General features: G+C 41.4%; 2 protein-coding genes and 1 long non-coding RNA gene across 5 annotated transcripts; 1 reads left to right on the top strand and 2 right to left on the bottom strand.

Moving 5' to 3' along the window:
* Positions 1–5,024: 5,024 nt before the first annotated feature.
* On the top strand, positions 5,025–9,283 carry LOC128436515 (uncharacterized). 2 transcript variants are annotated; one of them, XR_008338082.1, is made up of 5 exons: positions 5,025–5,136; positions 5,935–5,998; positions 7,512–7,660; positions 8,807–8,884; positions 8,972–9,283. It is a non-coding gene; the product is annotated as an uncharacterized LOC128436515 (long non-coding RNA). The 2 variants fall into 2 exon arrangements; XR_008338081.1 differs by lacking the exon at positions 7,512–7,660.
* A 9,316-nt stretch (positions 9,284–18,599) lies between these two features.
* Positions 18,600–33,597, bottom strand: card14 (caspase recruitment domain family, member 14). 2 transcript variants are annotated; one of them, XM_053418244.1, is made up of 20 exons: positions 32,858–33,597; positions 32,209–32,346; positions 31,783–32,108; positions 29,803–29,961; positions 29,587–29,706; positions 29,283–29,408; positions 28,432–28,581; positions 27,931–28,059; positions 26,905–27,005; positions 26,491–26,546; positions 26,249–26,309; positions 24,906–25,122; positions 24,703–24,829; positions 22,727–22,967; positions 22,525–22,588; positions 22,328–22,433; positions 22,069–22,233; positions 21,310–21,428; positions 20,687–20,802; positions 18,600–19,838 (listed from the first exon to the last, which is right to left on the bottom strand). In XM_053418244.1, exons 2-20 carry the CDS (start codon positions 32,339–32,341, stop codon positions 19,631–19,633), a joined length of 2,724 nt encoding a protein of 907 aa, XP_053274219.1. In that variant the 5' UTR covers positions 32,342–32,346; positions 32,858–33,597; the 3' UTR covers positions 18,600–19,630. The 2 variants fall into 2 exon arrangements, with proteins under 2 accessions (XP_053274219.1, XP_053274218.1); XM_053418243.1 differs by having other exon boundaries at positions 32,746–33,591.
* Positions 33,598–36,303: 2,706 nt separating this feature from the next.
* Positions 36,304–46,661, bottom strand: LOC128436498 (coiled-coil domain-containing protein 40-like). Its single transcript, XM_053418221.1, has 18 exons — positions 46,572–46,661; positions 45,977–46,073; positions 45,518–45,648; positions 45,305–45,388; positions 44,795–45,014; positions 44,141–44,298; positions 43,899–44,021; positions 42,946–43,067; positions 42,381–42,624; positions 42,086–42,268; positions 41,172–41,417; positions 39,096–39,309; positions 38,435–38,604; positions 38,250–38,341; positions 37,509–37,629; positions 37,210–37,398; positions 36,970–37,128; positions 36,304–36,540 (listed from the first exon to the last, which is right to left on the bottom strand). Exons 1-18 carry the CDS (start codon positions 46,659–46,661, stop codon positions 36,304–36,306), a joined length of 2,880 nt encoding a protein of 959 aa, XP_053274196.1.
* Between the last annotated feature and the right edge of the window lie 17,008 nt (positions 46,662–63,669).

The following is a 63,669-nucleotide window of genomic DNA, read 5'->3' as shown; positions in this document are numbered from 1 at the left end:
TCATATTGCCTTTGACAGGAAAACATAGTCGCTCAAACAAAAATGCAACTACGCTTTGTGCCTTGACGACATGATAGTGAACATATGGAGTCATGGACTGAAATGGATTACGTGTAGTAAAGGGAAGAGGAAGAGAGAGAGCTAGACAGGGAGAGGTTTCACAGAGAAAGTAACATAGAGGTTGTAGGATGTTGGTTTGGGTTTGCTTGAAACACAGCGCAATATTTTATACAGATAAAGAAAGTGTTTCATGGGTTTGTTCACCCAAACTACACACAAATTAATTTCCCCCTAACGAGATCTAGTCCTGCAACTGGTTATTGTGTAATTTCTGGAAGCTTCGAGATTTCTCTATCTAATATCTCTGTCTTGAAATCTCTGTCTTTAAACAATCACAAAACGATGGAGGTGAATGCAATTGTGGATAACCCACTAAAGACAGTGTAAACTGTTTCAGGAATGACTATTCCTTTTTTATATATAGTTCCAATGAAACCCCTCATCAATGTGGGTGTGAAATGTTATTTTTGATTGTGTGAACAACACAAAGAGACTCTCACTGGAAATATTATAGACATCTGAACTGGTAGGACACTTCCAAATGGCAAAATATCAGATACTCAGGCATTATTGTTCAATGAAAGCACGTTTTGTTTTGTTTGGGTGCAGGGGAAATTTATCAATCACAAGTATAAATGCTTCAAACTTGAAGTGACTATATAAGGTATTTTTTTGTTTTTGGTACATGATGGCAAATGGTTGTAAATCTTTATTATAAGCTAAAATTGATTGTGTTTATGTAAAGCTGATTCATGATTTATTAGTTTCTTTATCTGTAGGCCACATACTCTTTACAAATCAGGTCAGTTAATTCAACTACTTAGCAATTGGTTTTCAAAGTGAAAGCAAAACCTTAATTTGTTGCTGCCATGATTTATATCGAGCGGAGTAACAGAGCTTTTATTTTGAAAAGCTGTGAACTTGGATCTGAAAAATCCTGTCAGTTGATCAACTAAACAGTGAAATACCTGACATGAAATGTATCAAAAAAATAACATAATTACATTCAAACTTATATAAATATTTAAACTAACGAAACAGCAATACAGCTAATTCAGTTTCATTTCAGGAAAAACATTGATTAGATTAAGTTTTCTAACTTCACTCTGCACCATAGATTGTTTATAAAATGCTGTGCAACCAACGTCCAGCACACAAACAATAAAAGTTACTGTATATTGTAGAACTGTTGGAGAAGGACTCACCAACGACAAGAAATCTTTCTGAGGTAGCTCTAGAGCAACACAGGACCGTCTAAACAGAAAGGTTTACAACAGGCACTGCACTGATTTCTTAAAAACCTAAAGACAACGTCCTGAAGACCAGAATTTAAGAGTTTAAGATTATAAAAATATAATTTTTACATGTTTGCATGTTCAGAGTTTATCAGATCTTATGCAATGGTTTAATCAGGACATCATGTGACATTCAGAGATTCCTTGCAAACCACCTGACCACCCAGTTGATCTAGTCGGGCCCTGGTTTTGATCTCTGCCACTTTCACTATGATTAGCCCTTGTGCCGTAGACACATTCCTCACCAACAAACAAGCACAAGTCGATACTACATCCTCTAATTCTAGCCCACGGGCACATGCCTTGGCCCCAAATCGAATGTTACCCCAGGCTGGTTGGAAACGGGTGTGGGGGGTGGGGGGTTGTCTGTCATAGCAGGCAGCTAGTCGCTTTCACAGGTAATCTCTCCTGGATTGACTTAATGGGTTCAGGCTCTGTAATAGAGGTCATTTAGTGCAATGGTTTAGTGCTTTGGCACATTATGGGTGAGAGTGGGGCTTACCAATCCTAATGTTACATTTTAGCTGTAATTTGGGGATATTTACGCCTTTCCTTCAATCCCTGAACACCCGTGGTCACCCCCTCCCAAAAAACCCTGGAGTAGCACTCAAACAGCCTCTCGAGATCACAGATTTACAGGATCATCTTGCTGTGTGTGTGTGTGTGTGTGTAAATGTGTGCGTGTGTGTGTGTGTGTGTGTGTGTGTGTGTGTGTGTGTGTGTGTGCGAGCTGGATCGGTTTGTGGATGGCTGAGGGGTAAAGATTGATTTGCTTTTTGTTAGGCAGAGAGGATTTGCACCACAGTGAAGCTTTAGGTCTTTTAAAGTCTCTCTCTCTCTCTCTCTCTCTCTCTCTCTCTCTCCCTTCCTCTTTTCAAAAGTGACGGGGGAAGTAATTAACAGCTATTTAAACTCCCATGATGGATTTTTTGGACAGAGGAGAGGGGAAGGGGGTGGTGTGGTGCAACACACAGCTCTGCATCCTCCGAAGCTTAATGCAGCCATTTGTTATTTTGTCATAGAGATTTTTTTTAAGCTCGGGAAAAAATCTGCGTCTCGATTTAGCGTTATTCAGTAATGAAGCAGAATAATACAATAAGCTACTACTGCATTATGAAAACCTCTTTGCATTTTTTCCCCACTGCCATTGATTGCCTCAAAATTCCAACTCCCCCCCGGTTCAACATAGAGCTGCTTTGTCTCAAATACATTAATTTAATGCTGACCAATCCCCTCCCGGAACATCCACAAGTAAACCTTTATTTATTCTGTATTTATTTTACCTTCTAAGCGACCCAATATAACTCACCATATTTTAATGATTCCCGCAAGTGCAAATAAACCTATTATTGACGTGTGGCTACTTGTCAAGAGGAAGCCTTCCCACCTACAACTCTTTCAAATAAAGTAAGTCACAAGTCCATTTCTCTCCTGCTCTCAGACAGTAGTAGCCAGATGGAAACGACAGCACTTCCTGTCAACACGGTTCAGCTTCCTCTCCGGACCCCCTGTGCTAACCACGGTGTCATGTGTGTCAGGGCTGCCAGATCAGATGTCCCGTGCTCTGCGCGCATTTCAAGCCAGACAATGGACCTCCTGCTGCAGGCAGAGAGAACGCCGTCTACCCAGAAAGCATTCATTTCCATCCTCGGCCTAATCCTCCATCCCAGGAGAGATGAACGGGAGCCTAATGAATACTGAGGAGGAAATGTGAGTCTGTAAGGTGCTGCATGAACCACACCGTCCAACACACACCCTCGTTACACACACGTACACTCATTGTTTAGCCTTTGGATTCATGAATGGATCAACACATCAACACATATGCCGTGCAGAAAAACTCAAATGCAAACACACACACACACAAAAATAGTTTTATTTGCTGAGTAATAGGGATTAGTGTTAAGATAAGTCTCATTATGAAAGAGTGATTATGGAACATGGCCTATTTTCACACAGGTGAGTAGGTGTGTGTGCACATTGTATATCCATGCCAATGAAATATTCACTGTCGTTAGGCAGGAGCTCAAATAATGATTTGTCCACAAGGATACGTTTTTTTTCTTGTTCCTGCTTCATGAGTGTTTTATAAGCTTTACTTTTCTGTTTGTAATTTATCTGAGACAAAGAGCGACCAAACATGAGGCTGCTGAATTTACTAGATACCGACTAACTAATGCAATGTTAGTCAACCCTAAAGGAGTGATGCCATTGAAACACAAAAAGAACAAACAGCCCATATTACATCTCTTAGCTGTGATTAAATAACAATAAAGGATGATTCATCTTTAGAATTCACAGTTCTTTTTTTATTCATAATTATGGACAAATAATGAACACACTTTACTACATTGATCTTCTATTTTTCACTGTTCATCATATCTAGTGTGTTTCTGAAGTCATCCATTTCCAAGAAATTCCTCCAGAGTGTGACATCAATTGTTTCTGTGCCTTTCCATCTCCCTGAGCCTGCTACATGCAGCATTTATGTCTATCCTTTGCCAGAAAAATTAACTTGTCTCACATCGGTCTGACGTTCATCATGGTGTTAGCCGTAATGTGAGGTGGACAGAAAAAGGAAAGAGACTTGATTTTGTAAAAGAGAGGACTGACACCTCTAGAGCTACCTGTCCAGCCACGACTCTGTAATCTACAGCCATCAGGTGTCTGATAGCTCTGGATATAAATACCCTCCATTACTGAGAGCCTGGCAGGGGACTGACTGCACACACACACACACACACACATACACACACACAAACACACACACACACACACACACACACACACACATACACACACACACACACACACACACACAGGAATATCACTCAACTGGTAATCACGAATCACAAAATAGAAGTGATAGCTTCTACTCAAAGCCAATATATAGATCTAGTGAAGTGTAAAAGGCCTTGGTAATGCTTTTAGGCCCTAACTGAAGAGGTGTGTGTGTGTGTGTGGGTGTGGGTGTGTGTGTGTGTGTGTGAGTGTGTGTGTGTGTGTGTGTGTGTGTGTGGGTGGGTGGGTGACGGTGGTGTGGGGAGTACCAGGGCCAGCTCAAGCTGAGGGACATATGCCTCCCTGCCCTTCCACTGAATCAATAGCCCTCGCTCTATATGTTTTAATTAGCTAATCAGTAGAACATGGGCTTTTAAGTGTGGTGGAAGAAAGTGGCTAAAACAGGGCGTCAATACCTATTAAAATGGCCGCCTCAGCTGTAGCAGCACAGGCAAGGCCATCGACTCAAAGCCATTGTCTTTTATCGCATTTGAACCAGTTTAATGCTGTAATGAAACTCCATGTAAAGCTAGAAGTATCGGCAGAGAATGTACATAAAACTGTACAGAGGCATCACAAACCTGCATTAGTCTCTATTGTACGAAACAAAAGTGCAGTTGTCGAGACAGATTTTTTTAATTGTGGCAGAACAGCCACTGAGAAAAACTATACATTTTACACCTAGAAAATATTCTGTCTTATCAATGACAGCACCAATCCTTTTCATTTCTTTTATAGATTACACATCAATCTGAGCATGAATTTGAAGCTGTTTTTTTTTTCTTTCGACTATTGTGTTTCCTACACACAATAAGTAATGCAGTTGCATGCGACAAGAATGTTTGCTGGCTTAGAAAACAAAAAGAAGCAATACCACGCCCTGGGAATCTCCGTGACTGTGTGTCGCCTGTCACATGCTGTAAATACCAGAGGGATTAAGACGGAGTGACACACTGTCAAGAAACAGGACGAGTATTCAGCAACCACTATAAACTGTTTGGTAAATATGCTGCTGTGTATATCAGAGGTCACAGCCGAGATATGTGTGTGTGTGTGTGTGTTTGTGTAAATGAGTTGGAAGGACATGTTTGCTTTGTGTCAATATACCCATGTGTGTGCGTCAGTGCATGTGAACGCCCACGTCAGAAACCCAAATTGATGAGCTTACTTGGCATGTCAGCAGTCCGACTGTGTGCGACTTAGTGCCACGTATTTTTGTATGTACTTGGACCGAGTGTGTTTGTTTTTGCGGTGGCGACACTCATGTTTACCTTAAGCTGAATCCTGGAGGTGGCGTCTGAGTTTGGCTGACAAAATACCAGTGGTTTTCAAGGTCTGGGTCGTCACCTGTGGTCACCGGTCAACTTCCGGGACAGTGGAGGGGCCTCCGGGTGAAAACACGCTGCCTGGACGTGAGAGAGAGGGACAGAGAGGTGTATGAGAGGATCTATTTTCTGCAGCTGATGCAACTGAAGAAAATATAAGGAGAGGGAAAAGAAAGGAAAGATCAACAGGATTCAGATCTGACCAACCAGGCTCTGTTACCTGTGTGACACATTCGGTTTCCTCTGTGTTTCCTCACTAACCACTGACTATCGCTGGGACAACTCCCACGTAGCCATCCACGGCCTGTAATTTGGACTTAAGTTTGATTTGGCTCCACTGTTATGATATGGTGCAAAGTGATGCAAACCAGAGCAACTGTTTAGTCTCTTTCTGTTCAGACACCATCTACATTCCCAGCTTTGACTGAAGCTGGATTTGCTTCGTGACACTCTCTATGTGTATTCCATCGTAGGTACATCCACACAGCTATACTTGTCTGGTAACTCCACTGGAGAAGATGTCTCAAGTAACCTAAGGTAAACTGCTTGTGAAAGCCAATAGAAAATCACTGGTGGGACATACTATTGAAATAACATCTACACTGCATGAACATATAAGCTGCATCTCAATTCAGAGGCTGCATCCTTTGAAGGTGCACTTGAAGACCGACTGCATTACAGCAGTGAGACTAGACTGTTCCATTTCAAAGGCTCCTTCAAATGCGGCCGACAAATGCCCCCTTCCATCCCGGCCTACCCTATCCCAGGATTCATTGCGCTGCGGTGACGTATTTCAAAGATGTAATGATGCCAGCGAGTGACATCCAATGCTTGAGTATCATGTTTTAACTCAACCAAGGGGTAGAAAACCAAGGGGTATTAAAACTTTCCTTTTGAATCCAACTTCAGTTGCCAGGCAACAGCAATTAGGGTGGGATGAGCTTGTGACGCCGATCAGGAAAAGCCTCTTCAGGATCAGGTCTTATTTTGGCTCAGCCAGCCATGGAAGAGGTGGTCTTCCTGGGCTGGGTGGACTGCATCCTCTGAAGAATTGAGACACAGCTATAGCCCCTGTCATTTGAAAAAAACATTTAAATTATAAGTTAATAATAAACCAATTAAATGCTTCCTTATAGTTGAGTGTTACTATGTGATTACAACATCAGTTTAAAAACATCCATCCATCAGCTGATGAGGAGTTTACCCAGTGTGTCATCATTGCTTTCTGAAATGAAAAGTGCAGACGGAGCCACCGTGGAAATCCCAGTTTTATTATGAGCTTTCAAGCAAACAAGGAGCTGCCACTTTGGAAACAAGCTCTAAATCTTTGGACTGTGGTGTGACTGACTGACTTGAGTTTTACAAATATTTCGAGAGAGAGAATTTCTTTATTGTCTGCACGGGTTTAATCCGGCTTCATGAACAGAGGAGGGTTGGTTGGTCAGCAGAAATATTTTTAATGCATTTAAAAAGGTCTTTTCTTTGCAGGCTAATTACAATGTTCTTGCTTGATTCAATCCTGCTCCCCAAAGCAGTAACAGCTTAAGCGGGAGGTTTTAAACAAAAGTCCTAAACCACCTATTGTGGCTTTAGAAGAAATGTTTTCTATTTGAGAAATCTTCTCTCTTGTCATGAAGATGACTGACCTTCAAACGTTATGAATTTAATTACAGAGTTCAAAGTATCCATAGAGACATTTTGCTGGGGATCTCTGCAGCCCTTTGTTTCATCAGTCACAACTTCAAAAGCTTGTATTCATTTAGTGTTTTTAATCACAACAACAAAGACAAGGACATAACCTTTAATTTAGTTTTTTGTCATAGTTCCATATACCCGTATGTAACCTCACAAAAAATCTGATTGCCCTAGATAAAAATGTATTATTTTAAATCAATTATATTTACTAATTTTCGTATTGAATGGATGGAAGTCTGCTACAGTCACTTTAACATAAATCCTCCATTACATTTCATTTTACACATCAAATCAAATATTAAAATATTGTTCAATTCCATTTCTATTACTGTAATAACACTAGTCTACTCTGCAGGCAAGCACTATTTACTCTGCCACATCATCCACCTGCCACAGTGCATGAGATCACCAGCACATTACTACCCGACAAATCCAGAGCTGCTTTTATGAGGTGCGATTGCTTCGCCCTGAGAACTCGGGGGAATTCAAGATTTTTTCCAAAGGGTAAAATACACTCTCGCATCTGGCAATAAAAGAAATAACAACAAAAGTGTCCATTTTAGCTGGAAAAGTGTGCAGCAGGAGGAATATGAGGGAACTGTTCGGAGAGGGATGAGACAAGAGGGAATGTGTGTGTGTGCACATGGAAGTGTGCGTGTGTGTGTGTGTGTGTGCGGTGTGTGTGTGTGTGTGGGGGGGGTGCTTTAATATGATGACACGAGGCTGGCAGAGGCCATTATCAGCCTTGTCGACTGCTCTGAACACAGGCAGGCAGGCAGAAAGAGCCAGCACCCCCACTTTAATAAAAGAGGCCCTTTGCTGTGGTCTGATTAGAAATATCATTTCCTGATGCCCGTCTGTTTTCCTCCATTAAATTGGTCAAAGCCAAGCAGGGATAGACTGTATATAATAATCTGCAGAGAAGAAAGACTGTAAAATAACCGAGGTGATAGACGGGAACGGCTGCACTGCCTGCTGCCTCACACATGTTAACGGGCACACACAGGCACACGCACACACACACACGAATTGTGCACTTGCAAAACCTGGTGAGGTGCAGGCACTTTAATCTAAATCGTCTGCCTCTGCTTTGATTTGCTTCCATGAGTTTAATCTCCTGCCTCTTCAGCCTGTCCCTCAAAGAAAACACAGGCATAAATAAAACAGCAGCAACACACACAGACACACACACACACACACACACACACACACACACACACACAAACACACACATACACACCGACACACACACACACAGGTAGCCACACGTACCTCGTGTGACCTAAATAACAAACCCCATTACCATCATTAACTGTGATATCTTCTGCTATTTTGTTTGAGAGTAACCGACATTATTCATGTATTCACACTGCTACTGAGTTGATTGCATAGTAAAGTATATTTCCATGTGACATCAGGTAGTTGGCTTTTATATATTTCTTACTATTACTATCAATTACTCTTAGTTTCATTAGTATCATAATTATTCATGGGGCAAATTAACATGTCATTTTTCACATGTATGCTAGCATCTGCCACAGCAAATAGATAACGATTACCAGTATTAAATGGCTCATCTCTGTGTGTGTGTGTGTCTGTGTGTGTGTGTGTGTGTGTGTATGTCTGTATGTATGATTACATTATCATCAGGAGGAGAAATGGTTGTTTTGGAATGAAACAGACACTCCTTCCCAGCTGAATGAGGGAGATGGCCTGATAAGTGGGGAGGTAATAAATAGCCTGATCCTGTTGTGAACAGCATCCACACGCGCACACACACACACACACAAACTCTCTCTCTCTCTCTGTGTTCAGCCCCTGTGGCCAAAAAGGCATCTGCTGCTCATGCTGATGTCATCTGGAGATAATAACTGGGCCCAGCGTGGCACCGGGCCACAGCCAGCGTCTCAGACCCCCTCCACCCTGCATGGGCTCAGTACGATCTGCCAAACCGCATCTGGGTGGACTGAAGACCTGGCAACCCAAAGCTGGGGAGAGGATGGGGGTGTCGGAGACATGTAAAGCGTAGCCTCTAGGCTGTTGGGCACCAACAGTGAACAGTTAACAAGTTACTCTGGATGGTTTCAGGACCTGGCAGCCCCCAATGGAGCGGATATACTGTTTCCTCCCCTGCTATAAGCCCAACGGCCACATAACTGTACGGCTGGGGGGGGGGGGGGGGGGGGTGAAGGCAACATGTAACCGTAGAGATCCAATGAACACAAGGTGGACTGTTGCCTTTGGGTGTGGACTGTGCACTGCTGAGTGGGCGTGTTGGGAAGGCATTGTTATGCCCAGGTGAAGTAAAAGTGTGTTTATGTGTTTGTGCTTGCTATTGTGTGCAACATATTAATAAGCTTTCAAGTGCTCTATTGCCAAGATGCTGAATTTCTTTGACGCATTGTAGGATATTATGATATAACGGGCAGGTCACTAAGATGTACACAAATACTCATTTGATGCCAAGATGTGACATTTTTTTTATTTCTCAACTCCTCTCATAATAATACACTATTTATTACATCCACCAAGGAGGGTATATTTGTTTCTCCCTGTTAGCAGGATTTATCTACTGTGGAGAAGTGGGACATGACCCAAAGCACAGCCAATTACATATGCAGACCCAGATCTTTTACATTGAGAGATTTTGCAATATTTTCGTTGATTTCACTGAAAATATGTTCATGTTCAGGGTACTGATATTTATGAGTGTGTGTAATTTGGTGCAGATCCAAAGATTAGCGAGATCAAGTAAATATAAATGTGGATAGATAAATTATTTCAAAATGACCGCTAAGAGATTCAAGAAGTTTTAGATGCAAACTGAGTGCAGGAGAACGTGTATAGTTTGCATACAAATGCAAAGGTTTGGCTATCAACTACCAGACACATTACATCTTAAAAAGTCTATAATATATCTAACCCCTTAAATTCCAGTCATCACACCTACACCATCCCTTTTGCAACTTGTAGCTTAGATGCTATATTCCCCACCGTCTGACAGTGTCATCTATTTCCTTTATCAGCTTCTTCCAACCCACCATTAAACCTATAGGATCCATTAAAGCTGAACGAAATATTCAAATCCAAGACTCCACACAATTGGAAATAAAAAGATAAAATGAAGTCCTGTGGTTTTGAACAATGCTTGGCTGCACAGTATACACCTCACCCAGAAGCAGGTAACTGAGGATTAAGGATTTGAAGATACATGTGTTAAAATAAACTGAAGTGAAAACACCAGTGCACTTTGCCAAATACAGTGTAATATTGTGACTCATCCAGGTTCACTGTCATATTCCCTTATAGTGAAGTACTGTTTCCAGCTACTCGGGCCATAATTCACCTGGTCCTCTGTGGGTAAGTAAATCTATCTGTGCAGGTTCAGCGTGAGGTAGGAGCGCAGCATCTGCTCGGCGCCCTGATGTGCTGAAAGGGGCTGAAACCAGAGAACAGAACCAAAGAATTGAGTTACTTTGGAAAGGATGGCTCCCTTTCCCACCTCCCACCTAAGCTGTGGTCCATTATAGGAGCTATTAAAAGGGCTAACAGGCGTCAATCTGCCCATTTGGACAGCAGAGAGTGGGTGGACTAATGAGTAGCTGCCTGATGGTCTCTGCTACCGATTCCTTTGTTTCTCCCCTACATTGACAAATTCAACCTTTCGTTTTTTCCACACTCTGGTTTCTTGTTATGGGTATATGTCTTTTTTTCATCAAATATGATTACCTTTAGTCCTCATATGTTTCTCTTTAATTCTAACTGTATCCCGCACCTTCCATCTCCTTCTTCCTTTATGAATGTTAACCTTCATCTGCCTCCCTCTCTCTCTCTGTCTGTTTCTGTGTGCTTGTCCACCTGCTTGTCTGCTGTCTGTGAGCATCAACCCTCTTCTGCCTGTGTGTGCAGAGGGGAAGGAAGCCTTGAAGACGAAGAAATCAAATTGTCTGCTAGCAAGTAATTCCCCACGACATCCACTTCAGCCTGGCTGTCTTTACCCGCATCCTGGAGGGAGGAGAGGGGAGTGGAGGATGCAGGGGGGAGGCTTTGTATGTAGTAAATGAGGGAGCAGGGGTGAGTGTGTGTGTGTGTAGGGGGGGAGGGGGGGGGGGGGGGGCTGGAGGCGGATTCTGACTCCCTGTGCTTCTTGTCAGATCGACCGTGGATCAACCTGAGGCTAAGACCTCAGCTCAGCATGAATTTACAACTCAGGTGCGCACCTGCACACTCGCACACTCACACACACAGACATATAAACACACAGACACTTGCGCTACACACACTGCGTACATTTCTTCCTTTTTCTTGACATGCTTACGAACAAGTCTTAAAAATCAACTGGATCCTTTTCTGACAAACTGCTAATTGATTAAAAATGTAACGGGGTGTTTTCTTTTGTGAATCACTGCAAGGATTCAAATAAAGCATGTAGGCTCCTAGTGAATACAAATACTTTGATTACAATTTAGTGCAGTAACTATAGGCACAATTTAAATCTTATAGGAATAGTTCACACAAAAATGATAACTCACTCATTATCTTCCATCCCCTATGCCGATAGAGGGGTGGGTGAACTGTTTGAGTCCACAAAACAATGCTGTTGTGGCCTCCTTTATTTACACAGCTCCACAGCATGTTTACTTCATTTCACATGTGTGCAGAGAGGAGGGGGTAAAGTAAACACAGTAAGTTAACTGTTCTACATGCAAATACACTGTGTCCAGTACGTTCTCTTTGTAAGACTTCAGGTGCTAATAGTGGTTAAAAGTTGAACTGCTATCAGGAAACATAAACATAACCGCATATGCCTAGTTGATATACCATTAAATGCCCAAAGCTAAACAGTCCAATGTGTGGTTGAATTTAATGCCAAAGGATTCAAACACCAGGACAATTTGTTTTAAAAGACGATTCTGTGTATAGGACAGAACATAGGAAACTAAATGAGGCATGATATTATTAGAGCTGAGTATTTTACTGTATTACTGAAACTGTTAATTAGGGTTAAATTATTGTCAGTTTAAATTTTTTTTTTTTTATTTAGTTTAATTTAAACTATTAACAGTTTTCATTTCATCTTCCAATTGGCCTTAAAATAACAAAAATAAAAACTATATGTATCGATTTAGCAACGGTATCAGAAAAAGACTAAAACCTTATTCAGAGCTCATTGTTGCACTGCCTGTTTTATCATTGATATACTAAAAACTTAACATTTTACTTAATCTCAGCATCAGGATAAATCCCAAATTGATGTGCTTAACCTCAGTCTGTTTCTTCATAAACTTGTATTAGTTTTTTGTAAATCAACAATTAGATCAAATAGATGCTTCCACCTGCTTCACTATAGTGTTTGGGCGAAGGCCTCGGTTCAAACTGATTCTGTAACAGACTCATCCTCATGCTACAAAGAGGGTTCATGCAACGTTTGATCCCTGCATCGAGACAAAAGCCATGAAATGAGGTAATAACAGGAGACCTCCAGTCTCGTCATTATCTGTGCTTCACTGTGAGTAAATGACATCATTATCAAGGGCTATTGATTGTCTTTTGGCGGGGTGACAGCAGGTCAGCTAATAGATGGTGGTTATTCTGGCTGAGGCTACGTTTATGGACTGCACAGAGCTTCAGACCAACACATTAGCACTTCAGTGGAGATGGGCAGTAAACAAAAGGACATTATTATCGAACACAACACTGACATTATGGCTCCCATTTATATAAATATTTCTGAAGATATGAAGACATCTCTGGCTGCGTTACAGTGTGATTTAGAGCTTCTGTCGCCTGAATGTGCACGCTGATAAAGACACATTTATCATACAACAGGCCATTTTAACACAACTCATGTTTCCTGCTGCATATTGCTGTTGTGGTAAACAACAAACAGACAAAGACTTAAAGGTTCACTGTGTTAGATTTAGGTGAAAGGGATCTTGAATATAAAATAATCCTAATGATGATTTAACTAGTATGTTTTTTAAACGATCTGAATTGATCGATTTGTTGTTTTCTTTACCCTAGAATGGGCCCTTTGTATTTCAACACTCTATATTTACATCAGGAGCGGGTCCTCTCTACAGAGGCCCAAATATTTTTCACAATAGCCCCTATATATTTTTTTATAAAACTAGGTTTTACCTTCTTTCTAGTCTCAATGCTCCACTATGTAAAAAGAGTTATACTGAAATCTTAATTTTCTTATTTTCTGTGTCATTTAACTCTTTCTCCTTTGCTCTCTGTACCCATCCTCTTTCTTCTTCCCCCTCTCTTTAATTCAAACCTTCTTTTTCAAACTGAGGTGGTTTATGTGGGCTAGTAGAACCCTGCTGCCAAGAGGTCGGGCCACCCCTGCAATGACTCCGACCCTGGCATTGTGTGTGTTTGACTCTCACTGACCTCTGGGCACAATGGCTCCACTCACAGCCATCCAGCCTCAACCTTGACTGTCAGCCAGTGAAGGGAGGGGGAGGAAAGAGTCAGTGAGGGAGGAGATGGGTGGGGCAGTGAAATTGTGAGTATGACACATTGACAGCAGTTCAATTGCTTTATTTGTTTTATGTGAACACTAGCTTTACAAAAAAATGAAAATACTTTTTACAAAAGCATATAGTATACTGTATATTTACTGTGCATCATCTGCTCTCCGCCTGAGTAATGTCACAATTGCTACAAAACTACAATACAGCACTTTCAGTGGATGCTCCTATATATCAGCCAGAAAGATTGGGATCATGAGCTAATTTTAAAGTAACGCTTGTGGATCTTAACAAGAATATGTGCAGACAGGTTTGTAGGAGGAGATTTGTGGTGAAGAGAAGGAAACAACAAACATCCTGCACCTCCTGTTCTCATTGTCTTTTATTTTCTCTTGTCACAAATTTGATTTGTTGCTCGGGTTTGTTTAAACTTGCATCATTAATGTTTAATGTACCAGAATAATGTATAGAAAACACATCAGGACCCTATTAGTTGGTTCTCATTAACAATAGCTGAGAGGCCTATTATGGCAGGTGCAAAATTAAGATTCAAATTAAATCCATTCAAACAAGGCAGTTCACCAGAGGCTACATTCTAAATATATATCTATCTAGACATATATATATATATATACATGCAGTTTCGAGGTCCTGGCTCTGTTCATCCTGGCATTGTTTAGTTCAAATGAAATAATACAATAATAATTACATATTTGGTTTGAATAGTTTTTACATGCTCAATGAGCCTTTACAGGATTACACTTTCTGGAAAGGTGGTAAACAAAACCGTACAGTAAAGTGTTTGCATGGTCATCAAGACTAGAAAAGAGCTATATAAAGAGAGACCATTTACCATTCATCATAGAAAAGGATTCACATGTTACAAAATTGTGCCATGAGACTGTATTCATGCCCTTCAGGGTTCAGAATGAAACCACGATGATAGACCTGGATTAGTGTACTAAGACACTGTTGACTGACCAGAGGGCTTCATCCGATCCGTGCTGGTACACAGAGGCACGTGATGAATGCAGACACACTCACTTGTGTGTTTACAGCCACTCATACAGTATGTGACAAATTCCACAGCAAGCTGGGTCATCAGAGGGTCAGCACTATGCAACTATAACACAATATCTCCATTTTAACCTACTACTCAATTCCCTTTTCTGAAGAAATATATATTAAATATATTACAATAAGAAAACATCCAAAGGTATGATGAAAAACACTGGATAATAAGCAGACTGTGTATGACCTTTCACATAAGGCCCGACACTCCCTCACAGATAAGGCCGCTGTGTTCACATCTCATGGGAGGGATGGAAGAGACATATTTTAAGACTGAACAACAGACTTAACCTGATCAAAGCTGTCTGTGTCGTTTTTTCCAGCAGTACTTGTGCCGTGAATGTTAACATGAACACTAACAACAAGTCAGAAACTAGTAATTAAGAAGCTAATACAAGGGATTAAGGATAAAGGACTACTTGTCATTCATTCCTTAGACAATAGCTTGTACTAAACTGAGCAGTAATTTGAGGTGTCTGACACAAAGGAATCCTCATGTTTGTGTAGTCGTTGGTAGGTGTAGAGTTACAGAACTATAATACTCATGTCTATGAAATGTTTGGGGCTGTCAGCAGAAACAAATGTACAGAACATTCCATTGACAAGTTGTTCCATTGTAGGAATTCTTGAAGACACTGTCCGGGTTCATAGGTTTCACACCATTGTGTTTTACTAGTGGAAAACAAACAAAGGTGTGAGTGATGAGATTAAGAAAGCTAAATTCCAGCTGCTGCAATTTCATGGTCCTTAATCCTGGGAATGTATTTTATCTGTATATTTTTACAGTGCTCAATCAGCCTTTACACGATTACACTACAGAAAGCTGTAAAAAAAAAGGAATAACCATAAATAGGAAATACACAATTATAATCAAACTTTGAAATATAGGATACACATCATAACCCAATGTTAAACGCATTTCTGAAAAGGTGATAAACATAAATAATTTATACAATAAACATGTGTTAAGGATGTAGGGCTTGGCAATAAAACTATATCAATAATTATTGCAATTTAATTGTAATCAATAGCAATATAATTATAGTGTCCAATATATAGTGATAAGTTGCATAAGCATTGTGTAAGCACAGTGAGCAGATAAGACACATAATTGATGGACCTCAGATTTGTACAATTTTATCAAAAACATTCTTTCCTCATAAAGAAAACCACATCTCTCAGGAGAAAAATAATAACAATAATAACCTGACATGTATCGTTATAATCATTGATGTTGACTGATATGATAATTTTTATGCGAGTAAATGTTTGGCCAAATAGACCAGCCCTGCTCTTATGCATTGTCTGTACACCGGGACACAATCCTGAGAAGAGCTCTCATCAGGCTAAATAAGTAAAACACTGATGGCTGACAGAAACAAAGCATGTTAAATATTGCCAATAGTAAAAAACTAAGATGATTCTAAAGTATCTATATAACTAGATTGGTTAGATATATAATATACCTAATCACATATACTACCATTACTGGCTATGCCATTATATTTATATTATAAATACTTTAAACATTCATACACCGCTCTGTTTATGCAAGACTCTTTCTCATTAGGATTGTAAATGTTATTGCATTGAAGTGCTGTTTATTGCACTTCTGTCTGTCCTGGAAGAGGGATCCCTCACATGTTGCTCTCTCTGAGGTCGCTATCTTTTTTTGGAGTAGTTTTTCCTCACTCTTGTTGAGGATTAAGGACAGAGCATGTCGCAAATTGTTAATCCCTATGAGGCAAATTGTAAATTGTGAATATGGACTATAGAAATAAAATCTGATTGACTGATGATTGCAGCACACATTCTGACTTGCATATTTATCAATGTGGTAAACGTGTTCAGTTTTCACTGTGTTTCAGAAATGCATTATCTTTGAGCTGAATTATTTTGCTGGTCACTTATACTGCATTCACCGTACATAAGTATTTATAATAAAATACAAATTATGCCACTCTTGTGACGAGTAAAATTGAATTACAATAAGCACATGTACTGGTGACAGATCCGACTGGCTGCTTTGTTTTTTTAATCAACCTGTAAGTTCAACTCTCACATCAAGCGGAGAGTGATTTGGCAACGAACAGGGTTTCTGAACAATAGTATGACACTTGGACACACACACACACACACACACACACACACACACACACACACACACACACACACACACACACACACACACACACACACACACACTGTGATTTGATTCTTCTGCTCTCACATCCAAAGTCTATCAATTAAACATAAGATATTCTTCCCAACTGTTTACCTGCCAAACACATTCTTCATCTTTTTAAACTGAGAAGCTGAAACTCTACCTAGTTAAAATACCAATGGGGAGAGAGAGAGAGAGAGAGAGAGAGAGAGAGAGAGACAGAGAGAGAGAGAGAGAGAGAGAGAGAGAGAGAGAGAGAGAGAGAGAGAGAGAGAGAGACAAGGGAATCATAGCATGTATGCAGTGTTAGTGTGTGTGTGTGTGTGTGTGTGCGTGTGTCTGTGCGTGTGTGTGTGTGTGTGTGTGTGTGTGTGTGTTGTACTGTATCCATGTGAGTATTTGAGAGAACACCACAAGAAAGAGAGGGAGCCGAAATGAAATATTTTGTCTCCTCTCTCTCTCTCTCTCTCTCTCTCTCTCTCTCTCTCTCTCTCTCTCTCTCTCTATGATGCACCCTGACAACACACACACTGGGCTGGTTTCCCAGCAACAGGGTGTGAGCCGGGGTCCTGGAACCTGATGGAGCCAAACACGTCTTCCAGGAGAGGGAATTCAATGGAAGCCTTAAAAAAATCTCAGATCCAGTCAATAATCACCACTGGATAAAAAAGTAGGGGTATAGGGGGTTGGGGTGCGGTGGGGACATTGATTACCTTTATTACCGCTGCTGCCCAGTGGACACAGGCAGTAAAGTCGAAACCCAGAAAACAGCCCAGGCAACAGCATGGCAGTGTGAAGAAAGACAGTGGTGCTTATGTCTCCTCTCAGCCCTCCCTGCTCTCCCCTCTCTCTCAGTAGAATCCATGTTTTCCTCTGCAGGACACTCCCTCCTCCAATCCACATTCTTTCCTCTCTGCCTCCCCCCTGTGGCAGCTAGAGCTCATGGCCTTTTGCAACAACAAAAAACTAATCAGTGAGCGTGAAGAGCTACCGATGATAAGAAGAATTCTTTCTTTTTCAGATATAATAAGGCTAATCATTTCAATCATGTAGTAACACTACAATATGTGTAATACGGACTTCTAATTTCAACAAGCACTTGCAAATTAGTAATAATTCCTACGACAAAATTGTGAATAACTTAAATAAAGGATCCTTACATAATCAATAAATTGCCTCATAAACAGGCACCCTAGCACCTTTTATTGTATGCACAATATGGATTTTTACTGAGAAGCACCTGTTGGTACCTTCCTCATTTATGAAAGTGTTTACATTTATTAACTCTATAAACCATCTGTCAACTGTAGAATATATATGTGTTTTCTGGATCTCCTAATGAACTGTGGCGCAGGTCTACCTTATGTAAAGTGCTGTAACCTGCTGTAAGTTAAAAAAATATTCCTGTAAGCAATGGAAACAGACTGTCCTGTGATACTTGAACATTTCAAAGCCTATATTCATGATCAGAAGAGCACATGAATAATAACAATAATAATAATAATAACAATATGATGATAATGATAATAATGGTAATCATGATCCGAATAAAAATAAATAATAAAAATAATAATTATTGTTATTATTATTATTGTTGTTGTTGTTGTATTTGTTGTTGTTATTATTATTTGGTCATGCACCTGATTAATAACGAAAGTTTCACATTGTGAATGCAGTGAAGACATTTTAAGGATACAGAAACATAATCATTAATAATTTGGAGAGAGAAACACTTTGAAAGCTTTATTTATTTGAATTTACCAAAGGGATCAAACGCAGTATCCAGCCTGGTCTACAAACCAGTTCCCTGAATCTCATGTCAGCTGTCAGCTCCTCATTTGACAGAAAATCCTTCAAGCTGATGCTGCTGCTTTTCTGAGTCATTCCTGAACCAGAGTGAAGCAATGCATGCTGGGAAGTCTGCACATCTAAACATTGCCACATGTTTAAAACAAGCTGGAAAAGCAAGACGGTGCTGCATGAAAATTATGATTGTCAAACTTGAATGAACATAAACCATTAAATCTCACCATATTCATATTATGTGGACACTGACAACATTCACAGAAATCAATGAAGATGTTCTGACATGTTTTGTAAAAGTTGACGGGTTAAGTCAAAAGACTGAACATTCATGGATGTGTGGCAGCATCATGAAGAAGAAGAAGAATGGGACATCCAGAGTGAAGAGAGGAGTTACAATAACATACAATGTGTGTCATGGGCCCAGCGCACATGATACAGAACAACAGATATGATAACTTCAATAATCACCACTGTATATGAATCATTTTTCACTGTTTAAGAATCCAGTTTCGTACTAATGAACAAAAAATGTAATTCAAATTAAAACAGGCAGAAGCAGTGTAATTAAACACTTGGAATAGTAACAGATACAGAGCACTGAAATCAAATCCCTCACAGGAAATGATCCACAACATTTTGTAGAGAAGCTACATATTCAATGTCACGAACACCTCACACCTGTGTTTACAACAAGCCTCAAAAAGGAGGCAGCACATTACACATATTACAGAAAATGTTTAGTAAATAACTAATACATGCATATTCATGTCTTTATCACATTATCAGACTCCATCTTTGCAGTTACTCATAAGTATCACAGATACATACTCATGTTTACAAAAATATCACTTGTAAAGTACTTCTATCGAATCAATACATTCTTAATACTCTACAATCGTAATAAAAAGCCCCTTTTAAAAATGATAATTTCTATTATTTCTTTATATTTCTCTTTCACCACAGGTCAGGCTCCACCCAGACGATCTTCCTCTGCTCCTCCCAGATGACGGTGCGCAGGCTGGTCAGCAGGGACGTCTGGTCACACCACGAGTCTGATGCCACGCTGTGATACAGACAAGGCAGCTTGTCCAGCAGCGGCTCCTCGCTCCTTGAGCACGCCAGGAGCTGCTCCTCCGACTGGCCATGGCGCTGCAGCTTTGACCTGGAAGTGATGGAGGCAAGACAAGGTTCATTTGTAATCTCATTTGCATTTGATTTTGACTCACGAAAAGGCACTGAACTTCAGGTCCTTCAGAATTTGAAAGAACAGATTTTGCCGTAGAAATAGTTTAAATAATCAAATAACAGAATAGAAGAGGCGGTTCTACCAGTTTTTATTAGCACTGAAAGCAGCATAAAAAGAGCAGAGCACATTGCATTCACAAGAGGACATGTTTAGTCTTTTTTCTCTTCAGTCACTTTCTGGTCTAATGATGTTTTTCAATCCAAGGTGGCCACATGAAATCTGGTGTCTGACTTTATAAACCTTGAAGAGCATTTATTCTGTATCTGTAGTAACCCAATCACCACCAAAGAAGAGCATGTTCTTATAGCCTCGGTTGTTATTATAATGGCTATTTACTTACATCGTTTATTTCCTTCCTGGTTTGCAGCATAAGACAAACCCCTAAACTGAATAACACGGCAGCTGTGATCACATTTTGTGATTGATGTTATACTAAGAGAGCAAAACACATTTTTACTACAGAAATAAATAAGAGAGAAAATATGGAGGCAACGAGTGACAAAAGAGATAATGAGAATGATTGTAAATCACATGTAAATGTTCGTATCATTTGGTCTGTACTTCCCCTTTTCACAGAATCAGATGTTTTTTTTTGGACTTATCACTGGCAAGTTGATTTAATAACACAGTTTGCCAGCTTTTCTCAGTGAGGTCATCAGTTCAACAGTACACATTACTGTACATGAGTTCTAATGGTGATGATCTAAATGTGATTTCGGTCACTAGCTGAGTGTTTATAAGAGGAAGAAGAAAGAAGAGTTCACCTCAGTTTACGTGCACTCCGTGCAGACTGGCCGATGTAGATGATGATAGGGAAGATATCGGCCCGGTGCAGCCGCCGCACACAGTCCAGGCCCAGGGGCAGCACACAGTGAATCCCCTGTAGGATGAAGATTGAGCACGACTTAAGAGCAGGGCTTGAAGTGAAACTTATTTAAATGCATCATGCAATTTTAAAATAACCAAAATCTGTTTACTTTCGCAAACCTGTATAGTAGAACGTGGTTGGGAAATGGCAGCACATTAAAACTTTATATAAAAGGACATAGCAATAATCTGCAAACAGCTGCCAGTTGTAGCTATAGTATTATCACTAACAACATCAGTGTGATAAGAACTACTCAAAATGAAAAACTTTATATGATGTGTACTCTTTTAATTTATAACAAACTATACTGCAGTCAACCACCAGGGGGCAATTGAGACACTTTGGCTTTACTTTTGGGGAACTGCCATGTCATCCATCTTTATTTACACTCAAGTCATTGGATCACACAGTGAATGACCATACTAAATAAATGACGACCAAACAACGCTGTCATCTTTTTTCCATATTTCACCTAAAGTACTGAAAGTGTGCAAATATAATGTTTGCTTTTGTTCTGACCTTCTTCATGACTTTCTCAACACTCTGCAGGGTGTAGCAATGGTGCTGTCCCTGCTCACACTCCTCCAGGATCTCAGACCTCTGCAGCCGGGCTGCGTGCTCACAGGAGTTCAACTTCTCTGCAGAGGAGCAGAGTGACAGGCGACGCAGTGGAGATAGAAACAGAGAGGAGGGATTAAAAGATAACACATATCATATAATGAGAGTAAAGTCATAAAAGAATAATTTTGTATATCATATTTTTTCTTTTAATCTCTACATGACAACAGTATTTTTAACTATTCAGTTGTTGTTTTCTTTTATAATTTTTTTGTTGCATTACCTCAAACATGCAGAATTTCTTCTGCATATCCTGTGTTTTGGTTCATGAAAATATTCTTGAAATTGTCCTTTTTTGTTGTTATAATCAATTATCCCACTAAGAACATTACACTTTTATTTTAACTTCCTCATTGCAGGGACGACTGGTGAGCTTGGTTACAGCCTTTTATTGCTATTTATTCACACATTTTATTTCCTTCGGGGTTAACAGTTAACAGGGGTTAACAGTTAACAATTACATCAGGAAATTAGAGGAGGAATTAAACAAACTGTCACCAATAAAACTTGTGATCTGTGAAGTCAAACAATGTTATCTGTCCGTTCAGTAGACTGTATCGCCCTTCTGTATCTAGCAGTCAGTTTTCAATGGCATGTGCTGCACCTGTGAATGAATGAATGAATGAATGAATGCACATTTCACACCACAGTGTTTCATACCAGGTTCACAGAGCTGAAAGCCCTTCCACCCTGCCAGCTTCTTGTCCAGGATGCGTCCCAGGACGGTGGGCAGCAGCAGGACGGGTCTGCAGACGGGTGGGTAGTGGGGGGTGACCAGGGTGTAGGGCATGAGGGATACACAACTTTTGGGTCTAGATGCATCAGCTACAGGAGAAAGTATGCACACTGTAAGCAAGTGTAAACTGCTCAAAACAAACGCACTTTTGTGATGCTTGTGTGTTACTACAGGATGTCATACCTGAGTTTTCATCCACCACACTGACCCACAGTGGGTTCCTGCCCTGACGCCCGGTGCTAACAATCCTCACTTCTTTCTCTTTATTCTGGGCCACCAGTCGCCCCACCTACAGGGGAGGAATATTCCAAGGATACTGTTGGTTTACAGATATTTGTGAACAGGATTGCTTGCGTTTGGTAAAATTAGATTCTTCTTACCTTGAGAGATTTCTTTGTTTGAAAACTCATTTCCTCAATAGCTCGAATCAGAAGTCTTTGTGCTCTGTGATATAAAAAAAAAAATCGGTTTCAGAAACTGAGCAGTGATCTCACCTCATTTTTACTTAGGTGACTTCAATGAACCTTACTTTTGCCCCCATTCCAATGTGTCTACAGTATATTCCTCATCAGTCAACCACACCTGTAATAGTTGGGTACGGTTCCACTCTGGAGGTCCAGTAGCTGGCAGGGGTGAACTTGGCTGGCATGCCATGCGTCCTCAGTGTCAGCGGGTCGCGTGTTGGTCACATGCAGAATGTTGTCGCAGGACACAGCCAGGGTTGTGTTGGGGCCAGCGGGCAGAGACATGTTGACGCGTACATAGAAGGAGTCTCCTGATGATATCTCACTGTTGTGCAGCTGCTGCAGCAGCGCCTCATATTCTGAACAACAGACAGTGGACACTTAATGACAACCTACACAGTAACATTATAGAGTGACTTTGTAGCTTGAACTGTACATTCTGTACATGTGATGTGATCTGTTGCTTGTTTAATCAAGCAGCAGGCAAATGTTACTAGTCACTTTTGTTAGGTCAACGTGTGACTGGATTTGAAGTAAGTTTAACATCTATCGCAATTTAACCCTTCATGCACACATTGTTGATCAATAACCTTGGGTGGAAAGTCTGAAAGAACAACAAACTAACACCAGACTGTGTGACTGGTATTTTAATATCTGTGATTTATTTTGAGCCGATTCAATGTCAAAAATAAACCTAGTGGCACACGGCTCAGGTCTATAAATTAACCAACTACAGTGTCAATGATTTGAAATATTGAGTGGGCAGCTGTGTCTGGGGATGAGGTAGAGCAGGTTGGCCAGTAATCAGAGCATCGATATACATTCCTGTACATGAGTGCTTATGATGAGTATCTAAATGTGACATCAGTTGCTTATAGCTAATCATCAGTGTTTTTATGAAAAAGAGATCAGTGAATTAAGCCCCTCCATTCTGCATATTAAAGACACTGAATCTCAGATTGTCGCTTCAGTGTGTCCCACACACTGTGTTATGAATGGACCATGTATCCGGACTAGTAAGTCTAATTGTTAATCAGTTAGTAAGTTTGAAACCATTGGATGTATTCCTTGAAACCCAAACGTCACAGGAGGTTGGTAAATACAGTATGTGCCCCCTCTCAGAGTTTGTCAGTAGTGCTAATTTGTCAGAACTGAGATCGTTTACTGTGCTGCTGTGAACTCCTCACTGTGTTGTTGTTCAGACATGATTTTTTGATAAGGTCATGTATATATTCAAGCTAATCTTCATTCATCATTTGACACTTCACAAATAAAATAAATAAAAAATGCCAGGCTCTTACACAACCAAGAGAATAATCAATACCTAATCCTTGTTTTTCCTGCTCTGTTTTGTCTCTTAGATCATTGTTCATCTATGGAACGTGGAGTCCAACAGGCTTGTGTACTTTAAAGAATGCTGTAGATCAGCTAGAACAGTGATACCCACACATTAACCGCAGGTCTGGTTAACCAATAAATTACCTCATGTGGCAGCTGGTTGTCTGTCAAATCTAAAAATACAAAAGCTGCTTCCTGATGGCCTTTTTTTTTCACTTTTGTTTATATTGTGGTAAAGGATGTTTTTCAACATTTTCGTTCATTTGTCAAAGTATATCTCATGGATCGTGATGAAAAAATCCAAACTGTTTAGAGGACTGATATTTATAAGTGTGTTCAATTTGGTGCAGATCCAAATAAAAATATTTATCTTGTTTGTTTAAATGTGATTTCATAAGGGGACTGTTGGGCCTCGGGAAAGGATTTTACTCTAATGCGTGCCATTACATTTTTAGTAGTTGTTTTACATCGATATATTGTTGTATGATGCTGTTACATCGCAAGCACAAATTGTCCAAAACAAAAGTTAGGCAATAAATGAATAAGGCTTTTAAAGGAAGCAGAAATTCGTTATAAGGACAAAGATGCTCTTTATCATCCAAAACGTGATCCAATGTGAATAGTTTTACAGTGATCTATATTTTGGCTTGAGGAGTGGAGAAATGTTGGAAGTAGCATCTTCACTACAACTAAACAAAATGGTTCGTGGTGAGACAAAGCACAGGAAGTGTTTTATGTAAATGCTGTGGGACGTACCATCTTGCCTGGGTCGCAGGGAGAGGTGGCAGAGGCCTGTCACCTGGCCAAGAGCCCACATAGCTTCTTCTAAAGTGGAGTCCTCCAGCACCATCCTCAGAGCCTTCTTATTCTGCTCATACTTCACCTGGAGAGAAGAGTACGATGAGAAAAATACCATTGCAACAGGGATTAAAAAAAAAACACACACACAGTGCACCTACCTCAACTATCTGTGCCCCTGGGCTGATGCCAACTGCGTGAGCAGTGCTCCCTTCTGTCACCTGGTGTACAAACACTCCTGTCTTATTCCCCCCCACAACCACCAGCTGGCTGAGCATTGCCTCCCCCTGGAAGGAGATGCTGACAACTCGGCCACTGATGCGGATAGCTTTCGGACGGGAGCGCATCAGGAAGGGAGGGACTGAAGTCTGTGACAGGCTGGTGAGCAGTGAGAGAAGATGAGGAAAAGGATATATGTGCTTAGGTGAAAGTTTCGATTTTTGGCTTCATAGGAAAGGAAAAAACAATAAGACCGAAAATACAGCTGTACCCAGAGATGAAGTGGTAGAACTATGAAACATTTATAGTAGTGCTGTCTCAGGATGAACACTTTTGATGTCCATGGGAGAGGGATCCCTCACTTGAGGCTCTCTCTGAGGTTTCTACCTCAGAGAGAGCCTCTTTTTCAGCAAATTGCTATTTGTGAATATGGGCTTTCCAAATAAAATTTGCTTGCTGATTCATCTGAAACAAAACAAATCCTAACGGGATAGTTCTCAGATTATCTACTCACTACTATGCCGATGAAGTTTTTGAGTCAACAAAACACGTTTGGAGTCTCAGGGTTACACTTTGTCGCAGGCAAATCCAATACAACTGAAGTAAATGGTGAGAGATTCTTCAAACGTAAAAAGAAAAAAACATAAATTAATGCCTCCATACTGCTCCTGTGGTTTCGTCCAATTGTTAAGGGAGCCCGGTATTCACATTTGAATCCAGAGGAGGATATCAGAGGACATTTAGGCTACGGTGTAAATGATGCTGTTGATGAATGTCTACACTTGACACCACACAAGCAGTATGGATGCATTTCATGTTTACCAGTTACTTCAATTGTATTGTATTTGGCTGCAACCCTGTTTACCCCTTAAAGCGTGTTTAGAGGACTCATTTCACCCACCCCTCCATCGGCCTAGCAGTGAGTAGATAATGAGAGAATTTTCATTTTTCTTCTGAATTATTATGCCTTTAAGGTACTGTAGCTCAACTTAACATTGATGGTTTCTTTCACATCAGATGAGCAGTGTGAACATTAGTGGCATGAACTGGGATGTCATTTAGTTCGTTGGCCGTTTCACTGATTTTCTCCGGAGTGAAATATTGCCTGGATTACAATGACATTTGTACTGATATTCATGGGAATATACTTTCAAATTAGTCTACAAATCGTCTTTACGACCCTTTTCTTAAATATTTTGTCTATTTAAAGATATGCAGTGCCGTATTCCACACGAAAAATATTACTATGAAACTCATTATTTGTTGGTCCAGTGGATCTCCTCACCCGTCAGACTTGGAGCCATTAGAGGAGCACAGCCTGGGTGGCTGCATGTCTTCCATCCCCACTAAACAAAAGAGAGGCTGTTAAATGTTTTGGCAGGGTGGTTTCCCCGTAAATTATCTGCCAGAGTTAATGTGTCACTGTATGTAGCCCTGGCCGAGGTCCAACATTGAACAATGGCTAATGAAAGAGCTGCCAAACAACAGAGGCAGTAAACAACGAGTTTAGAGGTTTTCCATACATACTGTTGGGGAGGAACACAAAGTCGTCCAATAAAGAATCAGATTCCATTGTTTCAAAACTACAAGAGAAAAAAGACGATGGAAACATGAAAGCGTCAGTGTTTTGTCTGTCTCTGTCACACACTAAAAATGTGAAATCTCTGGGGGTTAGTTTAGCTCCTAAACAGACTCAATCAGCAAATTCCTGTTTTCTACAATTTACTCTTGATCACACTCATTTGTGTCTCTCTTGGAATCATGTGAGTTGTCGTGTAGATCCTCTCATTGCTGTAAATCTATAATCCACCTGAAACTAGTCATGTCATGTTACAGCGACACAAGGGAATGCAGAAGAGGGATCTTTCCTGATGCCTTCCTGTAAAGTGCTGCCAACAGACAAACACACACACACACACACACACACACACACCTACACACCTGTTGTCTGCATGTAGTATTTCCTCCCTTTTGCGGAGGGAATCTGAACTGGGTGGCTCTGCGATTCGGGATCGGACACTACTTGCTGCAGGATCTTCACTCTGGACATCAAATACACACACCAACAAAAACACAATCAGCATCATAACAAAAATAACAAGCTTTTAATAAACAATCAATTCAATTATATAGAATTTAAGGCAGGGTCTCATTTGGAATGTCCCTCCTCAACAACCACTAATATCAGATCAGGTGGAGATGAGTGGTTGAACACGGATGATTCTGGTTTCACCTTTTCAGTCCACTGTTAGTTGTATTTTTTGTTAGAATACCAGCCTCTCGTTTTCAGTTATTAGTGCTACTGTGTATTGCTCCATAAATGTTGTTAAATTAAATGATTTATTATTTTGTGCCGCATTGTTGGTGTTTGTATATCTTGTTAGACCAAAAAGTTTAGAGAACAAAAAATATGAACAAATATAGATATAGAAATATAATATGCTTTTGTTTTCAGCAAGCCATACCAAACTTAATTCGCAAATGTTTGTCTTTGAGAAACAGATACAGACCAGCTCAATTTACCATTGAGCTGGTCCGATTAACTCTACTGGAATCAGAGGCTGGTCCAGCCTGGTTCTGTCTGATGGTTACCTTCTATGTGCTGGGGGATTTCTTGGCCTCCTTCCTTGTACACTGACTAAACAAACAAGTTACAAGCTGTTAATTAGTGAGCTGTAGACGGACGTAGATGGATCTTTGGACAGAGCCAGGTGAGCTGTTTCCCCCATTTCAAGTCACTTGTACACTAAATTAACTGTCTGCTTGTAGCTTCATATTCACCATACAGGTATAGGAGTTGCGTTGATTTTCTCACAAACCGGGGTATAAAAAGTTTATCTAAAAAAAATATGAAGTGAGAAAATTATGTTTGGATCAGGGCATTTCTGATTAAAGAAGAAGTCAAGAATGTCCTTCTCAAGATCTGACCAGCCCTGTCAAAATGATTGTAGCTGATCTCACACATACACAAACGTCTGACTGGCAGGAGCTCAGGGACATGGGATTGATTGCGTCCATGCGGCGAAGTCTCCGTCTGTTAGAGTTTGGGCATTCCTCAAAGCTGGACCCAGGGCTCGCCCAGCCATCATCTGTCTCCTACGACACAATCATAGGCAACTGTATTAGCATTCTCATTAATTGTGCAAAGGAGGTTATGTTTTCATTCAGTTTTGGTGCAGATTCAGATCAGTGGGTGGATTCAGCAATTTGTTATAACTTTCCTTAACATTGCGAGATAGGGCGTGAATTCTCCAAAGAATAATTCATGGATCTTGATGGAAATAGTCAGACACGTTAAGGGATCTGATATCTATATGTGTGTGTAATTTGAGCTAGCTTGAATTTAAAGGGACAGGTTGGTCTTGGCCGAGGTACAGTATGTGCTCAACAACGTGACATTGTAGTTTCTATGTGTGTTGTGTTTATGTGTGTGCTGATATGTGTGTGTGTGTGTGTGTGAGAAATGACCTCAGAGCTCTGCTGCTGCTGCCTGGCGCTGCGTTTGTCCTGCAGGCTGAAGGCCCTCTCCTGGAGCTCCACCAGCTGGCACCTCAGGGTGTCCTTCTCAGCCAGGATGCGGGCGATCATGGCCTGGGCCTCGTCTCTGGACTGGTACGCCTAGAGACAAGGGAAGATTCATAACAACTTCACAACATCAGCTACCAAGGCATGATGTATGAGTCATATGTCGCTCGATGTTTATGCATCATTCATAAAGCAGAATTAATGTGTAAGGAAAGTGATGTACTAACTCACTTCATTCTAAAAAAAATATATCTTAATTATTTAAACCAACAAGATGAACATATTCGAAAAATTGGTAGATCGAGTGTTGTGGAAGGGATTTTCTGGAGAAGAATTTTCTGCTAGGTTTACTTTGTGAAATGATAAATTGTCTGTATTTATAGAGCTGTGTTCTTGTCGTAATATTACAAGAATAAAAATCATAATTTTTAAGGGGGGGCTGCTGCTGTGATAAAATAAGGAATGTGGAGCATCTTGTTAAGTTGTACTATAAGTTTCCCATATAGCTAAATATCGTTTGGCTCATTAGCACCATATTATCATAGGCACCAGGACTTTGAAAAAGATTGTGTAAGAAACTGTGACTATCTCGTTAAATTACAACTTTATTCTCCTAAAATCAGATCCTCAAAATCACTGAATTTGATTTCCTTATATGACTCTAATGATGTACATCGTACAGTTCCGATGTAGTCAAAGAGAATCTAAACAGGAAAATACTGACCCGTAAAACTGTGTAAATGTTTAACAAAGACAGGAGAGTTTGAGTGAAGGGACTGTTATCTGGCTTTTACCTGGTCTCTCTCGGACTGCAGCTCCCTCAACTGATTGTGGATCATGGTGGTCTTCTGCTGGTGCATGTTACAGTCCAGGGTTAACTGCTGCACCTGAAGGCTCAGACCCTCCTTCTGGTCCATGAGCTGAACATAAATACACCCAATGTTTGTAGAGCTACACACAGAAAAAAAAAACCTGCTCTTCAAATTAGATTCCGACTTTTGCACGCCATTGTGCTGCGTCGCAGTGGAGTAGTCAGTATGGCGCACCCTTGAATTGGCATTGCTATTTAACATTCACTGGCAGACCAACACAACTCACCCCTTGTTTGTCCATGTGCAGCTGTTCATTCTCCTCTCTGTAGCACCTGAGCTGCTCTGCAAGCTCCACCTGGCTGTCGATGGCCTCAGCCAGATCCTGGGCCAGGATGTCCTGATGAGCCTGACAAAGACAGAGCAGACAAAGACACGAGGAGTGAGTGAAAACTGTCACTAAATTAGCTAATTTAACACAGAGGGATGAAGTGATCGCTCTCACTGGGTCCAGTTTTTCTGCTTTCATCAGCTGGCAGCGCAGCTTCTGAACCTCCTCTTGCAGTTGTGGTGTTTTGGCAAGAGAGGCCCGTCTGAGCGAGCACTGCTTCTGCAACTTACTCTCCAGCTGGACTCTCTGCAGCTCCGTTTGCAGCTGGTACACCTGCCACACAAGACAATTATTTATCGTGGGATTGTTAAAATATGATGCCCTGTCTCCTCAGTCATCAGTGTTTATAAAAGCACTTATTGTTTTAACATTATACAATGCAACTCAGGTACAATACATACATGAACATGAGAGGCATAGAACTAAAAAGATCAAACCTCATAAAGTATTTCTCTGCTTTTTTAAATGTGCCTCTGTCATATAGGATGTAGTGAATAATATCCTTAAGGAATGGGCAATTAAGCTAAATCAATAATTATCCCAATATAATTTCATCAATAGTAATATAACAAAGTTTTTGTCATTTAGAATCACAACCTTCACACAGGAGAAGAAATAAGTCTGTAAACTCTGAGGAAAATTTATATAAATTAATTAAACAAAGAAATAATAGTATAACATTTATTGTGATAATTATCGATATTGACAGATATATTATGATATATTTCTTGACATATTGTATCTCCCAGCTACTGACCCAAACCTTCTCACCTCTCTGATGACTAAACTGCTCTATCTTGACACTATTGAGACACCTAGTTTAAAGGTTGCTCAGATCAGCAGTTTAGTGTAAAATTTCAATAACTTTGGGGAACTTGTGAAAACAGGTCCGTTTACAAGTCTTGGGCTAGGGCTAGTACTACATGTGAAAAAAAGATTATATAGATCAGATGAATGTTCTCAAGTGATTCTATGGAATATGTGGAGTTTGAAAGAAGTGAGTTTATCCGGCCTTGTTACTCATCTCTGCTTGAAGCTAGAGGCTACAGCATAACAAACTGTTTCAACCTCTCTGCTGAAATGTATGGTAGTAGACAGTGGCAAGGGAAGTACTCAAACATTTAACTTAAGTAAAAGTATAAATAGAAAAAAATGTACTCAAATAAAAGTAAAAGTACCACATACCTTCTACTTGAGTTAAAGTAAGTACTTTTAAATACACTCTAAAAAATTTAAAGGAAGTGGGTGGCCTCTTCTATATCCATTTCAGGTGTTTCTTTACCAGTGATGCTGCTTCAGCTTTGCTCTCATTGAAGGAGGCAAAGTCTAATGTTACCTGTCTGCTCAGATTTGATCAGTTAAACAATTACCCTCTCCTTATTGATTCCATTAAAAATAATAACAACTATGTGAACATGTAACGTAATGCTTTGTAAAAACTGGATTAGAAAGTACAGATTTAGCTGATATATGTAGTGTAATAAAATTGAAAAGTACGAGAAAATAAATCTAGAGAGTAGAGATACATGGAAAATGTACTTGAGTACAGTAACAAAGTAAATTTACTTTGTTACATACCATCACTCGTGGCCAAGCTTCATTGTGGGTTATGCAAGGGGCAGAGTGCAAAGGAAGCTTTTGTGATAGGGTCTATTTTAACCTAATTCATGATCTTTTCCTACACATAACCGGTAATATTGTTGCCTAAACGTAGCTGAAAAAGATGCAAGTCAGGCTTTCTGGCAAGAAGTCCTCCCATGTAGTACTCCTCCAGCTAACGTAACACCAAATATTTTATTAAACAGGCTTTGCTGCTAAAAAGAAATTGTCTCAAAGATTTATCATGTGATGTCACTTGAGCTGTTTTCTCAGACAAAGTTCAGTCTCAGCCATAAAATAAATTATACAACCGTTTTCAGAGTCTGTGTTCACGGTGCCTCCCTGGGTGGGACATGCAAATGCTCGGATTTCAGTTCTTTAAAAGTGACCTTTAGAGGACTTTCCCCGGAGATCACAGCTTTGTGTTTTAAGGGGAAGAAACTCAATCTAAGTTCTGGTTTTCTAAGCTCAGAAACATTACTGAGCATCACTGACCTGCAGGTTGAGGTCATGGAGACGCTTGGTCACAGCCGATTTCTCCTCGATGGCTGCTGTGTAGCGCACGTACAAGTCACACTTCTCATCCTTCAACTTGGTGACCTCGCATTGCAGTGAGCACAAATGCCTACGCATGCGTTCGCTATCAGCCTGAAGGCATCTGGATTTCTCCTCCTGCTCCGTAACCTGCCTAATCTCTGACTCCAGGGTGGTGCAGCGACTGGTCATTCTGCCGGCCTCACGACGAGCCTCCTGGAGCTCCTTCTGCATCCCTGTCACTGCTCTCACCAGGTACTCCGTCAACTCGGAGTACTTTATCAGGCCTGAAAGGAGAACGCTGCAGGTCAGTGGTTGAAATGACAGACAATTAAACAAAGAGACAGATAACTCCTTTAAAAAGTCAGACGACTTCAAACCACTCACCGCTGAATCTTGAGGGCTCAGTGCTGGGTTTGCGTCCAGTGACTTGGGTGTACAGGGTGGGGTAGTGGATCATCAAGCTCTCCAGTAAGGCCACAGCACCATTCCTCCCCTGAGTCCTCAGCAAATCAAGCATGTAGCCTGTTGACAGTAGACATTGATTATATCTCTAGCTCCAAAAGACTCAATCTAAACCCACGAAGGTCATCAAGATATGAATCAAACCAATTTAAATTTGTTCTGAGAGAAAACAAGCCAATTATAGTTCTATCAGAGTATTCTGTGAGTAAAGCTGGCAAATACACTTTCAAAGCGTCAGGTGGCAAAACATGCAGGTTTTACTAATAAACATGAGTTTTTAGTACTACAGTTATGCAGGGATTTCAGCTGTCTCTAGGCAATACTCTCAACAGTCAGTGTAAACAACTCAGGCACAGTAGAAGGGGACAAAACAGAATCCATTTGTCGACTACACACTGACTACAATACAAAAACCTTCTATAACATCAGAACAGCAACAGGTCAAGTAACAAATCTCACTGGTTCTCATGCAGCGGTTAGTGAGGTTGTGGCAGGAGACGATCTCGTCCTCGTCCATCTCCGTGAGCACCCTGGCCTGCCTCAGGTACGGGATCAAGATGCATGGCCGTACCCCTAATGAGATCCGGTGGCGGTTGTCATTTATCAGTTCCCATAGTTCCTCCTCACCCATCTTCTTCAGGTCTGGACCCTCACATGGAACACACTCCCCTGCCATCCTGAGTGGTAAATGTTTAAAGGACAGAGCGTTGTCTGCCCTCTGAGCCTGGAGCAGACAGAGCAAGCAGACTTCCACAGCTGAATAGACACTGTTCACATACTCGCTCCTGGAAGTAAATATTACCGGATGAAGCAGAAAAGCATTATAATAGGATCAGCCACTTTCCCCACCCCATGGGTGTTTTTGTCAAAGCAATGCTTGTGTGTGTGGGCGTGTAGGAAAAACCTGTCAGACAGGCCCTCTGTGAGGTAAGCATAAATACACGCTGGTGTAAACAGAGCTGAAATACAGCATCTCACGTACATTTACATACCAGATGCACACACACACACACACATTAGTCAAGTGAGCCACACATATGTCTCCTAAATTTGCTTTAAGCAGCTGATTCAATATCGGATCCCATCATAAACCTCGCTTTATTAGTGAACGAAGCCAGATCTGCTTGTTGACAGGAGTCAAGGTGCAGCCTGAGTCATAAGAGAGCAAGGCCTCTCGTAGCACAGAAGTAGACTGAATGCATGTTGGCTTCAATAATTTCTAATCACAGCAGAGCAAACACACATACCACAGTGAGAGCAGCAAACAGTGATGCGTGAAGTTCAAAGTCCTGTGTTTAGGAAGGAAATAAGGTTGGAGGTGTAGCTGACGTTGTGCAAGGTCAGATGGTTCCTCTTGCTGTTACCTAACTTACCACCATCCTGTGGGAAATCCCTGTTTACTGTACTGTAAATAGTTTATGCAAACAAGGGGAAGCAACCAAATGTAAATGATACACTGACATAAAGAGTTCAGAGGGTGTAGGAAATGTAGTGATCTCACCAGTTCCAGGAAAAACGTTCAATGAACGAGATTGTTTGATACGATACATTTTTACTGTATTCATGAAAACAAGAGATTTGAAACTGTAATTTTTGTGTTTATGTTTATATCTTATGTTTAATTGACGACATGGATTACAATCATATAGGAAGTTGTGATCAAAGGGCGCAGAGGTGCATGTAAGTTGCAAATTAAATTAACAAAGTTCGTCAAGACCACTGCTCAGCATTAATATCAGCATCAACGACCATGAGCAAATATGATTATGTCACCTCCATTCTAAAGTGCTGCTGTGTAGAGGCTGATGTTGCAGTGTAACCGGAGCAGCCTACCTTAACGCAGATCGTGGGTTGGAATATACCAGGAAACATAACACACCTTCTTTCTTGATTAAGATTTAGCTGAAGCTGCCACACCCCAATGCAGATTCCATTAATTTCCTGTGGGCAGTGCATTGTGGGACACTGGTGTGTATGTAAAGTACATAAACAAATTATGGAAACAATATTTGTTATTGTTCCTCATAATTAGCCACATGACAAGTGGAAAATTAGAAATGGTTAATTGCACTAAAACATAGTTAGTTAAATGTAGAGTTCAACATGTTTTTCAAAATATCAAAGTCATCTCTCAAAGTCTAAAACTAAGTGATAACACTACATGGTTACTAGTTATTAAGATAAGCTGAGTTTTTCCTGGTTGGTATAACAGGCAATTTTTATAAGATCATTTTTTTTTATTGCAAGGCGTCAAGGTGCAGTCGGTGTCATATGCAGTTAACCCCTTTTGTTAATTCACAAAAACGTGAGTCTTGATCTCTTGACAATAATTCCTGTAATATGGGTTTGTATCCAGTGTTTATCTGATATATATAACAAGTTATGTAAATTAGAATTTATATAAAATATTTGTTGTGTCTTTGTAATTTCTTTTGCCTCCAAAGCAATCGCTAATTAAAGCATGATAACAAGTTCAAGTCTATATACTTGTATATAATAATAGCTACACTACCCTCATAAAAATGGGCTATTTGAGTGCAAGGGCAGGGTTTTGATGAAAAGTAATACACAATCTGAACATAATTCAATAAGTCATGCTCTCAAACTGAAATACCTCGCTATTTAAAGATAGGAAAAAAGCTCCATACCAGCTGACAACACACTCCTTTTATTAGTGCACATGCCTTGACACACACCTCAGCAAATTCCATCTCTAAAAGAAATCTGTAGGGTTTTCCTCTAACACACTAAATAAAGTATTTTCGGAAGTATGCTGCAGCCAAAAGCAGCCATTACAAAATAATGTTTAAGTGTTAGCCATTTCCACTCAGTACTAGTTTGGTGTGCTGTTTGTCGTGCCAAGCCTGTGCACGGCTGCTAACAGTTCTGGTGACAGTCCTACTCTACACAGGGCCTCTGGGTGCTCTGGAAAGTACAGGATGGTGCTCGTCTAGAACACACAACCTCTTTGAGCAGGTTGCACAACATTCTTTGAGAAAGTGTTCACGTTCACGTCCCTGTTGCGTACAGCAGATGATGTGCTGCCATCAAGGAAGGCCTGCAGCTGCTGTGATAATCAGCTGTATTAAATCCAGGACATATTGAACAAGTAACATGTTGATATCTGTGCTTGAACTAACAGAAATGTCATTATGATCCGGTGTAACTGCCTTTGCCCATAGTAAATGTGCAGGTACTGACACACCACCACACAGGTGAATGGCACTAAATTAAGCATATCACAGATTAGTTTCCCAATCATTAAACATAATATTATTGCCAAATCTAAACAGCAACAGCTTTTCTCAGTGTACGATTCTTTATATGCACTTACAGACGTTCACTTGATTAAATTTAACAAAGCACAATACCAAAAATGTGAGGTTGTTTTCTATTTATTTTTTTGCTGTAGCTGCCACACCACCATCCACAATATAATTCAATGTTTGCAGATTCCATTTCTGTTGGGCATTGCACTGTGGGACACTGGTGTAAATAAGAGTTATTTAAAAACAGTAAGTGCAGCACACAATCATACACTTAGACACTAACTTTGGCAGAACTGGTTTCATGTATTATGCAACACGTAAAAGGCGTGACCTGCAAACTGCCTTCAAACTAGTGTCTTACTGTCTTTTAGAATATTTTAAAACTCTATCATCTCTTGTGTTTTACGACTCCGGGAGACAGTTTTTCTCCATTCCTTTTTCTCTTAGTTCCTTGTATTGTAAAATTGTGCTCTGCTTTGTTGATTGTGTTTTTCTGATGCAAGAGGTCAACATATAATTATACTGAACCATTTAAATTGTCAATTAAGGACTGGGGATAGTTTTTGTCACTGATTCAGTTCGTTTACAAACTGGCAGCTGGATAGAAAAAGACAAACAGAGAAGGATTTAGTTTTTTCTGATCGAGTTTCCATCGAGACTTTATTTGATCACTTTGTAATGGACACAATTTTGTTACTCACTTCCTCTTCCTGTTATAACTTTCATGTCTACATTGTCTCCCGCACTTTCAAATTGCCTGAGCACGACCTGCCAACGCTAACGTTAGCCTGCGGAGTGGCCCCTGGTGCTGGGGGAACTCTTCACAAACTCGGTGCAAGATGGCAGAGGTAGCGTGCACATGCTCAGTCTGGGTTTGCAGAGCTGCTCTGACTGACTCCCTGGTGGACGAAGCCTTGTAGCGGCCCTCGCACACCCCCAGCAGCTTCTTAGCCCGGTTCTGTAGAATCAACAGGTGGTCTAAGTTCTAGAGGGAGGGATATATAAAGAATGAGAGTGGTTTTTATTTAAAGCAATTACTAGCTATATCTGGTATGCTTGCTAAGTGGGAGTGGTTCCAAGAGTGGAAACTGTGATGACAGTAAATCTAGAGCTGTGTCAACGTGACCTGGACAGTGCTTTGACAAATATTCTCACCACTCCTTCAACACATCAATAGCAACATTTACTTGCAGTAGACAGAAGGTGCATATTTCACTTCTGAGAGGAGACTTGATTGACACATGTCAGCTATAATATATACTCTGGCAGCTTAAAAAAGAAGACTGTATTGTGTATTAGATTTCAATATAGTGAGGAGTCAGTTACGCTCAGAATGCGGGTGCAAACAGATACAGTGTTACTGTATACTCACCTAGTAGCATGTATTCATTCATGCACAATATTTGCTCCTTACCCTGACTTTAGTGTCCTCGAGAGCAACAATTTCATGGTCCAGGGTGCGGCTGGTGCTGCACAGTTCTATCAGCCGCTGCTTCTGCTGTGCAAGCGCGTCAGCCAGATACCCCTGGCTCTCCTGTTGGTCCTTGATCACCTGCTCACACTCAGCCACATGCTGAAGAGATGAATGATGCATATGAGATAACAGCGCTTCAGGTACATATGCAGAAATGGACGATCATGACATGTGTCCTACCTTGTGCAGGTCCTTGATCTTGCGCCTCAGGCCTTGTGCTTGGCGGCTAAGCTCACCTTTTGTAGCCTGTTTTTGTGAGCTGTGGACCATGGCCTTTCTACGGTTAGCAATAGTCTCCCTCCTCACCACTGTCTCTTCACTTTCCCTCAGCAACTGCTCCTGCTGCCTCTTTAGTTGGTTGAGTTGGGCCTAACACACACGTATTAAATGAGATTAAACAAACAAGCACTCATATCATCAATAAAATTGTACATGTATTGTTTACCTCGTTGATTATTTATTGTGTGTGCAGGGTTTACCTCACTACGATGTATCTCAGCCTTCATCATCTGGATTTCACCCTGGACCACGTCAGAGTCCAAAGCTGAACGAGTCTCTTTGACAAGCTGGATCTTCTTCTCCCACAGCAGGATCTTCCGCCTGCAGGTCACACGCACAGAACACATGAACCCAACAAAATGATAAATCCAGACTGACTTGAGCAGTCAATAACTGACGGATTTTCATCCAATTATAGGACAAGTTTATTCAAATATTAGCTTGTGTACACTAGATGTGATGGTTTTGTGCTCTTAAAAACACAAGTATATGGTCCTGTGAAAAACTCTAGCCCCCCACCCCCCCAATAGTTAATTAAATATTTTGATGGTCTTCATATTGATATGACATTTATTAACTTAAAGGGATAGTTCAACGAAAAATTAAAATTGAGAAAATGTGCTCAACTCATGTTGTGTGTAGCATGGGAATCTGCTTGTGCACAATGTTAGACTTTTTTTCTCCTCGTGTTTAAATGCGTTTCTCATAAATTTTAGAACAAATCATACAAACAGAATGTAAACTTCAAGTAATGTACAGGTCCTAATAACTTCTGATTAGCTTTGCTGCATAATGTTTAAGAGCAATGTAAGCGCAGGCAGGTGGGGGAGTGTGTAGAAAAACAGGCCTAATGTGCTTCTGCCCTAATGCTGATGGCTTTTTTTGTTGCAAAATATTTCATAATTAAAAATACTTGTGATAATTGTCACAAAGACACTCACTCAGCTTCCACCAGACTGTTGAGGAGTCTTTCTTTCTCATCATGGGTCTTCTCATACGTCATCTGGATCTCCACTGAGTCCCGCTCTGCTTCCTGAACACATTATATTTCATGTTTAATAATATTTACTATTAAAAGTGCAGAGAATAAAAACAATTTAAGCTGAATTTATCAGCCATGCCGTGCCTTAAGTCTCCGCAGAAAATCTGACTCCATCAGCACATTCTCCTTCTCCAGTGCCTGGCTGAGCTGCCCGTTCTTGCTGAGCATGTAGTTGAGCTTCAGCAGGTCTTCTCTCAGCATCTTCGTGTTCTTCTCCAGATCCCTATGCTCTTGGTGCTCTGCTTCAATCTGATCTGGTGGGGGTGGAGAGGGCATCAGAGTACGACCGCAGATGGAAGTGTACAGGTTGTGCATAGTATCTGCAACTCCCTTTTTATAGTTAAACTATACATAGCATACTGCTATTTAATATACTATGGTGAAATTTAACCCATTTATATATATATATATATAGTACAAAACATTTTTATAGTCATGTTCATATTGTATACCATACCTGTCTATATGCTTTTAACAGTCTATATATGTATGTGTGTGTAGACGTTTATTTAAATATCTCCTCATTCAAAACAAGTGAATTTCCTTAGCTTTGGATCAATAACGTTATAACCGTCTGTTTTTCAAAGTTGTAAAATACATGTACTAATAATAATAGTTACATTCTGAAACATGTCATTTAAAAGCTATAGACCATTAGTGGCCTATAATTAACTGGCTTTTACTGACTGAATTGGACCTGTTTACCTATTCATACATGTGTGTGCTTTTTAAGAACATTACGTACTCTTGAAATGTATTTCTTTCTGCTGCATGACAGTGTGCTCTATCTGCAGTTTATGCATGTTCTTGCTGTTGGCCTCTATCTCCCGCGTCAGTCCTACTAGAGTCGTCTGACGTTTCATCCAGAGCTGCTGGTCAATCTTGATATTCGCTGCGAGCTCCTCGATAGCAGCCTTCAACGCATCCACCTTGATTTGCAGAGGACTTAGGTCTTCATTCTGGAAAAGAAGGCAAACAAATGACAAAGATACCATGTAATTATACAACAGCAGAGCTGGTATTGTTTTCTTCCGTCACCATGGCAGGTGTTTATGTCTTTGGTCTATGGACAGGTTTTGAGTCAAGTGATAGTGTTGGAATTGTTCAAAAAACTGCCATGAAACTTAATACAAATCTAGATCAAAATGGAGGCCAAGTAGGAAGATGGGTGTGGTCTGACCCATGAGCGCTGAGTTATGTAATAATGTAGTAATGACTAATCAGTACTTGTGAGCTGGAAAGTCAGCATGTTGACATGCATTGAAGCTGGTGTCATCACATCCCAAGATAATCTGTCGTTTTTACTACATACTACGGTGGCCCTGAGAGCTCAACAAACAGCAACTTAAGAAAACACATGCAAGTTGACAAAACACAAGCAAAGTAAGAAAACATCTTCATCAATTTCACAACACAACACAACACATTACAGAAACGCGCAGCAAATAGACAAACGCCCTGCAAATAGACAAACGCCCTGCAAATAGACAAACGCGCTGCAAATAGACAAACGCGCAGCAAATAGACAAACACGCAGCAAGTAGAGGAGAAAACACAACGGAAGTGTTTCCAGAGGACAGCTAAAAGTGATGGACACTGCTGCCACAAAAACGTCCAATACACCATACAAATTCGTTTCCACACAGGGTTCGGTCACCCGCGCCTCTGGAGCCGAACGCGGCTCTTCATCCCCTCTGCAGTGGCTGTACAGTTCAGTGTTGTGCATATGTTTCGCGAACGCTGAACTTAACGAATCAGTTTTCATATTATTAACGTGAATTTTTTTTAAATCATCACCGTATCAGGCCATCATGAAATACCAGGAGCGGGCGAGTGTGTGTGTGTGTGTGTGCGTGTGTCCCGGCGCTCCGACCCCGCCCACTCACTCGGAGAGACCCATCTGATCACGGAAGATGGTCCGATCTAGAGACATGTCGTCTTCTCCTGTTAAACTGAATAAACAGCGCTAACAAGCAAACCCCTGTTTGTGAGGCAATATATTGTCCATAGTGTGCAGGGGTACGAAACCTTTACTATCAAAAGAGCGAGTGGGCGGGGGCGGAGCCCCGGGACCCGGGACCTATATACAGTCTATGCCCGGGACCGGAGCGCTCGCTACACACACACACACACACACACACACACACACACACACACACACACGCCCGCTCCTCGTATTTCATGATGGCCTGATACGATGATGATTTTAAAATTAACGTGACGTTCACTCACGTTCATCGTTACGTTCACGTAAATAATATGAAAACTGATTCGTTAAATTCAGCGTTCGCGAAACATATGAACACCAACTGAACTGTACAGCCACTGCAGAGGGGCTGAAGAGCCGCGTTCGGCTCCAGAGCCGCGGGTGGCCGAACCCTGTGTGGAACCGAATTTGAATGGCGTATTGGACGTTTTTGTGGCAGCAGTGTCCATCACTTTTAGCTGTCCTCTGGAAACACTTCCGTTGTGTTTTCTCCTCTACTTGCTGCGCGTTTGTCTATTTGCTGCGCGTTTCTCTTTTTGCAGCGCGTTTGTCTATTTGCAGCACGTTTGTCTATTTGCAGGGCGTTTGTCTATTTGCTGCGCGTTTCTGTAATGTGTTGTGTTGTGTTGTGAAATTGATGAAGATGTTTTCTTACTTTGCTTGTGTTTTGTCAACTTGCATGTGTTTTCTTAAGTTGCTGTTCGTTGAGCTCTCAGGGCCACCGTAACATACAGTGTCGGACTCTTATGATGTTTCTATTGCACTTCAAAATTCAAATTGAATTAAACAATTAAAGAACAGACAATTTGGGATTTCGTCTCCAAGATCTCTCACCCCAGTGCTGGCTGTAATTTTACTGATCTTTCTGTTGTAGTTGGCAATGGTGGTCTCCTTCTTTTCAATCAGTGCATTGAAGAGAGTAATCTGGGCCTGGTTGGACGTGATCATTCTTTGGTACTTTGCTTTCTCCTCATCGAGGGCTTCCTGAGTGACGGAGAGGCTTTCCAGATGCTGGGTGACCTCAATGATCTCCAGTCCGACTGTCACCACCTCATTCTCAAGCTGCCACAGCTGTGAGATCTAAAGGGGAGAAAGAGATGGTAAGTGAGACAATACTGTAATATTAAATTGTTACTGTATACATAACTTAACTTATACTTATTGTACTTTTTTTTACATTCCTGAATCCTTCTTTCTAAACAAATCACTTTAAATTCAGTTTCCCATGGTATTTTGCATAATAAACAGACACTCTAGCCTCACTCAGGCCTTGAATAAGGTCTATGATACCTTCTATGGCTCTGAATGGACCTTACCAAGGTTTGAGACAGAAAGCCTGAGTGACAAATTTATTGTGTAAGATTTGAAAAAATTGGGTAACTAGGAGGCAAGAGGAGGTTTAATGACAGAAGCTATTAAGTTGGATTGCGGGCACTGTAAAATCCAGCTCTTTTTCAGTTGGACGAAAAATAGAGAAATTAAAAACCAGTACATCTCTACTGCTTTAACTTGGACAGTTATTTTCTCGTCTGTCTCTTTTAAGTTTTCAGTTTTCTGGACTTATAATACTGGAATGGAACACATACTATATTTCTCTAAAACACCCCAGTTTGAAACTAAAGGATTACAAATATACTGTTTATTAAATAATATACTAATAACAATGACAACATGACTTCTTATGTTCATGGAAGGACTCTGCACTGTGTCGTGATGCCTTTTCTATCTTTCAAAAATGGCATCTTTACCTTTTCTTTCTTGAGCTCAGCTTTGTTGCTGGTGAGCCTTTGGGAGTACTTGGCAGCCTTGTTGTGGGTAAGCTTCTGCTGAATGTGGGTCATGATCTTGTCCTCCAGCTCCAGACGCACAGCATTCTCTTTCTCCAACTGCCTCCTCTGATTATTCAGATGAGTCTGGTGGCTGCTGGTTTCCTAGAATGAAGAAGGAGAAGTTTGGGGTTAAGAAAAGTATGTGAAATGGTTATCGAGGGAGAAAGAGTAGAACGACAAACGACAAACACAGAAGGCTTTGCCCTCTCTCCACCTTCGTGAGCCTGTCGAGGGTGTTCTCGGAGTCGTTCAGGATGCGGATGCAGATGCTGTATTCTGCCTGTAGAGCCTCGTGCTGGGCCTGTTTCTGACTGATCAGCTTTCTGGAGGTGGCTCCATCCATCAGGACCCTGTTCAGCTGCAGAGTCAGTGCCTCATTTTTCTCCTGTTCTACAGTGGTGGATTTCTTGAAGCCTTCAATCTCTCCGTCCAATAAGATCACCTGGTCCTCTTTTGTGCTTTTGGAAACACATACAGCAGAAAAGCACGTGTGAACACATGCTTTCATTTTGATATTCGTCACCATTCCTTATATCGCAGTTCATGAAACAGGTGAAAACCTTCATTTAGCATAGTGAGAGTAATTTTTGTTTTCATTTCCTTTTAATCCTTAAAAGAAGTCAATGGCAACAATCTGTCACTGAGAAAAACATTAGCCACATCTTGACATGTTTTCAGCAGAGACATTACATTTACAACATGTTTGAAGTACAAAAGCTTGTTTCAAGTGGATAAGTAGCAAATTAATACATTCATCCCTCTCTTGCCCTTATTCTCACCGCACATCCTCCTGCATCTTGCTGAGGTCTTCATCGCGTCTCCTCAAGCTCAACACGCTGCTGTTCCACAGCTGCAGCAGCTGTTTACGCATCATCACCAGAGACTCCATCTCCATCTCAACCTGCACACAGACACAAACATGTGTGGACATGTGGCAATGCCAGTGTTGTACAGACACTTCACCAACACTCATATAATATGAGAATCAAACAATGTATATTAGAGGCTGACGTTTAGAAGAGAATCTATGAATGGGGACAATGACCCTGCCTTTAGCACTTCGGTTGAGTCGCGTGATACTGACAGGCTCATGAAATCAAATCAAGCATATAATCTCATAATAATCTCACCAGTCAACTATAAATTACTGTAATATATACAGTATTGTTTTTGCCAAACACATTGTGCATTTTGATCGCAGTAATTTTATTCATGTTTTAAATCATTTGGAAGCACAGAAATTAATATCTTTACATTAACACTGGATTAAATGTGTAATATGAAAGGTGTCACATTCACCTGATGCTGCATCTTAGCATCTGGAGTTTTTGGGGTTTGTGTAACGGATCCCTTGCTAATAGTTAACAAACAGCAGGTAAACACAGAGCCCCATTGAGATGCTGAGGAGCCAGATGTTCTCAGGAGATTAAAAGAAGGATAAATGTTGGATTTGTATTGATTATGTGGCCAGAAACACAACTATGGTGTACATCATTTGTTTATTTATTGTTTTTTCTAACACTGACATTTGTGTCATTTTATTTCTTACAGCTTGCACCACTGTTCTTAAGTGGCCAAAACTATATTGCAGCTTTAAACTTTAATCCTGTCAGTTAACTGAAAATGATTGTCCTGTTTACAGTAGCTTTAATTGAAACTTTACAAGGTTGATGCCTAAGGCACTTTGACCTTACATATGCAGTATAAATGTCTTATTTCATCCTATAGTTACCTCAGAGAGGACCTGTCTGGCTGCCTGTGTCTCCTCTGCTTGAGCACTGGCCTTGGACTCATACATGGCAACCTGCTGAGTCAGCCTCTCCAGTTCCTTCGTCAGACGCTCCACATATAAATCCTGATGACACAAAATGTTCAACCAATGAAAGTGAATTAATGAATCAATGAATATGTATAATACAGTTAAAGCTTCAAATGAGCTGATATTGTTAATGTGCCCGACTTCATCCTGTCCACCTGCTTCAGTTTCTGTTCTTCAGCCTGATTCTTCTCGGCTCCCGCTTTGCGTCTGGTGGTCCTATTTGCTTTGACTTCAGAATGCAGATCTTCACAGGCTCTCTGTGCGAAGACGAGGTGCAGCGACAAGTTGTCGACCTCTTCCTGTAGCTGGGACACTGGAGAAGATACACAGCGTTAAAACATCAACACTAAGCCTCAGATCTTTAGTTTGGAAACATGGACTGACACTGATTCTGTCTTACTGGTGCTGAAACAGTGTTTATGTCCAATAGGCTAAAGTATTTTCATACAAAGCCAAATAAGCATTGAAATAATCCTAATATTTCATGCTGCTGGGTGAATCTATTGTTCTTTCCCTGGACATGGCGGCACTGATAAACACAAGTTGCTGACTAATTCGGGTGTTTAAGGGGATCCAGACTGGTTTCTGAATTTTAAACAAGATAATAATTATATTAAAATTCACCATTTTCCTAAAAGTAAAGGACGGGTCCGACTTCACTATGGTATATTTCACTCATAATTCCAAACATAGAAGTCATAATGGATTTAAATTGAAATCTTGCTCATAAGCGTATAAAGGACATGATGCAACATGTGAGAATGAAATGAATCCTGAATCAAAACCCCCAAATTGAAAGTCAGGCTCACCATCAGCTTTGGCTCTGCTGTGCTGGCTGCTAATGTTGGAAAAGTATCTATTCCCTGCCTCCAGCTGATCCTGGGCCTGCTGATATTCGTTTTCCGCCTTTTCCCTGTTCTGATGATGCTCCTCCAGCCTTGTGTGGAGTCTGGCCAGCTGCTCCTGAATCCTGAAAATCTTTAAACCTTTCTCCTGTATGAGGCTGGCCTCTGTCTTCTCAACTCCCAGCTGTGGCAGAGGTAGAAAGAGAGCGAGGGAGAAAGAGCAAAAGCAGGAATCAGAACAAAGTATCCAGATGTTTTACTCTGGCTTTCTATTGTCCTGATAACGTTCTTTCTCAAAGGTGTTTAGTTTGTTGATTTCATCTGCTTTTCATTGACAATATTTTTATGTTGGGCCTTAAAATGTGCTTGCTGCATTAAGAAATAACAATCCAAAAATAGTCCACATTCTAAACAACTCAACACCACCATCTTCTGGACATACTAAGAACATATAGTTAAAGAAAGGTAAACAACTTTTTCCTTTATCTGAATCTCGATCCTCTCCAGCTCCTCTCTCAGCTGTTTGTTCAGAGCAGCTTGCTGCCTTCTGACCAGGGGCTGTCAAAAGATGAAACGTTGAAATGATAAACGAAGAAATTTGATATTATGAAAATAAACTCGAAATGCTAAACTTTATGAATGGAGGCAACTACTGATCACATACATATTAAGGAATATACTACACACATGTTCAGGATCAAGAACAAGAAATTCCTCCTCTTCCTCCTCCAGCAGTGGCTCCTCATCCTCCATGTCTTCTGACGTGTTGAGGTTGGAGAGGTTAGTATTCACTGGCATCTGAGCAGAGTTGTCTTGCACTGAAAGACAGAAAATAAAAATCATTCTTAAAATAAATCAACAAATTAAGATGTAAAAAAAATTATTGTAAGTTTATGCACAAAAGAGTTTTCCTAAAATATTTCTTAAATAATTAATAGTAGTAACATTTTAACTAAGGAATCTTAGGCAAACTAACCTAAATTATCTTTAAAAACGTAACGTAATTACCTAGTTTATGTAAATTGTAAATATGTCTGCGTTACTTTTGACTATTTATTTATAGATGTGAATGTATTGATCAGTGCTATATTGTGTCACAGCTTTGTATCGAATTGTAAATCCCAGCAGGTTTAGAGTGGGACCGACCAGAATCCAGGGAGTTTTCATCCTCACCACTAAGGGAAGGGTCAGGCTCAGGGGCCGAGTCTTCAGGCTCTGGTCCTATCGGATCCTGTGAGTCACACTGGCACACATAAAAAATTAAAAAAAATTATTAAACTTCTTGATATAGATTATGATATAAACATAGTGCATTGTTAGACAAACATAGCATTACCACTTTTTCGCTGTAAACATTTCCTGTGAAATTTAAGGTCACATTGTCAAATTATAAAGATGCTTTCAATCAATACAAGTACATTTTGCTGCTGAAAATAAGCAACGGCATTTGCTGGTTTGATTGTAATTTAGAAATAAAGAAATTCAGCGAGATTTGCCATCTTTTTTTGTTTTCTAGTCTAGTTTAGCTCCCTAAAATCATCAATCTCAAAAATCTAAATTTTAAGTCATCTGATGCTAAAAAAAGTTATTTAGTTTTTAACCTTACTTTATTGCTTGACATTAGTCTTTTGATCTAATTTCAAGATTGTGTGAGCTAAAAGGACAGAGGGTTTATAAAGGAGATAAAACGATAAAAGAAAAAACAGTAGCTTTACTCATCTTGATTCCTCACACAGCATACCTCTGGTGGGTCAGAAACTGCCCTGTCCTCTGAAGCCTCTCCTTCCTGTGGCTTTGGGTCTTCGTCAACTTGGCTGTACCTTCCTTCCATAGCACTCTGCGTTGGACCTGTGATGACGAACAGGTGGTCTTACATACAGGCTACCAGTGGAAGAACCAGCACAGGTCTGGTGTGAGTTTGTTCGCTGTTCCAATGTGTGGGACAGCTTTTACTTTTTACACTCCAAGCTGCTGGAACACAACCTGAGGGCCGAGAGATACGGTGGGCCTCAGAGCTAAACGCACTGCAACTTAAGAAAACACAGGCAAGTAGTAAAAACACAAGCATCAGCCCTCTTGCCAGGGCACTGATGGCCACAACAGATACAGCACTGACCAGCTGCCTGGTTTGCGCTCTATGGCCCGAGTGATGTGGCTGAGCGCTCGTGCCACAGAAACGGAACTGTACCTGCTGCTCAATATTGTTCAGAGGCATCTCTTTCACCGGGCCCTCATCTGTTTCATTTGCAGAGGTTTTATTAGGGTTCGAGGCCTGAAGGGACGGAACCCTATTGTTTTTACTCCGGTCTGATTTTTTTCCTATTACTATTATTATTATTCGGTTTCCTCCGCCTCAGCACAAATTCCCGTTAGAGGGATTGAGCTAAAAACACACGAAACTTGGCACAATAACTGGAATGTGTGTTCATCAACTTTCTCTGAAACATATGCTCATTCGGCCTCATGGTGACGCCCCTAACACCCTAAGACTAATTAAATTGAAATTTGACGCACAACTACAGCTCAATGTGTTCTACAAAAAATTCTCTAGGACCATAAAAGTCCGTCATGATGATGTTTTTGCTAATGTGACATGACCTTTTTTTTTATACTATCAACAACAAATTTGGGAAACAGCATTATGAGACTGAGATAGTATTACATATTTGAGCATGGGGGATGCTAAAGTCTCCCAAAATCTATAGAGTAGTATCCACTGATCCAACAACACATAATTGACGTCTAAAGTACCAAATCATTTGGAGGAAGTGATTTTTTTCCTACAGATTTTAAGCTAGAATCATAGAAATTGGTACATTAATTGGTTACAAGTAATTACAGCCCAATCTGCCACATGGTGGCGTTATTACATTTGGCAGGCCACGCCCCTCACACTATGGGACAGAAATTATGGGTGAAATGTTGTAACCACACATGTCTCATGTTCTGTCATTGATGTGGTCTCTGTTATTGATCTCTCGTTCCCCTGAGGCAGCCCCCCTTCTCCTGATGTCATCATAATGTCATGATTGATGGAGGAGGAATAGCTTTAATTTCACCTGTTTTACAGATTTTTGTTCCATGTATGTGCATTTAGTGCAAAAGGTTAACTACACACAAAAAGCACACACTCTTGTGTTTGTCATTATTACCTCTGTATGTGACATTACATCTAAGCACGGACGTAATTTGGGGGGGGGACACAGGGGACATGTCCCCTGCGCTTTTTCAAAAGGCCGTTCTGGTCCCCTGCAGTTTTCACCGTCCGGAAAACCATGTTACGCTATGGTAAACAGAGACTCGTCAGGCACTAGGACCAAGCGGAAACGGCCGCTCGAGCTGAAGCCAGTTTGCTTTCGTTTAGACCTGCCCACAAGCTCCTCCATTGGCTCTGCATTCCTTGTGTGATTGGCCGTCCCCGCTGTCACTCCATCAGGTTATAAACAGCACCAGGACGCACACCGGTCTGCCAGTTGGGGAGGAGGCCGTGTTAATCTTCCGCTGTAAGTTGGGCGTTTGTTTTGCCTGGGCCACGTCAGCTGGAAGGATTGTAATATCAGAGGTTTCATTTACATTAACGTTTGAATCGGTGTGTGTGTGTGTTTGGTAATTAGGCGCAGCCAGGATGTCTAAAAAAAGAAAAGTGGACATAAGAGACTTCTTTCAAAGTCAAAGTGTAAGTTACTCAAAGAAATGCGTTACACCATCCTGCGACACCTTCACTGGCTCCCAGTAAAGCAGCACGTCCACTTCAAGATCCTCCTCATCAATTACAAAGCTCTCAGTAATCTTGTAAAGTGTATTTGAGTTTTATTGAAAGTGCTGATAAATAAAATGTATTGTTGTTAAAAAAAGGCGCGAAAATTTCTGGAGGAAAGCAGAGGTACCAGTTTCTATCAATCGCTCTAAAAACCCCATTTCCTAACTTTAGCCACATAAAATATATATGCAGACGTTCAGGAAGAGCTCAGGATGTTCACAGTGAAGCCGGTTCAATGATAGGAACTAACTACAGTTTGGCCAAAAATGCTTCGGTTTCAGTGGTTTGTCTCTCAGCGGTGTCAAATGTCACCGGAACCGCTGCGGGTGACTGCTCTGCTCTGATTGGTGGGCTCCACCAGGCCCTGACAAAATTTCTTTAGAAATGTTCTAGTTGTTGTTATTATTATTATTATCACTATTATTATAACAGTAGAGCCTCAACAATGCAACGGATTTTAAAAAGAAAATGACAGTGGTTCTGTGTTACATTAATTTTAAATAAATTTGATCACTTGACTACTTACACTGAATTATGGACATTTTATTCAATTTCTCCCCACCTGTGATATTCCTGCCAGTTTGACCTGCCCACCACTGGGTAGTGCTATGTAAATGAGGTCTGTTTACCATATATTCCAAAAATAAGTGTAAAATTGGTGCTACTGAGATGGAGTGAAGTTGACTAACAAGGTGAAACACAGAATTGGGTAATAATGTTTTGCTACATGCTTTACAACCAGACAAACCAAAAAAGGGAACAGTAAACTTAAAAGTAGCAACAGAAAACTAGAAGAACTACTAGAAAACACAGTGAACTGAAGAGTTTTATAAAAAATATTTGTGTCCCCCCCACCTCTGAAATCAAAGTTTCGTCACTGCATCTAAGGTTATGGATTTAGTTAGGTTGAAATTACTGAAAGTTCACAATGGTAGTTTGAAAAAGAAATGTATACATTTCCAGCCAAAACAATCAGAACAGACCTTATTTTGTCCAATTACTCGAAATTCCCCACACAAGTCTAGCTCAATGTGCACTAAAAATACAATTGTAGCTTTTTTGGGGGGGGGATGAGGATGTTTTCTTAACAATATTTATGGATGGGTTGCATATTAAATAAAGAAAATCCTTCGTTGCCATCATCCTTAAGACTGCATTCTTTTACCTAATCTTGGCCCAAGTTAATATTTTGAAATCCGCTCCTTTTCCTTTTTCTCTTGCCGAAAAGTGAATGTAGCTTCTTCTTAGTTGTCGGTTATATTGCAGCTCCTGGTCTGTAGCTATTTCTCAGTATTTTTCTAAGTATGTTTCTGTTTCTTCGTTTAGTGTATTGCCACGTGGCAAACAACATCAAGGTGCATCCAATTTCAAAATCCTTATTCTTCTTCTCCTCTGTTCAAAATGCTTTGATTTCATCCATTTAAGGCTCACACAGTAATTTTATACCTGCTGGAATACCTGTTATCTTGTCTTCAAAGGCGATCCTTTACATTCCATCTGTATTTTACCCTGCAACCACTGATGTGTCTTTGATGTCGTAGAAACTACAATGTAATGCCAAAGTTGCTAGAGAATATTAAACCTTGGACACGGTTTAATAAGGTGTTTTAATAATAAAAATAAACTTCATATTTACTAATATTATTTACATATACTAAAATACATATAAGTGTACACAACTATAACAACATTACCGTAATTATGTAAAATATTTTGCTTTGAATCCCTTTTAAAAAGTGATTCTTCACTGGCAAAATGGCAAGCGTGAACCCAAAACCATGACAATGAAACAGTGTTGGAATAAGCAAAGTTCTTGGTTTATTAACGTAGCAGGGGTCAGACGTCAGGCAGTAATTCAGAGGAGGCGAACAAATCCGGTAAGGAGCAGGCTTTCGTTGACAGGTTTGAGCTTGGATACATGAAATGTAGGATTGACCCTCATAGACCGGGGAAGGTGAGGACGGACTTAAGCAGGGTTAATGACCTGGGCGATAGGAATTGGTCCCACAAACCGCGGAGCCAATTTCCTGGACTCCACCCGGAGTGGGAGGTCACGAGTGGACAGCCAAACTTCTGACCGGGAGTGTAGTGAGGTGTGGTGTCGGTTGGCCCATCTCTGGTACCGGTCCGAAGAGCGTAAGAGAGCAGAATTGGCCTTCAACCAGCTGCGACGACAGCGCTGGTTAAATATCTGGACAGATGGAACCATAATCATTTCCAGATTACTCTTGAATATCATGAAAATATTTAAAATAAGAAAAATATGTCTAAAATAATATAAACATGATGAGGGGAACCCTGAAACCGGCTTAGGGCTAGAAACTGCCAATACTTTTCTCCTGTGCATGTGTGTTAAAGGTAGATGTAGAAGAGCGGTTGAGCTAGGTAGAAAAACTCTCAGGAGGACTTGGAGATGTAGTTTGTATGATGGACATTTTTCCCAAAAAGAAGGCCCAAAAGGGCAGAATTTATAATGAAAATATTAAATAAAACAAAAGAGCGAAAAACAAATACTTTGTAATAAGAAAAATAAATTGGCATAATAGCCAAAACAATTAATTGCAATAACAGTCAACTTTACCACGTTCGCTGGTTGAGAAACAATTTCTTAGGAGAGCTCTAGACACACAAACACACCGAAGTACTACTCACGCAGTAGGTGGGATTTGCTGCTGGTGATCATGAGGTTAAATTTAAGTAGCCCTCAATTGTTTGTGTGATATTGCATGATTATCATTTGTGAAATATTCTGCATTACTTTGTCATCTTCCCTATTCAGTTGTAGCCCCAGTTTCTGTTGATTGTTATTGATCACCATTACTTTAACGTTCTCTCAACATGTTGGATACATGTCTGTACATTTAAGTCATGAACGTTATATATTGACGTACATATGGTTCTGAGATGCACAACTACAAACTGCATTTTAATTTTGTTTTCAATTCTTAAGCACTGAAAAGCAACTGTTTTTTAGTATTTTACAAATTTTTCTAGATTTTTTTGAGGTTTTTAAATAAAACCAACATGGAAAACCAAATGTTAAAACTTCCTTCTATCCACTTGCATGACGCACACACACACACACACACACACACAGACACACACACACACACACACACACACACACACACACACACACACACACACACACACACACACACACACACACACACACACACACGTAGACACGCGCGCGCGTAGGCACAGCAATGGGCCGCGGATTACTTTCTAGTCAGAATGGTGGCCCCTGGGACAAAAGCAGTTGAAAACCCCTGCCTTAGGGGAAGCAGGCAATGCATATAAGTGGTCAGTGGCCTGCCGCTTGTGCTCCAATCTCCTCTCTCCAGTGGCTCCCTGTTGTTTTGGCAAAATATACAAATATACAAATATATAAATTATAGTAATACGGAAATTAATAACTTGTTTTTCAACAATTCAATCTTCACTTTTCAATTCTGTGAGCCTGAATACATTTTTAGGTTCTCAAATTCTCCAACAGAAAACACAACAGCATACTTTTAAGAAATTTGTATAGGCTCCTCCACTTGTAAGGCAAAAATATGTTTTGTGGCTCTGGACAAAAATGTAAAGGTTGTCTACCCCTGGGTGTAGTTTCAATGTTCACGTATGTTTATTCATTCCAGTGTATAAGTGACAGAGAAAGTGAGATAGCCAGTGGTTTCAAACTTTTAACACTGAGTACCACCTCAAATAATATCGGGCTCTTAGACTACTAACACCATCATAGACCTTTCTGGGTACCACCAAGATAAAGGATTTAATATAACAAGCCATATGATGCTCTCCTTAGTTTGTGACATTCCACAGGCAAATACTCACAACATCAGGCATCAAGTCCATTGGCAGGTTGTAATCCGCCCTTCGAGAAGTGGTTGTGGTTCTTGTTGCTATAAACAGTAAAGAAGTTTTGAATGTCTAAAATGGACTGTAATAAACCACACATTATATAACTTGCAGAAACAAAAAACTAGAATGTGACATTTAATCGCATATTTATATTGATACATCAATCTTACACACCTTAAATTATTGTTGGTCAATGATACACATACCCTTTGAAGATGAGCTGGAAAGATGAAAATGGTTGACACAACACCATCTTTAAGCCGGACAGTCTGCCCCGTCCTGTCAAAGTCCTCCCTCTTGAAGTGCTCACTGCAGAGCAGTGTACTGTCAGAGGCAGCAAAACGGTCCTTTCTTAGGGCAACCTCCCACATCCTCCTCCTCTCTCCTATTTTGGGAAACCTTAAAAAAGTGAGAAATGTACCCAGATATATAAATTATTGTCAACATTTTCAATCCATATTTCCATTTACATTAAGGGTAAGGACACAAATACACACCTAAATTATCATATTTTCAGGGTAATTGTATGTATATGTATGTATGCATGCATGTATGTACATTGAGAATAAGATAACCACACTAAAAACAATAAAAAGGTGTTCAAAAGAAGCATTCAGTGATTGTGTAAACAAACATATTCTAAAAGGCCTTGTGTCAACAAAAATCTAGCAATACTATTATGTCATAGCCCCGCTTTTCCTGTTCATACTTCCACTGAGTAATTAACGATTATCCTAAAAATCATAATATTGTAATATCCTACAGGTGAAAGGTGATCCCATGGCTATTAGAGCATCCGTAGGCTGCACAAAAGGCTGGCATCTTCACTGGCAATAAAGTCAGCATTTCCTGTAGAAATCATAATGTAAGATGATTTTAACAAACCAACCCGATCGGATATCATATGAAACTTCAGTTGAATCATGTACAACTTAAGTAATATTGAAAAGAAAGAACAATTCTGCTTCTCCCATAAATGTAAAATTACTCGGTACTAGCCTAGCCTAGCCATGATACACAACTAAGCTGCAAGATTAAATCATTTTTCAAAGAGAAAAGCTACGATTTCAACATGTTCAAGGATCCAGAATTCTAACCACGTTAATAACGTTTGGCAAGAAACCAACCCATTTGTAAATCCGTCAAGATTTTAGCGAGATAAGAGTATTAGCGTTTGTGCAGATCACTGACCCTACCCCAGGTACAACAGATCCTTCCAGAAAGCTTCCCTCTGGCAAGATGGCCGCCTGTGATGACGTTCTAGACTCTGCCGGAAGACATCTAGACTTTATATATATCTATGGATGGGACGCTGGCTTCCCGCTCCTGTACAGCGAAATGTAGGGGCTGGTAACCTCGGGAGCTCTGGAAAGGTGAGAGTCCAGTAGCTGAACTGGGAAGCGTGTTGTGAGTGTATTCCATCCACAGGAGCTGCTTGTAACAGGAAGAAGGATTGTGGGAGACCACACACCTCGAAGCAGTTTCTATCTCTTGATTCCTCCTTTCGGACTGGCCATTGGATTGTGGATGGAACCCAGAGGATAGGCTGACCTTGGCCCCCAAAAGACTGCAGAACTCTGTCCAAAACTGAGAGGTGAATTGTAGGCCCCTGTCGGAGACAATGTCACTGGGGAGGCCATGCAGACGAAAAATGTGGTGCAGCATAAGTTCGACCGTCTCCTTGGCTGATGGTAATTTAGGTAACGGAATGAAATGGGCAGATTTGGAGAATCTATCCACAATAGTAAGAATAGTGGTGTTGTCTTCTGATGGGGGAAGTCCAGTGACGAAGTCGAGAGAGAGGTGACTACAAGGACGATGAGGAATGGGCATAGGTTGGAGCAGACCGGAAGGAGCATGGCGTGCACTCTTGTGCTGTGAACAAATCTGGCAGCCCGCGACAAACTCCTTAGTGACCACCTCTATGGAACCCCACCAGAAGCGTTGCTTTAATAGGGCTAGGGTGCGTCTAATCCCTGGGTTGGAATGACTCTGGGTAACCTGAGATCTGTGGAACAAGCCGAGGAGATCCTCATTCACCTTAGAGGCAAAGCCAGAGATTTTGTCAAGTTTGGTACCAGGAATACATTTTGAATTTACATGAACGTAACATCATCTTGAATTCGGGCAGACTACGTCACCACGTCACATCGTCATTACGCCATTGCCACTCCCACCTCTCTCTCTCTCAAACAAACACCCACACACACACCGAGATATCCTCAGTATTACATGTGTGTTCTAAAGTGCTGCTGCTGTTGTTATCTTTGAAATATTGGAGTTTGTTAAATGAAGAATCATTGAATAACATTAACTTTATTTCCCTTTTTAATAAATCCTTTTGTAATTAAAGTATCTGTATCTTGTGATTATTTGTGCATATGTATGTGAATACAGCTGGATAATTATAGCCTGTGCTTGAACTTAAACCCTTCATTGTTTATTATATAATCATTAATATTAAATATTGAGATTATTAATTTAACTTTTATAAACTGATACTGATCTTTACAGATTGACTAGTCGGTCCCTGTAACAAGGGTGGTGCCCCGCGATGATAAGTAATAATTACAGATTTTATTATTCTTAATTGATCATTTTATTGTTTTCATTAATTATTTAACTATACTTAATTGATAACCGTACCATTTGTAATTAATTATTTTACTATTCTTAATTGATAGCTTTATCATTTTTTATTATTTTAATAAATCATTTTTATTATTTTAATAATCCTATTTCATGATTATTAATGATTAGCCAAAGTCAAGTCTACTACTATTGCACAACAAGGCCCAGAAATGTGATGGTTGGCCGTGTTGTCACGCCTCTTAGGGCCGACAGGTGGGTTCCTCTTAAACTCATCAACACTAGCAGTATGGCAGTGACTCTAAAGGCCGGCGCATGCTTCTGCAACTGCGTCTGCGGCTTTTCATGCCGCTGTTGCGAAGGACTCGTTGTCATTCATGCTTTTCCAAGCGTTGCGTGTGTTACAAAGCAATTCCCTGCCGGAACACTAGGCGGAGTAACGTGTTTTGTTGAAGACGACCTTAGAGACGCCTTCTTTCTTCTTCGTCGACTGTTTATTTACATCGCCACTGCGACTCCTCGTAGCCTTTTTCTGGCGGACAAATCCGCCAGTCAGTGACGGGTTATACAAGTGGTCATACTTTCGGATCTCTTCTGCCAAAAGCTCTTCTATTTGGCCCATATTCGTTCTTCTAAATCTTCCGTTGTTTCTGCCGGTAATATGGGGCATGAAACCGGAAATAGGACTCCGGAAAGGATGTAGTTAGCAGACCAATCACATCCCTTGCGGGCTGCTTGAGGCTCGTGGAGCTTTGCCCTAAAGTCAGAAAAATTAGGCGACGCACGTAATCACGTAAGAAGGGATACATAAATACGTAAGGGGCCCGGAAGGGCTCTTTTGCGGCCCGTGAAAATGCAGAAGCATGCGCCGGCCATTAGGAGAAACTGCAAGATTGCAGATGTCTTCCCGTGTGTCGCAGTAGAGGAGCTGTCTTCACCTGAGAAAGTTTCTGTCAATAACCATGGTGTCACACAGGGCTCTGTGACAACAAACTTGGACTTGGATGGCTGTGAGGTGTCTGACCAGTGAAAAGATAGACTTTAGCAGCTTGTTGAAAAGTGCGAGTCTGTTTTTTCAAGGGACAAGTTGGAATGTGGGGAGGCTACGGACTTCGTCAACAAAATACACCTCGTGGATGAGAGACCATTTCGCCTGCCCTACCGCCGAGTACCACCAGGCCAGTATGAGAAGCTGAGAACAGCACTTAATGAAATGGAGGAAAGGGGCATAATCCGGAAGTCACACAGCGAGTATGCATCTCCACTGGTCTTGGTGTGGAAGAAAGATGCCAGTCTGCGCATCTGTACTGACTTCAGATTGCTTAATGCAAAGACTGTGAATGATGCACACCCACTGCCTCATCAAGCAGATGCCCTTTCTGCGCTTGGAGGGAATGTTTTCTTTTCCACTATGGACTTGACTTCTGGATTTTACAATGTACCATTTCATGAGGCACACAAGAATTACACAGCATTTTCTTCACCCTTTGGCCTCCATGAGTATAATAGGATGCCCCAAGGTCTGTGTAACAGTCCTGCAACCTTCATGCAGATGATGTTATCAATCTTCGGAGACAAAAACTTCAGCAGCTTACTTTGTTACCTTGACGACTTGTTGGTCTTCGCCCCCAACGAGCAGCTTGCTCTTGAGCGTATTTAGATGATATTTTCACGTTTGAAAAATCACAAACTTTAGCTGGCCCCCAAGAAATGCATCTTCCGAAGAGCTTAGATAAGTTTCTGGGACATATCATCTGTGCAGATGGGGTTAGGACGGATTCTGACAAGGTGAAAGTCATTGCTGATGTACGAGAGACAGGGTTGATGGAGAGTGATGGTGCCACGTAGCCTGACGTTGTCAGACTCACAATTCTAGTCAGAATGTGAGTCTGAGACCGCTCCATTGGGCTGTGATTATGGGGCGTGTTTCAACTGACCAGGAAGTAAAATTCCTCTTCGCTCAATTGGATAGACCTACAACCAATCAGAGCAACGTAGTATGTGACGTATGCTAAGCAACGCATTGTGAGTTATTTACTAACGCCGGGTTCACACCGGACGCTTTAGCGCAGCGCCAAGCCTTAAATAACAGCTGGCTCCCATCCACTCCCATGTTAAAACTTTGTGCCGGTCACACCGGAGGCTGAAGCACCGCGAGGCAGCCTTGGCGCAGCGCGGTGCTTCAGCCTCCGGTGTGACTGGCACAAAGCCGTGCAGCGATCTACTGGATCAACGGGTGATATTATTAGCGCTGCCCGGCGGTTCAGCGTCGCTTCAGTGTCCGTTGTGAACAGCCAAGCGCCGGGGCGATAGGGATTAGCGCTGTGCTTTGGCGTCGCCTCCACGTTCTGTGTTCCTCTTTCAAAATGAATGCGCTGTTGATGTCTTCTAAAACAGACTCAATGGCAGCATCTACACATCTCAGCTCGCCAGCGGCAGGCATGTTTGTTGAAAACGAATTCAACCCAAGGGCACTTTGATGACGTGGTTGATTACGTTACCGTTGATCATCTGTCAATCATCGTATAAAGCCCGCCCTGACAATCTGATTGGCCCGGTCGGACATAATTTTTTCCCAGACCGAACTGCCCGACCAAAAATGTTGTGGGCGGGGCTAAATTCGTCATCCAGGCTAGGTGTCACGCCATCCTGGAGGAAAATCAGGTCTTTTCTGGGCATGGTCTTTTACTATCGGGAAATTTCATCGCTGACTGCTCTGCAAAAGCCAAACCACTGTTCAGGCTCCTTTCTGGGCGACAAGTTCAAGCACAGGCCAAGAAAGGCAGGAAGCCCAAGAAGAAATTCTCTGCTCCACCAGCTCTTACACCAAGTGATTGGACAGCTGCATGTCAGGAATCCTTCCAAACCCTGAAAAATGAACTTACTCATGGTGTCACATAGGCTCACTCTAACTTTGACGAGCCTTTCATCCTTGCTGTAGATGCTTCTTTTGATGGCATTGGAGCTGTCTTGTCACAAGCATCACCTGCTGAGACAGTTGCGCAGCCTGTTGTCTTTGCCAGCAAGATGCTGACCTGGTCTCAAATGAACTATCCAGCATACAGGCTTGAATTTTTGCCGCTGAAATGGGCCGTATGCAACAAGTTTGGTATTTGGTTGAAGGGGAAACACTTCACCGCCTGGACAGATAACGAACCCTTGTCCTATATTCTGACAAAACCACGCTTAGAAGCCTGTGAACAAAGATGGGTGGCCCAGCTAGCAGCATACAACTTTGACCTTAAGTACGTTCCTTGTGCCAGATGGCCTTAAGTCTCAGATTCTCCTTGGCCTCCACGATAATGCTGGTCATCAGGGCCGTACACGAACCCTTTCCCTCGCCAGGGAGAGGTTTTTCTGGATTGGCATGGAAAGAGACAAAAGAGATGTAAGAGATGTGTTGTTGCTAAGATTCTCGAACCTGAATGCCATGCACCCCTTGAAAGCATTCAGACATCTGAACCAATGGAACTGGTATGCATTGAGTTTTGGACCAATGAACTGATTGACAAGAAAACAGTTGATGTTTTGGTCATCACTGACCATTTCCCTAAAATGCCACATGCCCCCCCCCCTGTCGAAGTCAATCTGGGAAACACGTTGCCCGCCGATTGTGGGATGACGTCTTCTGTGTTTATGGCTTTCCAAAGAGGATCCACTTGGATCAAGGTGCCAACTTTGAGAGTAACCTCCTGAAGGAACTTTTGGAGATGGCAGGGGTGCGGAAGTCTCACACCACACCTTACCACCCAATGCAATCAGTTTGTGGAGAATGTTCTTGACTCTGACCTTTGGAGGGAATTAAAGAGGTTGGTCCGTGACGACCCCGGGCTCTCCCTCCTTGATGTTCTGGCTGAGGCCATCACATGGGGCCGGCTAGTAAAAGTAAATCCCATTCTGTTCCTTCATTTGGTCCTCTGCAAAGCTCTAGTGTCAAGCGCCAGCTTGACTGTCCACCTAACAGGAGCAGCTTGGTCAGCTCACTTAGGCTGTTAGGGCTATCCAGACACCCCATGCCCCAGGCCTTGTCGTGTGATATGCAGGCGGTGCCAAAAAACAGGTTGTTATGCTAGGAGTGTGATAATTGGCGGGGCCCTGTCGAGCTCCCCAGGTTGTAGCAGCCACTACCCGACAGTCGGCAGGAATCTAGTTCCCCCGAGTGTTCAGAATCAAATAATCGGTGGGGACATACAAGACTCAACAGGCAATCACTTGGTGGATGAGTCTTTAGCAGCTCGATAAGACCATCCCTTCTTTTGGATATGTAGAGCCAGATTTTGAGGTGCTGGGTAAGGTGATCCCTAGACGACATGTTCTGGTAGTAAGAGACCTAAGAACAAACAGGCCCACCTGAGGTACCAAGTATTTTGGGTATAAACATCATTAAGGGTTGTTACTATGAGCTCTTTTCCCAGTATGGCTCCAAGTTGTTTGACCTTCCTGCCATAATGGAAGCCCCAGAGCACTGGCAGTGAGCACTTCAGTTGTGCCATCAGTATGAAATCCATCCCTACATATCTCAGGCAGCCTTGGCAAGAGTTCGGTGAAGGAGGTTTGACAATATCAACTGGGAGGTACTACTAAGATTGTTGCTCCTACTTGTTCTGAACAGTTTGGGTCTTCTGGGAATGATCTCTGACCTGCTAATGGATGGGTGTAGAAGGAATGTTCTTTAACAAAGGTCTTCATCTTTTAGCTACGAAACATGTCCTTATTTGGTCAGAGGTCCTATGTGGGACATAATTTTACCTCAAGTTGTGGTCGGAACCATCCTCTCGACATAAATGTATGTTCGACCCCAGCAAGTCAGACTTCACTATTGGTTGGCATGTCTCCGGGTTTCTAGAGCCCGTCCTGATCTATAAGTTCTTTGTAATAAACTTTATTAAACAAGCAAGTACTGGGTTCGCGGAGAATTCTTCCTTCATCATCTTCAAACACTTTGCGGCTTGAATTATACGACAGAAGGAAGCGAGATGGCTCACTCCTCAGCTACTTCCGTCAGCACCCCCAGGTAATACAACGTTTAATTCAGCTGCACGGCACGAAAAACACACGCTATGATGTAACCAACAAATCTGTCGACGAAGCCGATTAATCATTGCACCCCTACTGGTTAGAGAGTGGCTTTACCGCTACAGCCCACATCCATTCTGAGTTTTGAGAGCGCCTTTGTTCTAGCCTGACGTTGTCAAACTCACAATTCTAGTCAGAATGTGAGTCTGATACCGCTCCATTGGGCTGTGATTATGGGGCGTGTTTCAACCGAACCAGAAAAAAAAAAAAGCCTCTTCGCTCAATTGGATAGACCTACAACCAATCAGTGCAACGTAGTATGTGACGTATGAAACAGTGAATGTTTCTTTTATATTAGTTCACAAAAACACTACAACCATCTGGTCCTGGCCTGGCCCCTCTGTCAAATTTTAGAACCCATTGTGGCCCGCGAGTCAAACAGTTTGCCCACCCCTGGGTTAGGTGGTCTACCTGCGGGACATTCTGTTCGTGTCCATAACAAGATACAGGATACTGGGGTCCACTGTTTATCAAGTGTTGAGAACACCCGGAGCAGTATAGATCTTATCGAGATGGTCTTCACTTTCTAAACAGTGATTTTCAATCAGGTGAGGAACTTAGAACTTCTTTGTGCCTCTATAAAGATGATTTTGTAATCTGCATCCGTTAGGGACATCACGCAAAAAGCATAAACTTTGCTCAGTTTAATGGGTTCTAGGAAAGTTTCTCATTCATCTCTCTCCTTGATTTATCCTGCGTTGTTATGTAAAAGTGATGATATAAAGACCTTTGTCTATCAGAAAATATTTCAGCCACTTTTGCATGCCCGTGTCATTTTAGAGCAGAAAGGGGTGTTCATTGACCATCTAGGAGCATTAATCAAAGGCACAGTCCAGTGTGTAGTGGCAGATAGTCTTGGAGCTTACAGATTGGCCGGTTTTGTTGAAATTTTATCTGGAGTTTTCTGTCGATTCTGTAATGCCACACGCTCAGAGTTTCAAAAAAAAGAGGTAACAACTGGTCAACTCAGAACTGAAAAGCTGCAACGTGTAAATGTAGCAAGGGCACTTGAAGAAGGAAAACACTGTTGTGGTGTGAAATTAAATGTGTTTTAGCTGAGAGCCTTTCTTTCTTCAAGGTTACTTCAGGCTTCCCCCCTGATGTTGTTTACGATCTCTTCAAGGTCATAGTGCCTGTTGAGCTAGCTGAATGTTTTGGAGTTAAAATAGCCAAGAAGTATTTCTCTTTTGATGCTCTAAATCAGATGGCTCAGACTTTTCCATACAAATGGGGAGACAAGACTAATAGCTCTCATTTATTACCACGTACCTCCAAAGTAAGAAAACTGTCAGTGGCCATGCACACAAGAATTTATGTCTTTTGAGATCTGTTACGTACAGTGTTCTGTATGTCTTGTATGTAAACATGTTATAGGCCTATAGGTGGCGATAGAGAAGAGCCACGTTTCCTTTCAGATCGTAGAAGAAGAAGTAGAGGAAGTAAATACGGGGTATATGCAGCAATCCTGAGATTAAATACCTTTTTCAAGACCCTTCTAATATTTTTCGAGACCCCAGCGCCACTAGGAGCTGTAACCGGTTACATCAGCGACACAATTGAGTTTGAGATTGCTAAATTAAATGAAGTTTGCCAGAACTTCTATGTAGCAATGTATCAACACAACATAATTCAGATAGGCCGGGAGGGAATAAAGCTCAAAAGAATAAATTGAGGTACTAAGCCAAAAGGCACAATTTATAATTTATATATAGAACTCAGAAATGTATGTGTGTAAACATTGAACATTGAACTGAACATTGAACATTGAACTGAGCTGTGGGAGTGCTCACTCCTTACAAATAGGATTCATGGCATGTGCCTCAATTCAGTTCCTTTGTTTTCCAACAACTTTTCAGTTTCAACCAGCTCAGTGCGTTTTTCCTTGTGCCTTCTCCTGAGGGTGTTTGACTTTGTTATCAGCTGAGCCATTAGCGATCAAGACTTTCCCTCTGCCTGCTCTGCCAGCTGATCCTCATCTTTTTGCAGGAATTCGCAAACCTATGTTAGGACTTTATTTTTATTTTTCAGCTCTTCCAGCTCATCCACGACTGCTTTCCTCTTGAGTGGCTGAAAGGAGAGGATTCTCTCATCTCTACCCTCAACAGAAAGAAAGCTCTCGAACTGTTGGACGATCACATCACCTACAGAATTGACATGGAAAAGAGAGAAGTTAAAGAAGTTATTATTCATAGGTCATTAAATTTCATTCCAGTAAACTGCTTCATCATTTATATGACAAATGCATCTGTGCACATAAAAAGGTAAATTGTGTATTGTAGATTTCTTCAGAAAGAGTTATTGTCACAGTCTGCTCATCTCCTGTCTGCTGGTATTTTTCCACTCACCTGTCTCTGCTCCACTCTGCCAGTCAGCCACACCTCCTCATCAGGGCAACTCTCCACACCTGTGTCAGCCCTGGCTGCATTTAAGCCTGCTCCTGTCTCTGCTTCAGTGCCATATTGTTCTTGTGTCATGCCTGACTTTCCAGCGTTCTTTCTTTCACTGCAGTGAACAATAACGGTCATTACCGACTGGTATTTAGTCTGCTTGTGCTGCTTTTGGGTCCTCACCATATCCGTGACAGTACAATCTGGCCAGACATGGACCCAGCACACACGCCGATGGATCGCCTGGAGAATGTAGAGGCGATGCTCCAGCACCACGGGGCGCTGCTGCTTTCAAACTCAGCAGAGGTTCAACTGGCAGTGACTAAGCAGGAGCAGGCGTTTACCTCGCTAGCCTCGCAGGTCCAACAGCTCGCCTCAGCTTTTGCTCAAGCTGTCCCTCTGCCTCCAGAACCAGTTCAGCCTCCACCAGCCCCGGCTGCCTCTGCCTCTGCTTTCGTCTCGGAGCCTCGTGTGGGGGTTCCTGAACGCTACGCCGGGGACGCAGAGGGCTGCCGCCCGTTCCTCACGAACTGTTCCATCCTGTTCGCCCTCCAGCCCCACACCTTCGCTTCTGAAGACGCCAGGGTGGCGTTCACCGTGAATCATCTGACGGGGCGCGCTCGGCTGTGGGGAACGGCCGAGTGGGAGTGTCGCACTCCAGCGTGCTCCTCTTTCCAAGCCTTCGCCGCTGAGCTCCGCAAAGTGTTCGGAGAAGCTTCTCGAGGTCCGGACGCCTCAGGAGGGCTTCTGGGTCTGAACCAAGGGTCTCGTTCAGTGGTTGATTACTCCATTCACTTCTGCACCCAGGCTAGCTCCAGCGAGTGGAACCAGGCTGCCCAGTGCGACGCATTCCTGATGGGGCTTGCTGACTACATTAAGGACGAACTGATTTCGTACGAACTTCCCTCCACTCTCGACGGCATCATCGAGCTGGTGTCCCGCATAGACCGTTGCATTCAAGCGAGACAGCGGGAGAGACATCAGGGGCTCACAGGACGACGCCAGCCTGCCCCGTCACCAGCGGCTTCCGGGTGTCCGCTAAAGGGGTCGGGCTCACCAGGAAGGAAGGAGTTCCTGGTGAGTCATACATCTAGCTCCTCCTCCAGCTCACGATCCCTGTGCCAGGTCCGCCTGCTACTGCCTGAGGGATCCCAGACCCT

Source organism: Pleuronectes platessa, chromosome 3 (assembly GCF_947347685.1).
Source record: "Pleuronectes platessa chromosome 3, fPlePla1.1, whole genome shotgun sequence".
In the NCBI taxonomy this organism is placed as follows: domain Eukaryota; kingdom Metazoa; phylum Chordata; class Actinopteri; order Pleuronectiformes; family Pleuronectidae; genus Pleuronectes; species Pleuronectes platessa.
The sequence above is the reverse complement of the archived record's forward strand: the minus strand, read 5'-3'. Positions and strand labels throughout refer to the sequence as shown.

Excerpts from the sequence above, each read along its gene's own strand:
- LOC128436498 (XM_053418221.1), bottom strand. The coding sequence starts at position 46,661 with ATGGAAGGAAGGTACAGCCAAGTTGACGAAGACCCAAAGCCACAGGAA. Across the intron at positions 38,605-39,095 it reads GAAAGAAATACATTTCAAGA|ATCAGATTGAAGCAGAGCAC; the intron begins GTACGTAATGTT and ends CACCCCCACCAG. Across the intron at positions 37,399-37,508 it reads CTGAGATACATCGTAGTGAG|GCCCAACTCAACCAACTAAA; the intron begins GTAAACCCTGCA and ends CGTGTGTGTTAG.
- card14 (XM_053418243.1), bottom strand. The coding sequence starts at position 32,962 with ATGGCAGGGGAGTGTGTTCCATGTGAGGGTCCAGACCTGAAGAAGATG. Across the intron at positions 32,109-32,208 it reads TGAGCCCTCAAGATTCAGCG|GCCTGATAAAGTACTCCGAG; the intron begins GTGAGTGGTTTG and ends TTCTCCTTTCAG. Across the intron at positions 29,962-31,782 it reads TCCATGACCTCAACCTGCAG|GTGTACCAGCTGCAAACGGA; the intron begins GTCAGTGATGCT and ends CTTGTGTGGCAG.